This window comes from Salmo salar, chromosome 09 (assembly GCF_965601325.2).
Source record: "Salmo salar chromosome 09, fSalSal1, whole genome shotgun sequence".
Classification (NCBI taxonomy): domain Eukaryota; kingdom Metazoa; phylum Chordata; class Actinopteri; order Salmoniformes; family Salmonidae; genus Salmo; species Salmo salar.
Genome location: NC_138299.1, coordinates 140,653,576 through 140,725,664, shown reverse-complemented (window position 1 = coordinate 140,725,664; position 72,089 = coordinate 140,653,576). Strand labels below are relative to the sequence as shown.

General features: G+C 44.8%; 1 protein-coding gene across 4 annotated transcripts; it reads left to right on the top strand.

The window, feature by feature from the left end:
- Window positions 1-16,003: 16,003 nt before the first annotated feature.
- Window positions 16,004-58,591, top strand: LOC106612966 (protein c-ets-1-B). 4 transcript variants are annotated; one of them, XM_014214707.3, is made up of 10 exons: window positions 16,005-16,127; window positions 17,460-17,554; window positions 20,319-20,475; window positions 41,869-41,988; window positions 42,679-42,879; window positions 43,414-43,491; window positions 43,653-43,898; window positions 45,248-45,508; window positions 54,928-55,046; window positions 55,326-58,591. In XM_014214707.3, exons 2-10 carry the CDS (start codon window positions 17,486-17,488, stop codon window positions 55,539-55,541), a joined length of 1,467 nt encoding a protein of 488 aa, XP_014070182.1. In that variant the 5' UTR covers window positions 16,005-16,127; window positions 17,460-17,485; the 3' UTR covers window positions 55,542-58,591. The 4 variants fall into 4 exon arrangements, with proteins under 4 accessions (XP_014070183.1, XP_014070182.1, XP_014070180.1 ...); XM_014214705.3 differs by having other exon boundaries at window positions 20,319-20,487; XM_014214708.3 differs by lacking the exon at window positions 43,414-43,491 and having other exon boundaries at window positions 16,004-16,127; window positions 20,319-20,487.
- Window positions 58,592-72,089: the final 13,498 nt, after the last annotated feature.

The window sequence follows — 72,089 nt, the reverse complement described above, 5'->3', positions numbered from 1 at the left end:
CCCTCGTCTGCTGGACATAGCTGTTCTGTCCTGCTGATGCACGGAAAACCCAGCCAACTGCATATTATCTGTGTCATCGTACAGCCACGACTCGGTGAAACATAAGAAATTACAGTTTTTAATGTCCCGTTGGTAGGATAGTCTCGAACGGAGCTAATCCAGTTTATTCTCCAGCTATTGCACTTTGGCCAATAGAACAGATGGTAGAGGTGGACAAATTCCAACAAGGCGCCTCGATCTACGCCCCGTGTACCGCCGTCTTTTCTTCACACGAATGAAGGGGATTTGGGCCTGGTCTCAAATAAAAGTATATCCATCACTTTAAAGAAAAAAATCTTCGTCCAGTTCCAGGTGAGTAATCACTGCTTAAAAAAACAAAAACATTTCACCTTCATTTAACCAGGTAGGCCATTTGAGAACAAATTCTCATTTACAACTGCGACCTGGCCAAGATAAAGCAAAGCAGTGCGACAAAAACAACACAGAGTTACACATGGGATAAACAAACATACAGTCAATAACACAATAGAATAATCTATATACAGTGTGTGCAAATGTAGTAAGATTAGGAAGGTAAGGCAATAAATCGTCCATAGTGGCGAAATAATTACAATTTAGCAATTAAACACTGGAGTGATAGATGTGCAGATGATGATGTACAAGTAGAGAATACTGGGGGTGCAAAAGAGCAAAAATAAATAACAATATGGGGATGAGGTAGTTTGGTGGGCTATTTACAGATGGGCTGTGTACAGGTGCAGTGATCGGTAAGCTGCTCTGACAGCTAATGCTTAAAGTTAGTGAGGGAGATAGAATCCAGCTTCAGTGATTTTTGCAATTCGTTCCAGTCATTGGCAGCAGAGAACTGAAAGGAAAGGCGGCCAAACAGAGGAATTGGCTTTGGGGGTGACCAGTGAAATATACCTGCTGGAGCGCGTGCTACGGGTGGGTGCTGCTATGGTGGCCAGTGAGCTGAGATAAGGCGGGGCTTTACGTAGCAAAGCCTTATAGATGACCTGGACCCAGTGGGTTTGGTGTCAAATATGAAGCGAGGGCCAGCCAACGAGAGCATACAGGTCGCAAAACGGATGGCACTGTGATAGACTACATCTAATTAGCTGAGTAGAGTGTTGGAGGCTATTTTGTAAATGACATAACCGAAGTCAAGGATCGGTAGAATAGTCTGTTTTACGAGGGTATGTTTGGCAGCATGAGTGAAGGATGCTTTATTGCAAAATAGGAAGCTGAATCTAGATTTAATTTTGGATTGGAGATTTTTTTATTTTTTTATTCACTTTTATTTAACCAGGTAGGCAAGTTGAGAACAAGTTCTCATTTACAATTGCGACCTGGCCAAGATAAAGCAAAGCAGTTTGACACATACAACAACACAGAGTTACACATACAGTCAATAATACAGTAGAAAAATAAGTCTATATACAATGTGAGCAAATGAGGTGAGATAAGGGAGGTAAAGGCAAAAAAGGCCATGGTGGCGAAGTACATACAATATTGCAAGAAAAACACTGGATTGGTAGATTTGCAGTGGAAGAAAGTGCAAAGTAGAAATAGAAATAATGGGGTGCAAAGGAGCTAAATAAATAAATACAGTAGGGGAAGTGGTAGTTGTTTGGGCTAAATTATAGATGGGCTATGTACAGGTGCAGTAATCTGTGAGCTGCTCTGACAGCTGGTGCTTAAAGCTAGTGAGGGAGATAAGTGTTTCTAGTTTCAGAGATTTTTGTAGTTTGTTCCAGTCATTGGCATCAAAGACCTGGAAGGAGAGGCGGCCGAAGGAGGAATTGGCTTTGGGGGTGACTAGAGAGATATACCTGCTGGAGCGCGTGCTACAGGTGGGTGCTGCTATGGTGACCAGCGAGCTGAGATAAGGCGGGACTTTACCTAGCAGGGTCTTGTAGATGACCTGGAACCAGTGGGTTTGGTGACGAGTATGAAGCGAGGGCCAGCCAACGAGAGTTTACAGGTCGCAGTGGTGGGTAGTATATGGGGCTTTGGTGACAAAACGGATGGCACTGTGATAGACTGCATCCAATTTATTGAGTAGGGTATTGGAGGCTATTTTGTAAATGACATCGCCGAAGTCGAGGATCGGTAGGATGGTCAGTTTTACGAGGGTATGTTCGGCAGCATGAGTGAAGGATGCTTTGTTGCGAAATAGGAAGCCAATTCTAGATTTAACTTTGGATTGGAGATGTTTGATGTGAGTCTGGAAGGAGAGTTTACAGTCTAACCAGACACCTAGGTATTTGTAGTTGTCCACATATTCTAAGTCAGAACTGTCCAGAGTAGTGATGCTAGTCGGGTGGGCGGGTGCGGACAGTGATTGGTTGAAGAGCATGCATTTAGTTTTACTAGCATTTAAGAGTAGTTGGAGGCCACGGGAGGAGTGTTGTATAGCATTGAAGCTTGTCTGGAGGTTTGTTAACACAGTGTCCAAAGAAGGGCCAGAAGTATACAGAATGGTGTCGTCTGCATGGATCAGAGAATCACCAGCAGCAAGAGCGACATCATTGAGATATACAGAGAAAAGAGTCGGCCAGAGAATTGAACCCTGTGGCACCCCCATAGAGAGTGCCAGAGGTCCGGACAACAGGCCCTCCAATTTGACACACTGAACTCTATCTGAGAAGTAGTTGGTGAACCAGGCATTTGAGAAACCAAGGCTGTTGAGTCTGCCAATAAGAATGCAGTGATTGACAGAGTTGAAAGCCTTAGCCAGGTCGATGAAGACGGCTGCACAGTACTGTCTTTTATCGATGGCGGTTATGATATCGTTTAGGACCTTGAGCATGGCTGAGGTGCACCCATGACCAGCTCGGAAACCAGATTGCATAGCGGAGAAGTTACGGTGGGATTCGAAATGGTCGGTGATCTGTTTGTTAACTTGGCTTTCGAAGACTTTAGAAAGGCAGGGCAGGATGGATATAGGTCTATAACAGTTTGGGTCTAGAGTGTCTCCCCCTTTGAAGATGGGGATGACTGCGGAAGCTTTCCAATCTTTAGGGATCTCAGACGACACGAAAGAGAGGTTGAACAGGCTAGTAATAGGGGTTGCAACAATTGCGGCGGATAATTTTAGAAAGAGAGGTTCCAGATTGTCTAGCCCAGCTGATTTGTAGGGTTCCAGATTTTGCAGCTCTTTCAGAACATCAGCTATCTGGATTTGGGTGAAGGAGAAGGGGGGGGGGGCTTGGGCAAGTTGCTGCAGGGGGTGCAGAGCTGTTGGTCGGGGTAGGGGTAGCAAGGTGGAAAGCATGGCCAGCCGTAGAAAAATGCTTTTTTGAAATTCTCGATTATCGTGGATTTATCGGTTATGACAGTGTTCCCTAGCCTCAGTGTAGTGGGCAGCTGGGAGGAGGTGCTCTTATTCTCCATGGACTTACAGTGTCCAAAAACTTTTGGGAATTTGTGGTACAGGATTCAAATTTCTGTTTGAAAAAGCTAGCCTTTGCTTTCCTAACTGATTGTGTATATTGGTTCCTAAGTTCCCTGAAAAGTTGCATATCGTGGGGGCTATTCGATGCTAATGCAGTACGCCACAGGATGTTTTTGTGCTGGTCAAGGGCAGTCAAGTCTGGAGTGAACCAAGGGCTATATCTGTTCTTAGTTCTGTTCTGATATTCAGTCATAAGAGACGGTAGCAGCAACATTATGAACAAAATAATTTACAAACTTACAAAAAAAACACAAAATAGCACAGTTGGTTTGGAGCCCGTAAAACAGCAGCCATCCCCGCCGGCACCATTATCCACAATCATGCTTAGCATCATGTATAAAAATGCTGGGCAGGCCATTATTTTGGCTACCATGGCTATGCCCCCATAGGATGACAATACCCCCATCAACAGGGAAAGAATGGTCACTGAATGGTTTGATGAGCATGAAAACAATGCCGTGGCCATCTCAGTCACCAGATCTCAACCCAATTGAACAATTATGGGAGATTCTGGAGTGGCGCCTGAGACAGCATTTTCCACCACCATCAACAAAACACCAAATTATGGAATTTCTTGTGGAAGAATGGTGTCGCATCCCTCCGATAGAATTCCAGACACTTGTAGAATCTATACCAAGGTGCATTGAAGCTTTTTTGGCTTGTGGTGGCCCAAAGCCCTATTAAGACACTTTCTGTTGGTGTTTCCTTTATTTTGGCAGTTACCTGTATGTTCACAAACACAAAACAGTAAACATGTATAGAAAAAAGTGGTTTGCTGACATTAACTGGTGGGCTCCCCTGGCCACCACAGACAGTTCTGGTGGTAAGGGGGAGCAGGTGGAATTATGAGAGGCCTAGATTAAACACAGACACAGAACAACCACGATGCCAGGACAACAACCTCTCCTTCAATGTGATCAAGACAAAGGAGATGATCGTGGACTACAGGAAAAGGAGGGCCGAGCATGCTCACATTCTCATCGACAGGGCTGTAGTGGAGCAGGTTGAGAGCTTCAAGTTCTTTGGTGTCCACATCACCAACAAACTATCATGGTCCAAACACACCAAGACAGTCATGAAGAGGGCACGACAACGCTTATTCCCCCTTAGGAGACTGAAAAGATTTGTCATGGGTGCTCAGATCCTCAAAAAGTTCTACAGCTGCACCATCGAGAGCATCCTGACGGGTTGCATCACCACCTGGTATTGCAACTGCTCAACCTCTGACCACAAGGCGCTACAGAGGGTAATACGTACGGTCCAGTACATCACTGGGGACAAGCTTCCTGCCATCCAGAACCTCTATACCAGGCGGTATCAGAGGAAGGCCCAAAAAATTGCCAAAGACTCCAGCCACCCTAGTCATAGACTCTCTGTTATCGCACGGCAAGCGGTACCGGAGCGCCAAGTCTAGGTCCAAAGGGCATCTTAACAGCTTCTTACCCATTCCATAAGACTGCTGAACAGCTAATCAAATGGCTACCCGGACTATATTCATTGACTCCCCCCCCTCTTTTTTTAATGCTGCTGCTACTCACTGTTTATTATCTGCGCATAATAGTTACTTTACCCCTACCTACATGTACATATTACCTCAATTACCTCGACTATCCTGTACCCTCGCACACTAACTCAGTACCGGTATCCCCTGTATATAGCCTCTATTGTTATTTTATTGTTGCTCTTTTATTTTTTTACTTTCGTTTATTTAGTAAATAACACTTATTATTCTTAACTGCATTGTTGTTTAAGGGCTTGTAAGTAAGCACTTCACGGTAAGGTTTACACCTGTTGTATTCAGCACATGTGACAAATAACATTTGATTTGATTTGTCACCTAAAACAAACTTTTACAGATGCGCAATTGAGAGCATCCTGTCGGGCTGTATCACCGCCTGGTACGGCAACTGCACCGCCCACAACTGCAGGGCCCTCCAGAGGGTGGTACGGTCTGCACAACGCATCACCAGGGGCAAATTACCTGCCCTCCAGGACACATACACCACCCGATGCCACAGAAAGGCCAAAAAAATCATCAAGGACAACAACCACCCGAGCCACTGCCTGTTCACCCCGCTTCCATCCAGAAGGCGAGGTCAGTACAGGTGCATCAAAGCTGGGACCGAGAGACTGAAAAATAGCTTCTATCTCAAGGCCATCAGACTGTCAAACAGTCATCACCAACACAGAGAGGCTGCTGCCTACATACAGACTTGAAATCATTTCACACTTTAATATATGGATCACTAGTGACTTTAATAATGCCACTTTAATTATGTTTACATATCTTGCATTACTCATCTCATATGTATATACTGTATTTTATACCATCTATCTTGCCTATGCAACTCTGTCATTGCTCATCCATATATTTATATATTGTTATTCCATTCCTTTACTTAGATTTGTGTGTATTGGGTAGTTGTTGTGGAATTATTAGATTACTGTTAGATATTGCTGCACTGTTGGAACTAGAAGCACAAGCATTTCTCTACACTCGCAATACCATCTGCTAACCATGTGTATGTGACCAATACAATTTGATTTGATTTGAACCCTCTGAGTCTTCACAATCAGCAACAGGGCAGGAGAGAGAGAGAGAGTAATGGCCTATGCCTAAACCACACAAAAACAACACTAGACACTATGGAAGACAACGTTTTTACTATCTCATCCTGGAATATACAAGGTCTGAGGTAATCTGCCTTTGGTTGCCCTCTAGGTTACAGAGAGCTGGTAGTTCCATCCACCAATCTACCAGGTGTTACACAGGGAGGAGACTCAGGGGGTATGCTAATTTGGTAAAGATCAGACTTAACCCACTCCATTAAATTAATCAAAACAGGAACATTTTACATTTGGCTAGAAATTAAAAAGGAAATAATATCAACAGAGAACATTTTAATTCACTGTGCTACCTACATCCTTCCACTAGAATCCCCATACTTTAGAAGAAAGCTTCTCCATCCTAGATGGGGAGTTCAACCATTTCCAGGCCTGGTGACATGTACTAGTCTGTGGTGACCTAAACGCCAGAACTGGACAAGAGCCTGACACCCTCAGCACACGGGGGGACAAGCACTTACCTGGAGGTGACATCATTCCCTCCCAAATATGCCCCCCTTGACACAACTACAACAAAGCAAGCAACAAAAATGGGTCACAACTCTTGCAGCTCTGTCAGTACATAGTCAATGGTAGGCTTCGAGGGGACTCTTACGGTTGGTACACCTACAGTTCATCCCGTGGCAGTAGTATTGTAGATGACTTTATCGCTCAACCCAGAGTCTCTCAGAGCGCTCACAGTCAGCCAACTAACACCCCTATCAGACCACAGTAAAATCACAATATACTTGAACAGATCAATACTCCACCATGATGTATCGAAGCCAAACAAACTGTATGTTATTAAAACATGGGTAGTGTAGACAACCTACCAAAAAACAATTGGCCAACAAATCCAATCGATCCTAGACATCTTCCTGGACAAAATATTTCCCTGCAATATTGAAGGTGTAAATTTATCAGTAGGAAGCCAGAACAGTATATTTTACCTATCAGCTAACATTCTAATTAAAAAATATTATAGCAGAAAACCTAACAAAACTAACAATGAGAAATTGTTTGATGAAGAATGCAAAAACCTAAGAAGTAAATTCAGAACACTATCCAACCAGAAACACAGAGACCCAGAAAACCAGAACCTACACCTTCACTATGGGGAAACACTAAAACAGTACAACAATACACTAAGAAAAAAGAAGGAACAGCATGTCAGAAAACAGCTCAATGTGATTGAAGAGTCCATAGAATCAAATCACTTCTGGGAAAATTGGAACACACTAAACAAACAACAACACGAAGAGCTATCTATCCAAAATGGAGATGTAGGGATAAACCTCTTCTCCAACCTTTTCAGCCATATAACAAAGAGCAAAAAGAAAACACATATACATGATCATTTGCAAAACTTAGAATCAGCTATTAAAAACGACCAGAACCCACTGGATTCTCCAGTTACATTGGATGAGCTACTGGACAAAATACAAATCTTCCAACCCAAAAGGGCCTGTGGTTTTGATGGTATACTAAACGAAATGATAAAATATTCAGACCACAAATTCAAATTGGCTATTCTTAAACTCTTCAGCATTATCCTCAGCTCTGGCATCTTCCCCAATATTTGGAACCAAGGCCTGATCATCCCAATCCACAAAAGTGGAGAAAAAGTTGACGATAATAATTACTGTGGAATCTGCGTCAACAGTAACCTAAGGAAAAATGCTCTGCACTATCATCAACAGCAGACTCAAACATTTCCTCAGTGAAAACAATGTTCTGAGCAAATGTCAACTTGGCTTTTTACCAAAATATTGTATGACAGACCAGGTATATACCCTGCCCACCCTAATTGACAAACACACAAAACAAAACAAAAGCAAAGTCTTCACATGCTTTGCTGATTAAAAAAAAGCTTTTGACTCAATTTGGCATCAGGGTCTGCTATACAAATTGATGTAAGTAGTGTTGGTGGGAAAACATACGATATTATATAATCAATGTACAAAAACAACACGTGTGCAGTTAAAATAGGCAATAAACACACAGATTTCTTTCCTCAGAGCTGTAGGGTGAGACAGAGATACAGCTTGTGCCCCACCCTCTTCAACATATACAGTATATTAATGAATTGGCAAGGGCATGGAACAGTCTGCAGCACCACGCCTCACCCTACTAGACTCTGAAGTCAAATGTTTACTGTTTGCAGATGATCTGGTAATTCTGTGGGCGCCAGGTAGCCTAATGTTTAAGAGCACTGGGACAGTAACCAAAAGGTTTCTGGTTCTAAATTCCCGAGCTGGCAAGGTGGAAAAATCGTCCATTCTGCCCTTGAGCAAGGCAGTTAACCTCCAACAACTGCTCCCCGGGTGCCGATGATGCCGATTAAGGCAGACCCCCACACCTCTCTGATTCATAAATGCGGAAGACACATTTCGGTTGAATGCATTCAGTTTCCTTTTCTGTCCCCAAACAAGGAGGGCCTACAGCAGCTCACAGATTCTGCCAGACTTGGACCCTGACGGTAAATCTCAGTGCAACAAAAATAATGTTGGTCCAAAAAAGGTCCAGTTGGCAGGACAACAACTACATTTTTTATCAAGACACTACTGCCCTAGAGCACACAAAGAACTATACCTACCTTGGCCTAAACATCAACAGCACTGGTAACTTCCACAAGGCTGTGAACGATCTGAGAGACAAGGCAAGAAGGACTTTCTATGATATTAAAGATAATATAAAACTCGACATCCCAATTATGATCTGTCAAAAAATACTTACATCAGTTATAAAACCCATTGCTCTCTATGGTTATGAGATCTGGGGTCCAATCACCAACCAATAAATCACAAAATGGGACAAACACCCAATTGAGAGCGCATGAAGAATTCTGCAAAAACATTATTATTGTACAACGTAAAACCCCAAACAATGCATTCAGAGTAGAATTAGGATTGTACCCACTAATTAACAAAATCCAGAAAATCCAAAAAAGCAATGCACACACATTCCACCACAAAGCCTACAGAGATTAACCTAGAAAAGAATCCCATCAGCCAGCTTGTTCTGGGGCTCTGTTCACAAACACAAACAGATCTCACAAAGCCCCAGCCAGCAACACAATTAGACCCAACAAAATTATGAGAAAACAAAAAGATCCCTATTTGACACACTGGAAAGAACCAACCAAAAAACAGAGCAAACTGGAATGCTATCTGGCCCTGAACAGAGAGTACATAGTAGCAGAATACCTGACCACTGTGATTGACCCAAAATGATGAAAATCCTTGATTATATACAGACTCAGTGAGCATAACCTTGCTACTGAGTGAGGCCGCCGTAGGCAGACGTTGCTCTCAAAAGAAGAAAGGCTAAGTGCCCATTGCCCACAAAATGAGGTGGAAACTGAGCTGAACTTCCTTACCTCCTGACAAAGTTATGACCATATTAGAGACACATATTTCTCACAGATCACACAAACCCACAAAGAATTTGAAAACAAATCAAACATTGATAAACTCCCATATCTATTAGGTAAAATAACACAATGTGCAATCACAGCAGCAAGATTTGTGACCTGTTGCCATGAAAACAGGGCTACCAGTGGAGCACAAACAACACTGTAAATACAACCAATATTCATCTGTTTACTTATCTTCCCTTACTATTAATACTACAACTATTTGCAAGATCTCAAAACACTGTACATAGCTGATAATATAACATTTGAAATGTCGTTATCCTTTTGAAACCTTTGAGTGCAATACTGTACATTTGTATAATGTTGTTTTGTGTTTCTTCTCACTTTTATTTATTGTTTATTTCACTTGCTTTGGCAATGTAAACATGTTTCCCATGCCAAAAAAGCCTTTTTGAACTGAACTGAGAGAGAGAGAGAGAGAGACAAAGAGAGAGAGAGGGGGTGGGGGCTAAGCAAAGAGAGGGGTGGAGGGAGAGAGAATGTGAGGGAAGGATGGAAAGAAGAATGGGGGAAGACAGAGAGCATCCCGTTTCCTCACAGAGAGAATCATGGCGCAGGATGGACTATACATCCTTAAAACATCAACTCTGGGCTAAAAATATCTCCGGCGCTGCACAGTAAGGGGGCGGGGTGGAAATGGGGTGGGGGTTAGGGGGGCATGGGAAGGGGAGCCAAGTGGGATAGTCAGGAGGAAAGCTAGTGAGAAACACTTCTCCGGAGGACGGTTATGTTGGGATAAGACTGAGTGTGAGTGAAAAGGGGCAAGATGGAGAGGGGATGGGGGGGAGTATTATTTAAGCAGTTGTAATCTAACCCACTGGCTGTATCTATCTACCTCCACAGAACAGAACCAGGACTCAAATGAACTATCCTGTCATTAATTATAGGCTCTGGCTCTATAAACACTTCTCTCAGCCTGACCTGGTGGAGGGAGGGAGGGAGGGAGGGAGGGAGGGAGGGAGGGAAGGGAAGGGAAGGGAAGGGAAGGGAAGGGAAGGGAAGGGAAGGGAAGGGAAGGGAAGGGAAGGGAAGGGAAGGGAAGGGAAGGGAAGGGAAGGGAAGAGGGAACCATGGGTTAGGGGTCTGCTGTTCTCAGGGTGAGCATTAGCAGGCCTCCATCGTTGTAGCAGCTGGAGTACCTATAGTATTGTGGGGGGTTGTAGAGCTAAGTTTACATCCCTTCAGATATGTTAATGAAACCAAGGCCTGGTAAGAATAAGGGAGCGTATGAGTGAGGGGTGGCAGGAGCGATGTCTTTCCCAGGGCAGACGCATAGGCTCTGGACTGGACACTACCCAGACCCTGGTGAAAATCACTCACTGACAAGCAGCAACATCTTCCCTCTCATCGCCCTGCCGTTGATAAGCCTCGCTGCACCTTCACAGATCACAGCATAGAGGAGCTGAGTGAGCCTGGCAGATCTACTTGTGTCACTTATGTTGCTATCAGCGCTAACACAATGGGACTAGGATGGAGTTGCTGATTGTCCAAAACAAACCGAAGACAGAGTCACAAGGGAGGCTGTTTTACACTGTCATCTCCCTCTTTACAAAGCAGGCATGTCACTCCAGCTGACCCCTCTCTCTCCAGCTTCACGTTGTGCTGCTCTCTTACTCTCCTCTCTACCCCTCTTCTCTCTTCACCAGCTTTCTCTCACGTCTCTAATGACAGTATGTGTTTCACAAGCATTCAGAAAACCCCTCTTCTAATTACATGACAAGCATCTCGTTCTGGGCGGCTAATGAAGAGGAATAGTTAGTGCCGGTGCTGGGACCGGGGCCCAGGCTGGGGCTGGACAGAGGAGGGGAGGGGGCTGCGTGGGTGTTCGTTTTGGAGCTCTGCCAGCAGCTTATCAAGGGCATGCTGGACTCAGCATCTTGTTCTCCCTCCTCTTTACTCCTTTTCCCCTCTCTCCCCTTCTTTCATCTTTATTTTCTGCTTCTTGAGCTAAAACTAAGTTTAAGGCAGTCAGTTATCTCTGAAATGTTTTACCACACTGTTGTATTTGAGAAGAGACATATGGAGGGGATAATTTCAATCCCTGTGTTGCAACTTGCAGTTAGTTGGTACATTTGCTGATCTTGAATTAAAATGCTAAGAACAAACATTCCATTGGGTCAAAATCAAACTCTGTATACGTGCCACAACCTCCAAAAATGCATTTGCATTGCTCTTTTACCAAAGTGTTCAAGGGGCTCTAAAAAAAACTTTTACTTTCTGTCCCCTTTACTCAAGAGGTGAAGTGGGAAGCATTTGTTTTAATAGTACTGTGACAGTGTCATGACCCCGTAGATATTTCAAGACAACAACTTGTGAGCTGAGATGAGCAACAGTCAAATGCAGGGGGAAATGCTCTTTAGATTGAACTCAACAACACAGTCCCTGACTGAGGAGTGAGAGAGAGAGAGAGAGAGAGAGAGAGAGAGAGAGAGAGAGAGAGAGAGAGAGAGAGAGAGAGAGAGAGAGAGAGAGAGAGAGAGAGAGAGAGAGCGAGAGATAGAGGGGGATTCAGCATGTGATTCTGTGAAACCAGGTCTGTCAAGGCAACGCTTAAACAGAAGATCCCTGTCCTGGGCCATCCCTCATGAAACACTCCAGAAACATGAACCATCTGGAGCAATTGCACGCTCCCAAACCATCAAATACTGAGGATGTTAGTCTGATTTAGTAGGCCTATTTAGGCCTGTTTAGACAACTTGCCAAAGGGATTGGTGCCTTAATTAAAGATAATATATCTCCCAAGACCTCTGCTTCACAGTCAGACTGCAACAAACTCACAGTTCTTTGGGTCAGAGTGAGACCTAACCTACCTAACCACTGCCACTTCTGTATAAACACACTCAAACCAATACAGAGAGCCTTTCTATGACTTTAGTATTCATTGAGTTTAGTACTCCAGTGTTTCACACTTTCTTTTTCCCTATGTCAATATAGCTTCTTAGCCTTTTCAACGACCTAAAACTCTACCACAGTGATCGCACATGGATAATGTAATACAATATGACATCCTCACTTTAGTCATTTGAATTGGGGCTTTAATCAAAAAATATCTCGGCAAGGAATAAAACAAGTCTTGAGCAGAAAGATCAGGCCTCTACCTCTCAAAGCACCACATCTCGGAAACAGAAACACACAGGGACCAAAATAGACGTTCTCCTCATAAAGAGCTCCTTCTTTGTAGTCGGCGTAGCAACATCTGCGGGCCAGTTTCTTCAGGGGGGAAAGGAAAGGATTCGGGCATCATATCAAAGAGAGTGGCCATCTCCTGTGTGAGGGGAGTGGGAGGAGAACTCCCCATTCTCACTCTCCTTAGAAAGGGATGAACGCAGCCCAACCTACAGCAATCAGAACACTGCTAATAAAAGACCATTAATATCACCTGTCAGTGCTATCTTTAGAAGATCCAAAAATGAGAAAGTGAGACAAAGGCTTCATGGTCTGCACCCACTCAACACACCACAGGACAACGTTGGGGAGAGGGGGAGGGTGTTGATTAAAACAATATTGGGAATTGGGATGACAGACGCATATTGTCAATGAGAGATGAGAACAGGACTGAGATATCTTCTTAATGATATTCTGAATGATTTCTGATGTTCTTCTTGCTTGTCTGATCCATGGAAGGAACCCTGGGAAGTACTGCTCTTACTTTTTACCTCAGTTTAAATAGTTCACCCCAAAAACGAAGTGTGCCAACTATACCATGCCAACCCTGTGTCAATTCATTGAGGACTGAGACCTGCAGAACTCTCCTGATGCCTAAAGTAAAACATTGTGAAATAAATAACAAGAGTACATACAGTGCCTTTGGAAAGTACTCAGACCTCATTACTTTTTCCACATTTTGTTACGTTACAGCCTTGTTCTAAAATGGATTAAATAAAACAATTTCCTAAGCAATCTACACTCAATAACCCATAAGGACATAGCAATAACAGGTTTTTAGACATTTTTGCACATGTATCACAAATAAAAAACAGAAAACCTTATTTACATAACTATTCAGACCCTTTGCTATGAGACTCGAAATTGAGCTCAGGTACATCCTGTTTCCATTGATCATCCTTGAGATGTTTCTACAACTTGATTGGAGTCCACCTGTGCTAAATTCAATTGATTGGACATGATTTGGAAAGGCACACACCAGTCTATATAAGGTCCCACCGTTGACAGTGCATGTCAGAGCAAAAACCAAGCCATGAGGTAGCGGGAATTGTCTATAGAGCTCTGAGACAGGATTATGTCAAGGCACAGATCTGGGGAAGGGTACCAAAACATTTCTGCAGCATTGAAGGTCCCCAAGAACACAGTGGCCTCCATCATCTCTAGAGAGACCTGAAAATAACTGTGCAGCAACACTCCCAATCCAACTGTACAGAGCTTGAGAGGATCTGCAGACATAAATGGGAGAAACTCCCCAAATACAGTTGTGCCAAGCTTCTAGCGTCATACCCAAGAAGACTCGAGGCTGTAATCGCTGCCAAATGTGCTTCAAGAGAGTACTGAGTAAATGGTCTGAATAATTATGTAAATGTAATATTTCATTTATTTAAATTTTTTATTTGCAAACATTTTGAAAAAACAGTTTTTGCTTTGTCATTATAGTGTATTCCGTGTAGATTGATGAGGGAAAAAACTATTTAATCAATTTTAGAATAAGGCTGTAACCTAACAAAATGTGAAAAAAGTCAAGGGGTCTGAGTACTTTCCAAAGGCACTGTATAACTGTAGTTTCACTAAGACAAAAATCAGGAGGGAAACTGTGAACGTCAAGTAACACCATGACTTTGGTGAAAGTACAGTTGGCAATAAAAAAGTTCCCACTGAATGATGGGGTTTACTGGTGGTGATGGCAGGGTGTTCACTATCTGTTTAATGTAAAGCATGACTGCAGTTGAGCCAGAGAGAGAAGGAAAGACTGAGAGAGAGTGACTGAGCGGAAAAAGGTGGCACAATAATGGGGAGGTGAAAGGCATGAGGCCAAGTGATGAGAGCTGCTTCATGTGGAGCAGAAGTGTATCGGGGCCTCCCCTTTGAACTCCCAACGTTCATAATTGAAACAGCATTGAGAGGGCATCAGAAGAGATCTGGATCGCATTCCTCCCCCTTTATTAAATTTAGCTCATCAGAGGGGCGAGCCTGATTTCCTCTCTCGGCATGGCAATAACTCATCCCCTCCCCTTTTGCCCCCGACGTGTTGCCCATGTGTGCCCTAAGGGGGCCAAGGGAGAAAAGGGGGGGCCGGGGGCGAGCGGCCCGCGTCAGGGCTTCAAACGGGGCGCTGAGAAAGTACAGGCCGCCCACCCCAGCCCAGCCTGCCACTGGGCTCTTCGTCTACAGCACTCCTTCAAGCCTCTCACCTTGGACTTGAAAGCACCCCCAAGATATTTATTTTAAGAGGCAGCCACTGCCAGGGGCTTGGACCGTGCACTTTCTAATTCAAACAAATGTTGTACCAGGGTCAAGAGAACCAGGGTCAGGAGAACAAAGGTGTTTCAGATGAGTCGCAAGTGTTGAGCTGATAAAACCCTGATTTTCCCTCCTCACCATGATGTTTTCCAGTAGAATGTTTTTTTTACAGATAGATAAATACATATAGTACAGTTAATAACCAAATGAATAGATACATCTCCTGTTGTTACCTGTGTATAACAGCACCCTATCAGACACAGAGGGCTTGTAGATTTCACAGAGCGTGGAATCACCTCTTCTCATTTCGCAGACGAGTGGCTGAGGTTTCCGTCAGGCCTCTAATCAGCGTCACACATGCATGGCCTAGGAGGGGGCTGAACGGCGCTGAGGCACCAGCCACTAGAGAGCTCTGGAGGGGCAAATAGGTGACAACTATTAAAGGGAATCCTTTAGTGACCCGGAGGCAGCCATGAGCCACAACGACAAGTGCTGTTTGCGACACCTTGGTGGTGACACACTGTTGATGAGCACATGCTTCCTGACACCAGGCATGACAGAAAAAGGCCTTGGCTTGTATGTTCTAACAACTGACTGACCACTCCCTTGGTCTCACCCTGGCTTGACTCTTCCCTGATGTGATTCTGTGTGGCCTGTGTGCACATAACTGGTGGCTTATTCCAGCCCACACAGGAAGCCTATCCATTGTCACCATTTTTAGCTCAGTGTGCTTCCCTTTAACTCTTGCTTTGGTATGTTCCTGTCTCCTCATCCTACTTATGACAACCTAAACTGGAAATAAAAATGTATTTCATAATTCCAAGTTCCAACTACACCTGCAAAACCAACCGAGCTGATCATATCATTGGCTTGGTAGTAAGAATACAAGTTGACTTGTGAAGTCCACGATTGACAAACCTGTATAGGATTGATGATGAAAACCCAGATGCATCACGAAAAAATTAGACGTTTTTCTATTTGGATAACAGCAGTTCGGTTACTTAGCGAATGTATGGAAAACCCCAAAAGGATTTTGAGTGGGTCTCGGTAGGATTCGAGGGTGGGACTTAAATCCGGCAAGTGCATTGTCCTTCCTCCTTGGACTCACGGCAAGCCCAGGTACAACATCAGTGCATTGTCTATCGCTGAACTGTCACAGCCAAGTAGCGTGCAGAGCGCACCACTCAACCAGCCTGCAAGAAGTTTCACTCACAACACACGGTAAGGTTATATACTCTTACCAATTTTACAAATCCAGTAGATATATGTTGGTAGAAAATAATATTGTTTACATATAAATAGGTGAAAAAATAGGAATTTGATGTGTCGTGTTGTAAAGCTCGCTTTGAAGTGCTGTTGCGCTTCCCGTGAGGAATGCTGTTGGAGCGTGCATGAACCGTACAATCTGTTGCATTTTGAATGAAACGGAGAAGACCTCGTTTTTCTTTCTTCAAACGTACATCAAAATAGTTACAAGAAAAATATTACAGCTTAATAATATTTTTGGTATATGTGCATTCATATGTAATAGCATTATCACGTGCGTCTCTGTTTGGATTCTCTGCTGTGCCATTGGCCACTGACCCAGTCATTTGGAAAACATGTTTATATTTCCAAATACAGACGTAAAGACAAATTATATTTATTTTTAATATTAAGACAATTGTTTTTTCGAAAATATATTTACAAAAATGTAGTACCTCACAATGAACTGCAAAGTATTTGTGTCCTAATGTAATTTTATGATAGACAGATAACCTATTTTTGTCTTAGTAGTCAATTACACTAGTTATCACTTGCAAATTATGAAGTCTTTGTTATGTGTGCTAAATAAGGTCTACATGCTAGGCTACTTGTCCCTGCCCACGTAGTCAGCTCCCCTGGAAACGCTCTCCTCTCAGCTGGGTTTCTGCTCCCCCTGTCTGTGGATGTTGCTGCTAGTAAACACTTGATAAAGAGATGCCCAAAGTGAGTGGAAGGGAAGCAAGGAGAGTGGGAGGGAGGGGGAGAGAGAGGGGACAAGGAGGAAAGGAGGGGTGGAACATCAGGCAAATGTAACCTTTAGTTAACTAGGCAAGTCAGTTAAGTGATCACCTATCAACACTGGAGATAGTGTGACTAAACATGTTCAATTCTGAATATTGAAAAAATCGGCCTAATGTAAATGTCCAAATATGGAAAGACAATAGCAACTGAATTCATTATAATTTTGACTGGAATGTTGTAGGCTAGAATTTAGTATCTGTTATTGCATTGTTGTCCGTGCAAATTTTAAATTTGAGGGGGAAGTTCTTGTTCATTGAAGATCCTCTATTTCTAAACCCTTTTCCATCAAGTGATTATGTCATTTAAAGGCAACATTGCAAAAAGGAAGAATTCTAACAATGTTGTTTGGGATGTCTGCATTAGATGTTACACAGAGTAGTGTGGGGTGGTGCCACTCTATGTTGACCTGTGGTGGCAGGTTATTGTAGTCACACACAAACACAGTGTAAACAGTGTGTGATTGATAGGGGCCCCGCCCGGCTGTTTGTATGCTGATCCCTTCCACAGGCCTGCTGCTCCATCCAAACCCCAGGATGAGTTACTACATGGATCCAGTTTCCTCCTACCCGACCCTTCACCCCTGTGACCGTCTGGGCGCGATGGTAAGACCCCGACCACCATAAATCACACTGCTGTTACAGCCTGTGGATGGGCTAGCTACCTAACACACGCCACAGTGTAGGCAGAGTGTGTTAGCACAGTACCTCTGGATTCCATCAACCTAGCTACCGCAATACTGACTGTCCATGTCAACTTAGTTCAACACTGGGGTGTTGTTAGATTTACTAGAAAACATTGACACTATTTGTCGTAAAAAAAATTCCACTATGAGTTCTTCATTCTAGACCACTATAGACCAGAGGTGAGTATAAGGTAGACATTGTCTTGGGAGGCTGAGGTGGAATAAAAGATGCAAAAAGTCAAAGACCAAGGTGTCAAAACTATAGTTTCAATCACCTCTGGATTGCACAACCTGCTCTACAAAACAATTATTACCTCCTAACCATGTCGGCAGTAAATATCTTAAAGTGTGGGACTAACCATCACTGAGTCTATTTAGAGCCATGCAGAGCAGCCCCACAGAACAACACAACACTTTTCCACGTAATACCATCTTGATGTGCTATAGAGCAGGCTATTTGTAAACAGTCTTTTTAACACCATCCAAATGAAAGGACCATATGAATACAGCCTGTCAGATCACAGGAATCAGGGACATTGGGATTCCTGTCATTTGAGCTCTGAAAGGTGAAGGTTGACAAGCGTTGACAGAAATGTTGCCATTTGTATGCAGAATGCAGCCCCGTTAGACAAAGAGGACGAGGTCACATGCAAATATCAACCCAACCTGGCTCTGGTACAAAACATGGAGGGATAAAGCTCCCTCGCCCCTAATTGGCTCAGGTGGTTCTGCTTGCCTTTGAAATTGAGATTACTGTACCCGAGGCCAGACGTGTTCGAAAGGTGAACATGGGTTGCCACTGCTTTTCCTACGAATTGACATGTATTAGTAGAGAAAAGGCCTCTGATTCCACTGCCCTCTTCCTTGGTAATTTTCCATGTTATTCTGGATGCAAAGAGGGTGTTTATGTGAAAGAAATGGCAGAGGTTTCCATGTTTTGTGACCATGTCCTGTAACAAGGCACTGTTCCTAGGCCGTCATTGAAAATAAGAATTTGTTCTTAACTGACTTGCCTAGGTAAATAAAGGTTTTTAAAAAAGGAATAACTGTGGAAGATGCTGTAGTTGAATTGCCCCTGACTCTCCTACTTTTATAAATCAGATGTGTGACCTCAAAGGTTCATCCACAAAAGGAATAGAGAACTCCAAGCAACCTACTTTTGCCGGACCTCCAATATTTTGGAGGACGGCTCATAATAATGGCTACAACAGAGCAAATGGAATAGCATCAAACAAATGGAAACAGTGTGTTCGATGTATTTCATACCATTCCACTTATTCCGCTCCAGCCGTTACCACGAGCCCATCCTCCCAAATTAAGGTGCCCCAACCTCCTGTGCTTTACAGTGCCGATACGACTGCCCCGCTTCCGCTGGCTATCACTCCCCTCTCCCTGCCAGACTGAACTGATAGTGCCGTCATCGGCCCACGTACCCCCTAGAGACTTCCCTAGATTAGGCTCCCTAGTCCCCTCTCACTCACTATTAGCTGGCTGTAAAGCTGACAGCCTACTGATAAACCCAGCATCGCTTTAACAAGAGTCCTTATCAGATGGGCAGTCAGTCAGGTACCCTGATCTGAGATCTCTGCTCCTAGCCAGGCCTGTAGTGAAGACCAACCAGGCAGTAGTCAGTTTAGTGGTGAGGTTACAGGAGCCACCACTATTGTCCCTATGGTGAGGTGATAGATGGAAACTGATACTGGAGAGGCTCCTATGCTTCTTGCTACTGGTCATCACATCCCTGCCAGGTATGCATCAAATGTCACTTTCAGAGTGTGAACACCCATATCCTGAAGTACTGCATCAGAACTGCATCATGTTCCATGTGGTTGCTTAGTGTGATTTTGAGTCAATGGATGTTTTTCTCAGAATAGTCCTGACCGTTATCTACTCACCTGATATATCGTGTATCCACATGCATACAGTATTCATATCTGGTCCTCCCCCCAACTACTCATTCACTTTGGACCTCCCCTCAGTCCAATCTCACATGTGATCAACAGGATGAAACAAAGATAAACCTATTGAATCAAATTTAGCCTTCATTGTATCTGTACGGAAAGCATAAAACAAAACCAGCTCCACTCCAAAATAGTGTTTTTAAAACTCTAGCTTGGTCTCTTCTCCCCTTACAATCAAGCTCGTTTACGTTCTCGCAGTAAGTCAGTAAACTGTTGTATCACATTACGTACAGCAAGTAAACACAGTTTGAAAGTAAACAAGATGTGAGGTTGAGATACTGTATACTGCATTTGTGCCTTGCTGTTGCTGTAGGAACCAGGTTAGGGCTGGGCGATACATCGTCTTTTAAGGTATACTGGTATGGATTTTTATAATACCATCTAAAAAGGTGATTTAGTACACTGCTACATAAATGAAAAATTCTAAGAATTTGAGTACTTCAATGTCAGTTTTGTCCTAGTTTGGCTGAGTATAAAACAATTGGAATGGAGAAAGCCCATTAAAACCACTTATAATTCATTTGTTGCCATCCTCGGGTTATGCACTACTCATAAAACAGATTTAAAACGTATATTATTCAGAAACATAAAATACCACCAAATACCTCCATATCATCAAAAATAAGAAACATATTGTGATATTATACTTTGGCAATATCGCCCAGCCCTAGATTATGTCCAGGCCCAGTGAGTTAACCCCCCTGCTGTGTGTTGCCTTTACAGAGGCGGAGTGGAGGGGTGGCTATGGGACCACTGACCCAGCTCCCTGGTATGGTGGTTCACCCCCAACAGCAGCAGCACTACCCCCCATCCAGACCCCTCTACCCCCAGGATGTCACCCTGCAGGAAGTCCCCAACGGACACGACCTCACATCCACAGGTAGGAGCCAAAGTAAGCCTCTGACTAAGACCAAATCCTACAGAACACAGTTTTTTTGCCTGTTTGTTCATGTCACCTCACTTAAAACAGTAAATGAACCAAGCAAAGTAAAATATGCCTTTTAAATTTCACAAAGGAACACATATAAAGGGAAACTAGATTGGGGTAATAACGGAAATGAGATTGGGGGTGAAATATATTGTTCATTGTGAATGATGTGTTCACTGGAAACAAAGGACATTGTGTGGAGGGGCGTGGTAAATGAACTGTGACTCACACACAGGCACCCACCTCCCCATCCCCACATCTTACATGGACACACACACACACGCACACACACACCAGTCCAGGCAGTCCGTCTTGCTCCAGAGTGCTGCATGCACAGTGGCCGGTTGAGCAGCCCGGGGCCCCCTGTGGGTCTCCTCCTCCCTGGGGACCATGGTGACGTTGACCCCAGGGCCTTTACCAGATGCCTCCTCCTCTGGGGACCGCCACATGCCCCGCATGTCTCGTCCTGCACTCTTTTTTTTCTACCGATTATTTTAAACTGGAACATTCCTCCCAGTGCGTTGTCTCTGTTTGACTCTGGCCTCCCTCGTTCTTAAGAGTGATTTATTCAGGGGACTGGGACACACGCCATGGGGTGGGGGGGGTTGGGGAGGGGGGTTGCTTAGGCCGGGCACCAGCTTTCTTCCATCTCCACCCAGGCTAGATGCAGGGGCACGGGAGGCAGGAGGGCCAAAGGGCGGCCGTATTTTTCCCAAGCCTCTGGTTCCCCTCAGGGGGATTGGGTCAGGGCTGGATCTGATGGGACTTGCTGATGTTTGTTGCTGGAGACACACTCCTTAGGAGGCTCCAGTGCTTCCTACGCTAAACCGTTGACATAAACATTATCAAGTGGAAAAAAATGACCTCCAGTTGACCTCCTCTCCATCGTGATGGTGATCATGCAAACCACTGCCGTTCATTCGTCCGCGCAATGCAACCACCTGTAGACATAATTATAGTTATTTAGTGACCCCACTGAGTGTCATTTGCATGTTGTTGTGTAGCTTCCCAGGATATGGAGCTGAAATCTCCAAACCAGGTCAGTAACCCTTGACACACTCCACTGCCTGAAACCATTGATCTGACCCATATGTTTCTCAAACTAAAATATTTTGACTTCTTAACGAGAGTCGTTTGAGGTCATCTCAATAACCTACTGAGAAAATCAACTAGTAAGGATAGACGTGAAGAAGTCTTTTTTGGCTGACTGTGCCACCAGCAGATGTGCTCTTTCTTTCCTGAAGCCACACTTTACCATGTGTGTAAGCTTGGCCCGCTTATGAGGCCACTCCTGCACCTTGCTTAGCTTTGAACACATTTGTGTGTGCTTCCCTTTCATATTTTACAGCCCAAGTCACAGCGCACGATTAATCAATGCCATATTTCTGCTAATGAACACGCATTACATTTTTCCTTTCATGGAACCAATGCAATTAAACACATATCACCTCAACTGCTGTTGAGTCAGGCTAACATTATGGAAAGTGACTGTCTGTGTGTCAGTATCCACCTAGAATGTCCAATACAGTATACAAATTGTGAAGAACCTCTTTCTGTTTCACTATGTGTATGGCCAATACAAACTGCCCTGGTTACCTTTCACGGAGATGACTGCTACATAATATCAGCACATGTGCACTGAGTACTGGGGCCAGTAATGAAAATGTTCTCTACTTTTAATTGAGGAACACAACTCAAAGTTTGAAAGACTGACTTCCTCATTCAGTACTGTAACACCCTTTTAGTTTACATGAGATGACTTTGTTGGACTTTGGATTTATAGCGTGCTGTTACAGTAACTGTGAGAGAGAGCTGAGAGCAGATGTGGTGAAGGGATGTTGTATGTTGAAGGGCCTTTGCATGTTTGGCCCTGAGCCCACTGTCACACACAGCTTCCTGACATCCGCCATGCCATAGCACTGTTTACAATACCCCCCCACTCTCCTCTCTTTTCCATCCATCTCCTTTCCACTCTATGCTCCGCTCTTCTCCTCTTCCAGAAACCTGGCCACTCTCACACCACTGGGTCTGATCATAAATGCCCACTTAGAGATCCATGGTGTGTGTGCTGCACAGTCTCACTGAAACCCAGAAATGCACACACAAACAAACACACACAAACACACACACTTTACTTCCAGTAGTCGCTCACACCACACATATTAATTCATTAAATTCACACCAGTTTTCTGGCATGTATTGTATTACTGTATCCTCCCATTCAGTAAAAAGCCCACTTCCACACACATCCACCTCCAGGCACCTATGATCTCACTGTAGATTTAAACATACACTCCCATTTAGAACACACAGCTGTGATATGGAACCCAGGGACCATTGGCCTAGGTTTTAATTGATGTGATTTAACAGCTGGATAGTAGGGAGGAGGGAGGAAAGGGGGGGATAGAGGGGTGGAGTCACAGGGCCAGGGCTGGGGCTGGGGGTGGTGGGAGAGAGGGAGGGAGGAGGAGAGCAAATGAGGGGAGGGGGAGAGATTGTGGGGGGGGTCGCCTATGATGAGGGGCACGTCTTTTCTACGAGTAAACAGGCAGCCTGCGGGGGTCTGGAGGTTATGGGAAAGGAGGAAACAGCAATGCTAATCAGGCCGGCACACACTTCCCCCGACAATAAAACAAAATGAGGGGAGAATGGAAAAAAGAGAGACAACTCTGGAGCAGAGGGTCACAGCGCAGCCCCACTTCGCTAGGCTATGTTTTTGCGAGTGGTTGTAGTAGTGACATTGGCTTTGTTTGTAGTGATAGCTGATAATACCATCAGGCATACTTAAAAATGGTTCTCTAGAGAGCCTCTGTATGTTGTGGCAATGACCAGTCCTGGGAAAGGTAAGTGGGGTCAGTTCCTCTACAGTGACTAACCAGTGACTACATATACAGAACATTCAGTCTTCAAGGACATATAGTACAATCACTGGGAGCGGTGATGCAACGAATGCCAACTCATTGGAAAGGTGGAAAATATGGGTAAAGATCTCTATTGTAAAAATGCTATTGTGTGGCTTAGTAATACATACTGTCATTACACCCTTATGAGTGTGTCAGGACTGAACAATGCATCGGTGTCGATAACAGGTAATGACTATGTCATTGTTATAATCATAATGGTATCATAATCATATCACATTTGGAATAGAGTGAGCTTTTATAGTCAACCAATCAATCCAGCTAATGATTTTAACACAATATTGTAATGAAGACAAGCTTCTAAAAAACAGGCTGTAGTGTAGCTGAGGAGATGAGGGGCTTTCCTTTAGCTGCAGGGGGTGGTGGAGCTTTATCAGTGAGCTCTCTCTCTAACTGTGAGAGAGCAGGAGGAAGGCCTGGGGGGGATTGAATTATCTGCACGATGGAGGGATGGAGGGCACGTGGTGGCGCTAATGGAGGAAGAGATGTCCTTTTTATCGAAGCTAATTGTTCAGAAAGAGCCGAACTTATGTTCAGGCAGGCCCAGAACAAACCCCCCCCCCCATACTCACTCAAACATACATACGGTCAATCACCACGCACACACGCACAAATGCACACACAAACACACAGCCTGTGGTTCTGTCCCTACTGGATGCCTGCGATCTCAGCAGGACTGCATCCAGCCTGTGGCATCCTCAGACGGCTAAGAGACAAGGGCCAACAAGAATCCCACTGTGTCATTAGTGTGTGTGTGTGTGTGTGTGTGTGTGTGTGTGTGTGTGTGTGTGTGTGTGTGTGTGTGTGTGTGTGTGTGTGTGTGTGTGTGTGTGTGTGTGTGTGTGTGTGTGTGTGAATGAGTCAATAACTCGCTAAGTGGTACCTAAGAACAGGGATGCCAATCCAGTAATGCCATACCCATTGGCTGGTGGTAACAGAATAATATTTTTCATTTCAGTACGCTTCTCCACTACCTCCAAACCCTAGTGTCTGGGTTTCATACTGTAGCAAAAATACAAACATGTCAACGTGTTGCATTTTAAGGCACATAAAGAAACAACAGCTCGCCAACAATTCCCCAGCCTAGCCATTGTTTCTAAGCAAAGCATACTGTAATACATCCTTGTAAATCTAATCATATCTAAAACCAGGGGGAGGCATGTCATCATGATGTAATCAAGGAATGACACCCAAAACTTAAAGAGAGGGACCGATGTCAAAAGAAGGTGAGCTTCAATCCCCAGGATATAGTATAGGTCATAGGTTAAACTTTCAGCTAGCTAGCTGTCAGTTAACCCCTGGTAGCAGCAGCAGGTCCTTTCAGCTAGCTAGCTGTCAGTTAACCCCTGGTAGCAGCAGCAGGTCCTTTCAGCTAGCTATCTGTCAGTTAACCCCTGGTAGCAGCAGCAGGTCCTTTCAGCTAGCTAGCTGTCATTTAACCTCTGGTAGCAGCAGCAGGTGCACCAGTTACATGTCTGGATTAAAGAGAGGCAGTCAGCCATCACAGATGTGCCCGAGGAGCAGCTTTGCTTTAGCTATGGGTGCTAAAATGCAATGCTATTGCATGAACCCCTAACTGTCAAAACCATGGCAACAGCATTTGCCAGGTGAAGAAGCGAGACATTGAAACCCAAGTGCACATGTTGCCTTATCTGTGGGACATGACGGTGGTGCTGCTCAGTCTCATTGGGAGGACTGTCACTTACACTTACAATGACATAGAGAGACCTTTTCATTCCCATAACCATTCTTCCTGTAACTGTACAATGTATAAATTACAGTACAATGACTAGTGACTAACTTGACGTGGTAGTATCAAGGAAACTGTTTGTGTGGTTAACAACAGCAGCCCCAGTTCTTACAGATGTAGTATCTTAATTTGAAACAGTTTGCTATAGCAGGAAAATAATCCTGCAGCAACAGGAAATGTGAATTATTATGTGGATTATAATTAATGGACAAGTCTGAAATTACAAACTTCAAAAGCCTTTTTAATCCTCAAATACTGTGCACGTTTTACATGTCCTGCATTGCAATCCTGCAAATTCAGATCCTACATCTGTAACTTGCTTTTGTAATAAATAAATCAACTTTAATATTTCCTCTCAGAGTTTCTCTTTGAACCATTGGTTTTAGTAAAGGGAGACCCAGCTCTTATTCCCTCTGTTGTAACGCTCATGGAAATGAGTTTAGCCTGTCAGAAATATAATACTGAATGAAAACCAGAGTTTATTAACCAAGTTGAAATGGGTACATCCCCTCGAAAAAGAATTCTGCCTGCGCTTATATGTGTCTGTTGAGCTCTCAAAACATTAAACAAAAGTTTATATTCAACTTGACCTATTTCCAGAACTTAGTAAGTTTCAAACTAAGATATTAAGTACATAGATAGATAGAGAGATAGATTAATACGTACTTTAAATGTTCACCATTAACACATGGATGTTACTTATAACGGAACGAGAGGGGGCATAATGAAAAGTGGCCTTGAAAAGGCCACTCAGCTAGCTCCGGTCCAGATATTAGTCAGCAACACTATTAGTCTTAATGGCTGCCCTCAGGCACAAAGGACCTGGGCTGTCCTTTTAAGAGTAGATACAAGGAGCTCATTAAGCCAAAACAAAGAGGGCAGTGAAAGGGAGAGAGTGGAGAGTGACTGACTGACTGACTGACTGACTGACTGACTGACTGACTGACTGACTGACTGACTGACTGACTGACTGAAATGAAGTAAGCGGTACCTTTAAACCACCGCTCCCCTCATACCCACCCCCTTGACAGCCCCTTGTGAGGAGCAGTGAGACCGCAGAGGCCACACAACATCTCTGCCTGGCATTTCCACTATGGCTCATATCCAGGTTTGCTAATGGAGATGGTGAAAGATCCCTATTTAAAAATCCATACATGATCAATACCCCTGGCTTCCCTACCTCCCAATCCCATTTGGAGATATAGCTATGTACATACAGAATCATATTGCCTTGCAAATTAGGATGGACCATATTGACTTAACTAGCTATGTTATTTTGTGTATGCAGACCTGTGTAGATTGGATGCTGAATACATTGGCTAAATCCTATGTCACTATATTGTTTGTTTGAGGCATTAATTCTACAGCTCACACACAATGAAACTATTGTACTTTATCTGTCTACTTCTACCAGTAATATTGTCTTGGACAGACCCTCCTACTGTTGTCAACATAACTAGGTTCCACTAAAGAAGCAGAGCGAACTGCATGTAAAAAATTGCAATGACAATCTGTTGCCATGGCAGGTAATTTCCTTGTGGTTGTCATTGTTTCAAGTGGAGCACCAGCACTCCTTCTCTCTCGCTCAGATATTCAGTCATTCTCCTACAAGAGGTGTAACTAAATCTTGATTCAATATCCAAAATGACACGTTGATTGTCCCTCATCAGAGTAGCCTAAAAAACAGACTCAAATATAAAAAGGATCTTATAGATTAAACAGTAGTACTTACAAATCAAATTAGCAGTGATGGCCATGATGACAGGGGCCCCAATTTTATTTGTGTCGATAAAGAGATGATTGATCCAGTTATTTTGAGCACTCTGTGTCTACTGAGCGATTTTGGATGCGTTTCAAGTTTCAGCAGCATCAAATCCTGTGCATTCTCCCAAGACGTCATCCCTTTTCTAAAGCCTGAGAGGTAGTTCTGTAAATAGGCATGCTTGTTTTTTATTGATCAGTACAAGGTGAACAGGAAATAATCGGAGGTGTTTATGAGGGCCGGTTGCAAGTTATGAGGACGCTTGAACCCTTGGAATTGGACACAGACGGACCCCTTAGCCTGGGATGCTTTGTATACTGCTCTGTATGCTGGTCTATCAGATGTTTAACAATCCTCCCACACCTTTCTTTTAACTTGTGCTTAAGGGTGACTGTGAGAATGTTTCATAAACAATGCGAATTGTATAGGGTTATTGACTCACTGTATTTGGTCTCTATCTGCATAATTATGTAATTTGTTCAACATTTTAATTGAAGACCTTCCTATAATGTTTCATAAAAGTAGCGTTATGGGGGAGTCTTTGACATTAGGATTATAGAACATGGATAAACTTCTGTAGGTCTATTGGTGTGTGTAAAAACTCTAAACAAAACGAATCTCTAAATACTAGAAGTAGCCTAACTAATCAGATGTCCAAAATAACCTACTGTCAGCCTCTGAATTTGACTAATTTGCGGGAACATGTGGATCATTGTTTCTCACAGAAAGACAGTGGACAAGAACGTAACGTAATTGAATTGTGAATCACTGGTGGAGTTCGTTTTGCATCGCCTGGTGTTCCGGTTGGGTGTAGATGTCACTTAAGGACCAATGGAATGTTCTAAAATGAGAACTTTCCTCAACCGGGGAACCGGGCCATGCAAAACGAACTTGAGCACTGGCGGTCGAAACGCCGCCCCTTCAGATGTCAAGACGTACATTTAGGCTCCACAGAGGGAACAACCTTTTCCGTGCTTCTCAGTCAGAGCGACAGAAACGCCCTGACGGAGATAGAGGGAGGGAGGGAAGGAGAGAGAGAGAGAGAGAGAGAGAGAGAGTGAGAAAGCCATTGAATTGAGAGAGAGAGAGAGAGAGAGAGAGTGAGTGAGTGAGAGAGTAGCGGCGAGAGAAGTTTGTAGCCTACTGGAGAAATGTTGGTGGAGATAAATTGAAGCGGGAGCATAAGAAAAACGCAATATTGTTTTTGAATAAATCATAACTTTATTGGACGGCAAGGGAATAAAACCATTTTTTATAAATTGTCTCGGAACTATTGTGTTAGAGAGAGAGACAAAAATAGAGCATCCCGTTATCGAACAAATTGATCTGATGATCATGACGGCAGCTGTCGATATGAAACCGACGTTAACCATCATAAAGTCTGAAAGAATGGACGGTGAGTAAATCAACTTTTCAACTTTGACATAATATAACATTGTAATTACAGTAGCCTGTGCTCCGTATGTTTCATATTACCCGGCCCATAGCGGCTTGCATTTCAAACTTGGGTCAACTTTTGTAAGGCAAAATGCCATCCTATGTAGTGCAACATGTATCAGTGGAGGTGATAAGTATTTCCCTATGATAACGCCATCATGTAGCCTAACTGGACATAATGTCCGTGTCCTATCGCATCTCCATAATTGTTGTGTATGCACGAACAAGACAACATGTTTCGATAAATGTTTGTGGTTCCAGACAGTTGTGTTGGATAAAATAATGGTCAAGGGAAAATCCATGTATTTTTGTTTTACATGACTCTAATGCAATTTAGGCTACAGTACATTATGCTTGGTTTATAACCTACTCCTAACCTACAAAATGAATAATATCCCCGTTTACATAGTTGTATTTCTTAATAGTCTATCTCATGTTCGGTAGAAATGATGCAGGGACTATTCTGTCTATACCTGTCTAAAGCTCTGTATCACAAGGCTAGACTGTAGGCTGCTGCTGAACCCTGCACTAGACTGACAATCATATTTCAGAGGATGAAGAGTTAATTTCTGAGGAGACATGATTGAACTATTTTACCTGTATGAACACTGACTTCAACTATGATAAATAACATAGGACTAAAGCAATCAGTGTGACATTGTGCATAAGCGTGTTAAAAATATATGTTTTAATTTGACAGTTGACACATTTCCTCATTCATAAAGTTTGTTAATTTGAACACATGATTATTTATGGAGGTTTACAGTAGCCTTGTGCCTGTTGTGTATGCCTTTGGTATAATAGTAAAAATAAATGTCTGTCCAAATGATTTCCCTCGAGAGAGTAAGCCTTCTCTTTCATCCTGAGATCATGCCTCTCCGGGCACCTACTATCACAGTCCCATCTCCTCTCCCAATCACAGCCTATCTAACGGCCTCTCCCAGTCTCCCTCCCTGGCCACCCAGAGTTGCCCCAGCCCCAGCACAGGGAGGGGGGGGTGTCATATCAGGCATGCTGCTCTGTCTGCATGGGAGACCACGCCCAGTCATCAGTATTCCCCCTCTCCTTTCCCCCTCTCATCTCGTCCTTGTGCTGAGTGGTTTAGCTGGCGTCTCCAGAGAGAACCAGAGGCAGACGGTGGTGATGAGTGTGCAGGCCTAAGGGCTGGATATCCTGCCTGCTGCCCGTAAGGCCAGGCCAGGTTGCACTGGGCTGTGGCATGGAGTCAAGCCCACACAACACAGTGTTTGTGTCTGTATTTAGATCCGTGTGGTTTAATTCCCCTCAAAGTGACTCTGTTCTTTTACACAGAGAATCAGGCTGATTTCACTCTTTCTTCCTTCATTGATAGGGCTGACTGTGCTTTAGTAGCTAACATCAGGCTAATAATCAGACAAATGTTTAGCTTCAGAAGTGTGCCAGCTGTTAATGTGGCAAAGGCTTGAGACGTCATGGAAACATAATACATACACTACACCGTAACCCGATACGCTGAAAAAAAGGAAGAACGTGTAATGACTCCTTGAGGTGAAGCACTGGTGATGTGTTCACCACTTTAATTCAGATTACACCTGCAGAAGGTGCGCGCACACGCACGCAGACACACAAACACACAGGAATGGTAACACACTCATATAAAAAAGTTGCTGACAGCTGCAGTGGGGTTGCCAAAACATACTGATATCTTGCAAAGCCATTTCGCAATGCTAGCTCCCTCTTCCTCTGCCGACCATGTGTGTTGGGGTCAGGCTGTAGCTGCCAAGACTCTCTACATCAGACATACACATTCCGTCTACTCCTTCCCAGTTTCCATGTAGCTAGCTTCTCTCACTGCAAATAGGACAGTAGACCAATGGCCCACTGATGAACTGAACCCTTCCTGCTCCTTCTGATCCAAAGAGGAAATTGCAATGTTCCTCGGTGGCTGGTTTATACTAGAACAGCCCTTTGTCTGTGAATGGTGGAAAGGGTTAAGTGAGCTATACAGTGATGATACTTAGGCAGAGGATTTGCTTAGTAACATTTACACTAAGATACAGGTATAACCTTTTTCTGTCTCTTTTTCTCTCTATGTGCGCACACACACACACACACACACACACACACACACACACACACACACACACACACACACACACACGCACACACACACACACACACACACACACACACACACACACACACACACACACACACACACACACACACACACACACACACACACACACACACACACACACACACACACACACAGCAAGACAATAGGATTAAGTGGTTGGAGTACATCTCATTGTCTTGTTTATTTTTCTATCTTTGTGAAGGTGCAGTGAGTGTCAGTTTACTGAAGCTTTTTTCACTCTATCCCACTGAGGTAATTATTTTTAAGTGCCTACAGGCTGTGGTGGAGGTTAGGGGTGATCCAAAACAAAGCTGTTTATATTCCACAAAGCAGGTTCCTGAGTTACAGTAGTGGTACTGACATAGTAGATCCTTCATTCCCACACACAAGTCAGATTCTTTGGAATTCCAAAAAGTAGTGCCAATGATATATTGGGAAATACAAGTGAAAGTTTTCCACATGCAAGTGAACACTTGGCAATAAAGTGCTGCTATATTGAATTAGATATGTACTGTAAGCCTAGTATAACGTAGAGCATGGTGCAGTAGCTGATTACCCCATTTATCAAGTAGCCATAACAAAACTAGAAAGCTATGGAGTGGAGCTGCCAAGGCTTAGATAAGTCCGATTTCTTCTCAAGATGGAGGGTGTTAGATTGCAAAATAACGGCCTCTTTTTCTGATTTCAAAAGAATGTAGCTTATGGCTTCTTTACAGTACTGTATATACACTACTCCTACCATCCTGTATCCTGTATAAGGACATGTGCTGTCCTGTACTGACTGAGTCCTCCCTGCATGTTCTAAGATCCCGCTCTCTCTGTTTGTCAGGTCTGCAGGTCAGGGTTAATTGACTGAGAGGAATGTGTGCGGCAGACAGGACTTCTCGGTCGCAGTCTCCCTTTTATCTGATTAAGACGCGGCTGCTTGTCTTAACTGGCACGCTGCACTACTGGGCCGGGCGGCTGCACTCAGAACCCCTTATGCCACCACACACCCTAGCCACACACAGCCAGCCAGGGCCCTCAACGGGCCAGGAGCCAGACGCTTGACCCATCTCTCCCCGGGTGGGTGCCTGTTGGCATGGTGAGGTGTTTTTTCCTCCTGGGCATGGTGGCTTGAATAAGCGTGTGTCGGCTAAGGGCTGGTTTGCCAGTGTCAGCGCTCCTTCAGTAGTGGGGTATAAAATGCAAAATGTGCCCATGTTTGATCCCGCCTGGCCACTTGGCAGCTGTTCAAACAGCGGTGGGGCGATTCAGCCTCCTCTGATGTGGGCTGCTGCTTCTGGACCCAACAGAACAAACATGTTTGCTCAGGTCCATTTCACTTTGCTGAGTCAAGTAATGGCCAACCAGGATGTTAGATCAAGAGCACTTTTCAGTGCCTGGTATTTGGTGCTGTGCCCATAGTAATTAGAGTGTTTACCTAAACAATGTCTCCATGATGCCAGGCTGCCGTTGTGCCCAATCGGCATTGGATGCCCAGTCTCCTGAATGGGCCACAGTCTAATTTTATGCAGAGCAGACGTTGGTAGAATGGTTGTCTATGAGGAGAAGTACTTTACTACTGGCCACAATGACCCAGTGTCTCTCCTGTGAATGGGCTGTGATGTCACTCTATAATATCATTAAATGGGTATCTCCTCCTCCCTCCTCATCCTTCGTTCATTCATCACTTTGACCGTGGTCTTCCCCTGTTAATCTGTGAAATGTTATCGTGAATGGGCAATATCGGGATAACTGCACGCATTAATTTAGCCTTTTAGAGTTTAGTAATATAAAATAGGTGTGCTACCTTGTGATACATCAGTGTACTAAATAGTAAGCATATGTGGAGAGAGAGGGAGCAAGAAAGGCATTTGAAGGTGTGACATAGTGTAAGATGTGCTGAAGCATAGGTATGTGTGGAATCATGTTGAAAAATGTAATTTGGTTGTATAACAGTATGTGAACTTCTTGAAAGATCATTTCTTTTGACCGTGTCAGAAACATCAGAGAAGATGAATCTCTTGGAGTGTAGCCTTCACCAATAAGCCTTCTCGAGACAGCAACCAAAACAAAGAAACAGCACATCCCTGAGTTTTACATCCTCCCCCCTCTCATTCCTCCTCTCCTCCTCTCCCCCTCTCCCTCCTCTTTTCCATCCTCTCTGTGGGCCACATGAGCATCTCTCAGTCTAACGTCACCTCAGGCCTTGATGTGGCGTCGGCTTGTCTCATCCCAGCCGTCTGTCAGTCTCTGCTAATCACTGAGTCACAGCACCAGCCGCACCACTGCATACCACTGGCTGCCTTCTGCCGCCACAGGCCCTTCCTCTCCCCATTACTCCACATTACTGGACTGACTGGGAGAGCTGACTGGGAACTGACTAGTGGGGTCCACGCTGCCTCACTAAACCTTGGCTGTGTCTGGAGGTGTGGCCAACCACCTCCCACGCATCCCACCATTCCCTGTGCGTGGCACTACATGTATTTCTGTCCCCATATTGCTGTTTTACAGTTCCTCATCAGGAGGTTGTTTGCCCAGAGTAAGAATACTTTGCCTGGTATACACATCAATCTGGTGTCCTCCGAGGCCAGCCTGGTCTTTGTTTACGGCCAGCGGCCCAGATTTTCCTCTTTCCTTTTTGTATGCATTTTCTGTTTTCTGCAGACCACCTGTTTTTGGAGTCAGGCTAGTAGTGAACGTCCCATGAGCCACAGTCTGCGCTTTAATGTATGTCAACCCTACTACATCAGAGGGGTATTGACAAGCAGGTCTGCTCTACTTAGCAGAGAACAATAAGGAAAACTGTGGCTGGGGAGGGGAGTTCTATGATGTAGGTGAGGCTCTGTGGCACTCTCATGTCGAGTCGGGCCTCAGTGACGCAGGCACAGTCAAATCGGAGGCGAATGTGCCCTTACCTTGCTCTGCTCTGGACCCCAAGGAGGGGAGGTTGGGGCCAGGGCTGGGGTTGGGGCTCAGGCTGTGGTTGGTTGGGAGTTGGGTGTTTGGAACAGCTAGATGCCTTAGCTTGGCCTGGCTCCTTCTCTCTCTTTCTTCATATCTGCATATTTGGGATGGAGTGAGTGGCCTGGCCTGGCAATCTCCAGACTGAGTGTTGCTAATGACAATTACTGTGGGCGTCTGGAGGAGGCCCAAGGGTCCGTCCTAATGAGAACTTGACAGCGTTCACTTCCATCACTACAGAGCTGCTGGGACACAGTCCACTGGCAGTTTCTCATAAAACCACATGAAGAGGTCTCTCTACGTGCTCCTATCCTCAGCCCTCAGACTCCAGTGTGTTTTTTTGGGGAACTTCTTAGGAAGAAATGACAAATAGTGAGTAAATGACGACATTTATTTAGATGGACTGATTGCTTGCATTATGTTTACTCACGTCAAGAGGAACACAATGTTAAGTTCAGTCATTCTTTGACGGTGTGAGTCACATCTACTCAATGTTTTGGATGAGTCTGTGTGTGTGTGTTTGCACGCTCACGTGCATGTGTTCCATGAGTTGCTGTTATCCATCTGTTACACATCATTTGATCAGCACACACACAGCGATCTCATTTTGTCTGAAGTGTTGCATTGCGTCAAAAAACACCTACATTGAGAAAGAGGTTAAAAGTAAGTAGATGTTTGATATGTTTTACAAATATACGATTGTTTGCCTCTCACTCAAACACCAATTTCAACTCTAAAAGATCACTGTTCCATCGAAAATAGAGATGAATTCATGTATTTGAACTCCAACCATTTTCTAAGGGGCCACAGTCATTCTCGGACTCATTAGAGGCACACAAGAAAGCTGTGGGAAGCACATTAGTGATTGTTAAACACAAGAGGAATGTATGGCACGCAACATGAAAACAATGTGGTCTGGAGGGAATTTATTTATCCACTATCCATCTGTCGCCCATGCTTTAGAATGAGCAGAGCACATTGAGCTGTATGATGTAGAACTGTATCCATATAGTGTTTGTGTGCGTAGAGTGTCACAAACAGAACTGTGGAATGAATTAATATTCCGTTAATATGATGGATTCCCTCTACTTTCAGGCGGTAACGCTTCCCGCCACATTTCAGAACAGTGTCAGGAAACTGTACTCACGGAATGTTGCAGTTTGGGCTGAAAACGGGACAGGCATGGTGGGTTTGTTAGAAGAATGCAAGCGACCGAGTAAACTGTTTGTCAGATATGTCGTGTGTTTGATTTAATGCCTAAACAGTTCCCTCAGAGCATCCCCTGTGTGTTTACAGCAGGGCTGGGGCCAGGGAAAGCTGCTACATGCCGCTAAGCTCACACCACCTGCTCTGCTCTCTGGCATGGTAGTTTAACAGCTAGCCAGAGCCCTGCTAACTCACAAAGAACATGGAGCAGCCTTTTCCTGCTTTTTCCCCATGTTTTTTGTCTTGCGTAGATTGAAGTGTTCTGAAATATGCTGTAGGCGTTTTTCATAGGGAGCTGGGGCATTGCACAATGTGTATGTATTTTTGCAGAGTGAGACATTTTGCAACCCAGTCGTCACTTCTACTTTGAAGACGCATAAAACCATCTGCTCTTTCTCTATGATTGAAGTATTGAGTGTATGATCGTGAGTAGCAAGACATGTAGGCGGCTGGCATGGATGGTGAGCATGAGCCATTAGTAAGAGCTTTGTCTCTGTTTTTCCCCCTCTGCAGTAAGCAGGGAATTTCCACCAGCTTTCAAGAGAAATACTCAGCATCCACCAGGCATAGCCTTGGATCAATTGAAAAAGGCAGCTAATGTCATCACACATGAACTTAGACTGGTAAACAATATGGATGAGTTGATGTACTTACTACACATCAGAAGCTAGAATTTCAAACATAAAGAGAGAGAAATAAAGAAGAGAAGCTGTGGGGGCATTCGTCTCTGTTAGCCTCAGAGCCTGGAGAGCTGTGTGTTTTGTATTGTAAAGAGAGAGAGACATACTGTAGTTATAGGTCTGGTCAACAGTAGTAGTAGTTATAGGCCTGGTCAACAGTAGTAGTAGTTACGGGTCTGGTCAACAGTAGTAGTAGTTACGGGTCTGGTCAACAGTAGTAGTAGTTACAGGTCTGGTCAACAGTAGTAGTAGTTACAGGTCTGGTCAACAGTAGTAGTAGTTACAGGTCTGGTCAACAGTAGTAGTAGTTACAGGCCTGGTCAACAGTAGTAGTAGTTACAGGTCTGGTCAACAGTAGTAGGAGTTACAGGTCTGGTCAACAGTAGTAGTAGTTACAGGTCTGGTCAACAGTAGTCGTAGTTACAGGTCTGGTCAACAGTAGTAGTAGTTAAAATCAAATGTATTTATATAGCCCTTCGTACATCAGCTGATATCTCAAAGTGCTGTACAGAAACCCAGCCTAAAACCCCAAACAGCAAGCAATGCATGTGAAAGAAGCACGGTGGCTAGGAAAAACTCCCTAGGAAAAACTGCCTTGACAGGCCAAAACCTAGGAAGAAACCTAGAGAGGAACCAGGCTATGAGGGGTGGCCAGTCCTCTTCTTGCTGTGCCGGGTGGATATTATAACAGAACATGGTCAAGATGTTAAAATGTTCATAAATGACCAGCATGGTCAAATAATAATAATCATAGTAGTTGTCGAGGGTGCAACAAGTCAGCAACTCAAGAGTAAGTGTCAGTTGGCTTTTTCATAGCCGATCTTTGAGAGTATCTCTACCCCTCCTGCTGTCTCTAGAGAGTTGAGAACAGCAGGTCGGGGACAGGTAGCACGTCCGGTGAACAGGTCAGGGTTCCATAGCCGCAGGCAGAACAGTTGAAACTGGAGCAGCAGCACGGCCAGGTGGACTGGGGACAGCAAGGAGTCATCATGCCAGGTAGTCCTGAGGCATGGTCCTAGGGCTCAGGTCCTCCGAGAGAAAGAAAGAAAGAGAGAAAGAGAGAATTAGAGAGAGCATATTTAAATTCACACAGGACACCGGATAAGACAAGAGAAATACTCCAGATGTAACAGACTGACCCTAGCCCCCCGACACATAAACTACTGCAGCATAAATACTGGAGGCTGAGACAGGAGGGATCAGAAGACACTGTGGCCCCATCCGATGATACCCCCGGACAGGGCCAAACAGGCAGAATATAACCCCACCCACTTTGCCAAAGCACAGCCCCCACACCACTAGAGGGATGTCTCCAACCACCAACTTACCGTCCTAAGACAAGGCCGAGTATAGCCCGGGTCTGGTCAACAGTAGTAGTAGTTACGGGTCTGGTCAACAGTAGTAGTAGTTACGGGTCTGGTCAACAGTAGTAGTAGTTACGGGTCTGGTCAACAGTAGTAGTAGTTACGGGTCTGGTCAACAGTAGTAGTAGTTACGGGCCTGGTCAACAGTAGTAGTAGTTACGGGTCTGGTCAACAGTAATAGTAGTTACGGGTCTGGTCAACAGTAGTAGTAGTTACGGGTCTGGTCAACAGTAGTAGTAGTTACGGGTCTGGTCAACAGTAGTAGTAGTTACGGGTCTGGTCAACAGTAGTAGTAGTTACGGGTCTGGTCAACAGTAGTAGTAGTTACGGGTCTGGTCAACAGTAGTAGTAGTTACAGGTCTGGTCAACAGTAGTTGTAGTTACGGGTCTGGTCAACAGTAGTAGTAGTTACGGGTCTGGTCAACAGTAGTAGTAGTTACAGGTCTGGTCAACAGTAGTTGTAGTTACGGGTCTGGTCAACAGTAGTAGTAGTTACGGGTCTGGTCAACAGTAGTAGTAGTTACAGGTCTGGTCAACAGTAGTAGTAGTTACAGGTCTGGTCAACAGTAGTAGTAGTTACAGGTCTGGAGGCTGAGAACCACAGGCTTGTGAAGGGAGAGGGCGCCCAGCAGACAGCGGTGGAGCCCTAAGAATAGCAGCAGTGTACCAACAGGGAAGGATGGATGGTGAGATAGCCCCAGCCTGTGACCTCAGAGCAGCCCCTGGGCTGGCCCTCATCTGGCCCTGGCCCACGGTCGGTCCTGCTGTAATGCCACTACTTTGCCTGCCCGGCAGCTTCCTCTAGCGAGTGCCGAGTGGCCTCTTCTATTACTGTCTCTGGCCCTCACATGGGAATCCAAATAGCGGTAGAACAAGCGGTCCTCTCAGGACATAGACTGCCCTCTGAACCCCCCCCCCCCCCACCCACCCAACTTCATTCCCCTGCTGAATGGTCTCTCTTTATGTCAGCAGGGTTTATGACCCTTCGCTCCCAGACTGGGACTGATAGGAATCCCCATCAAATCTCTCTCAGATAGCGGTGTCACATCTGGACATGGGGTCCCTGAGTGAGTAGGACCCCCTGGTGGTACCCACCATGCTGCCTAATAACCTATAAAGCCGTGGAGGGATATTTTCCATAAAGGGGTTAACTGGGGTTGGCCCTGAAATGACCGACCCGCTCAACCCACCACTCACCTCTCTCTTTCTTTCTGGGAAGTGACACCTTAGCCTCAGGAAGTGGACCCTCTCGCATACATAAATACAGCCTTACAGTGCTGCAGAGAGAGAGAAAGAAAGGTGTATTGTCAGCCACGGATGTTAATCTCACATCAGACTGAAATAAATCAGCCCTTTATGGCTTTAAAAGCATTTCACTGCTGAATTATTTGACAGTCCACTGAATAGCCCCATAGACATTCTCCCCACTTTGATCGCACACTCACTGTCTTTCTCTCACACACACACACACACACACACAGTGACAGACCTAAATGGACACACACACATTCATACACACTCAGTCTAGGACTATTTATAGCCACATGATAGCACAGTGTCTCTTTCTCCCATTGTGTGGGTGGAAGTTGCCTGCTCCATGCATATCGAGGCAGCGTCGTAGCAGGGGGTTTATGAATGAACGCATCAGTCTCAGCCAGAGACAGCGTCGTAGCAGGGGGTTTATGAATGAACGCAGTAGTCTCAGCCAGAGACAGCGTCGTAGCAGGGGGTTTATGAATGAACGCATCAGTCTCAGCCAGAGACAGCATCGTAGCAGGGGGTTTATGAATGAACGCATCAGTCTCAGCCAGAGACAGCATCGTAGCAGGGGGTTTATGAATGAACGCAGTAGTCTCAGCCAGAGACAGCGTCGTAACAGGGGGTTTATGAATGAACGCAGCAGTCTCAGCCAGAGACAGCGTCGTAGCAGGGGGTTTATGAATGAACGCATCAGTCTCAGCCAGAGGCAAGGAGGAGAGGCAAGGAGGAGAGGCAAGGAGGAGAGGCAAGGAGGAGAGGCAGGGAGGAGAGGCAGGGAGGAGAGGCAGGGAGGTGGCACCGTTCCAGACACTGAGAGTGTGTGAGAGCAGAGGGAGCACTTTGAGGCCTGTGATCAACTCACATTACAGCTCAATGACTCATCCTTCCAGTCTCCCTCCACTCCACTCCCCTCACCCACCCTACCCCACCCGCCTTGGTCTGCCGCACCCCAGCCCCACCACGGTTCCTTAGGGCCATGGCCCTGGCCACAAAATCCCAATTTCACGCCCTCGCTCCGGCGCACAGACGAAGAAGGCTGCTAATTTGGTTCACCGGTGTCTCCCTCCTCCTCCTGTCCCCCACTGCTAACAAACCTGGGGGCCAGAGGTGTGGACTGGAACCTTTTGTCTGCAGGGAAGGTTAGGAGTGGGGGAAGGGAGATGGTTATTCCGGCACGCACAGCATCCATTCAGTAGGTGTCTCTCGGGACAGATATTATAGTGGCACTCCGCACACCAACCACTCACTGACATTACTCACAGGATGACACCAGAGCAGTGGCTGTCAATATATTTTACAGTATATCTACAGCACATCTCTCTCCCAATGTCTGTCAATGATTATATAGTCCCATTTTACATACCACTTCTAATTAAAATTGGAATGATCCGTATGTTCTCTTAATTGGCAGGCAATAAAACTATTTACCACAAGCCACATGCAGTTACGGTCCTCCCTTTCTCCACTCTGTAATCTAAGTTGTGGGTGTCATAGATCACCAACCTTACCCTTCTTCTGTCATAATCACACCCCATATTAAACCCAATCACACTCTCAGTCCACTAAATGGATTGGTCTTATCCTATGATAGACTACCACTCTGTGTTAGAGGTGGCTGGCGGATGCTTATTAACGCTCAGTGATACTGACCTGCTCTGCCCAGCCTGCCATAATGGGACTCCCAGGCATTGAAACCATATCAGGACCTCATCTTTTAGCAGAGACTCTAGACCCAAGCCAGCATCCCCAATTAATGGATGGACAGTACATTAGCTATCTTACAGAGCACTGCATAGGCTGTTTAGAGAGGGAGTGAGCACCATTCTCAGTATACTGTATGAAATGTAATCATTTGTAATGTGTAAAACAGAATCATATTCAGTTCAGACTATAGGAGCTTCATGCACCAGGAAATATCATGTTGAAACATGAATGTTATGCAGTACAGACACACGCACATTGGTTAAGTCATAACTAGGACACCTGTCTTTTCTAGGTTTTTAAAACCGCCTGTTTCAGCTGGTGGGCATCTGAAGGATCTGAAGCCCCACCTGCTCACCCAGAAGGAGCTATGTGTGTCTTTGAGTTGGTTTGAAAGTGCAGACAAACTCCGCTCGGTCCATCTAAAATAAAATGCAACATTCCCTCAGTCTTTGCCTTTGATAGATATCAAAGCCCAGGCACAGTCTGACTCTGAGCATTCGCCATCTCATCTCAGACAGCGACCGCTCTCCGCTAGTGCTATCTAACACTACATAGTTACTCAACAACCAGCCGCCTTGGTGAAGACGGTCAAGATGACCGTGCAGTCAGGGACATGGTGTACGCTATACAGTCAGGTCTCGTTTTATTTTCATTTCAGAATGCTTTCAGAATCGGAGCCTGTTTTGCTATGTGATGTTGAGGGCCTTGTCTGACAAAAGCCTCTTCAGTCTTTTGCAATATGATACTAAAATAGCTTGATACTGTAGAAATGTGTAACCTAGCCAACAGAGTGGATACTCTAATATGCAGTATAATCAGGTCTTCCAAATGGAGAGAGAGGCAGCATGGAGGCCTAATCCAATCACACACAGGCAGAGTGTTACGGTTCGCCTCCATTTGGGCACTCTGCATAATGTGGCCTGTCAGCTTCCAGCAGTTAGACAGAGAGAGAGAGCCTTGGGTTCCAGTCAGGCAGTGTTGGGTTACAGTTCCACAGCCCAAAGAGGAGAGATAGCTGTTGTACATTCCATACGAAGTCGGGAACATTGACGAGAGTTGAAAACACGCATGAACTGCACATCGCCAAGGCCTCCCCTTCGCTGGGCTGGCAGATCAAACCAGGGCAGAGATCCCAGAACATCTGTGGCGTTGAGAGACAGCAGAGTGGTGACAAAACATCTCCAATCTCCCTCCGGGCCTGCTTGTGATCTGGTAGTTTACCTCACACGGCGAGGGGTGATAGAGACAGAGTGACATACAGCCGTGGTAATCATTTATGCCTTTCTTTGTTATGAAATGCGGAGTGGGGATTTCTATATTTATTCACAGTAGATTGTCTGTCTGTCTGTCTCTCTGTCTGTCTCTCGGTCTGTCTCTCTGTCTGTCTCTCTGTCTGTGTTTGTCTCTCTCTCTTTTCATGTCTTGGTTTTTTCAGACTGTTGCCGTCTTGATCCGAGTAGAGTTTTAGCACTCTAGTCTAGCTCTCCTGCCCTGGGGGCTTTCCCTCTCCCCCTCCCTCCATCTACCCCTCTGTAGCCTGGTAGAGTTGAATTAGATCAGTGCGAGTCATCAGGCACTGTTTAAAGCCATCAAAGAGTGCTCTGTCTCCTGCTGTGGGCCCACTGGCTGCGAGGGGAGAACAGTGAGCCTGTGTGTCTGGGACCCCAGAGACACCCCTCACCCTCCATACACCCCCTCGACCCCCTCCACCCTGGCAGAGCTCAGGGTGACATCACCTCATCCCTAACCTCTGACCCTTGCCGTTTGACCACCGTGGTGTCGGGGTGACAGTAGACCCTCTGTGTGTCAAGGGAGGACATAATTAGGAGGTCACAGTGGCCACTGATAAGTATTAGCCCCACCCTGTGAGTCCCACCCAGGGTGTGACCGGGTCAGTGAGAATGGCCTCTGAAAGCCTCTTAAAGCCCTTCTACCTTGTCCATGTGTGAGTCATTCATGTATTATATTGCCAAACAAACAACCCTTCGCTTTGAGGCACTTTGACAACACGGAGAGTGGAAGCTGGAGCATGTGTTGTTTGTGTACACACGTATCTGACCAAGGCATTTGCAGCAGCTACCTTATAGTATAATTGATTCTCTCCCAAGTTGATACACTGTCTGTCTGGACAGTGTGTGTGTGTGGCCCTGTGCTCTGTCTCTGACTGCTAGTCTCCCTCTCCTGTGTGACTGACAGATCTGGAATGTGGAGACGTGCCCCTGCTCACTCCAGGGAGTAAAGAGATGATGTCGCAGGCTCTGAAGGACACGTTCAGCGGCTTCACAAAGGAACAGCAACGACTGGCCATTCCCAAAGGTAAGGCACTTAAACAAGGGATTACTTTTTCTTTCTGTGTCTTTCTCTCTATTTCTCTTTCTCTCCCTCTGTTTCTTGTTCTACCTCTCACTTTACATGTATATTTTTAGATTACTCACTGTGACATGTTTCCCTATACACACTCAAAACCTAAACCCCTCCTCTCGGTATGACTAAAGATAGCTAAGTGGTGACATTATATTCAAAATGACAGATTGAGTGTACTGGTTGTCAGACAGACTGTAGGAATCAGAGAAAGCCGGGGTAGAGAGACAGACAAAAATGGTTCATTATGGTTCCTCGATTGAGGCATACCACAGAGCTCATCATTTTGGTATTAGCAGGTCTATATTGGGTTTCCCCAGTCCAGCCCTCCCAGGCAGTCTGAAAATAGCTGGGGTTTCACTGACAGTCTATTGTTACTGTCACCACGTATCTGCACCACTTCTCCTCTTACCTCTAATAGAGGCAGCAGGTCTAAAATCATGACCCACTGAAACTGCTAATGAAAATGAATGTGCTAGAGAAATGGCTCTGTGGCCTGATAATACCTCATCTCCATTCTAGTTCAGGGGAGTGTAGCTTAAACCAGAGGAGTGGAGTGGAGGTATTTTGTGACCATGTATATGACTGTGACCTCAGGTAGCTCTTCAGTGACATGTCCCTCTCTCTCCCCCATGTCCCTCTCAGACCCCAAGCAGTGGACAGAGAGCCACGTGGGAGAGTGGCTGACGTGGACGGTGAACGAGTTCAGCCTGAAGAGTGTGGACTTCCACAAGTTTTGTATGAACGGGGCCAGTCTGTGTGCTTTGGGGAAGGAACGCTTCCTGGATCTAGCGCCTGACTTTGTGGGCGACATTCTCTGGGAACATCTAGAGATGCTTCAGAAAGGTAGGCCCAGGCTGTAGCATGACTGTACTACAGTACCCATAATGCTCCATACAACATATCAATCATGGTTGGGCTCAATTCAAACTGAAGTAATTTAATATTCAGAAATGTCAAAACTTTTTATATAAATACTTTTCAGTTTATTGAGAAGTAATTAAAAAAAGAAATGCCTTTGATATATTATTCATTTGTGATTTCTCTTTACTTGCTGAATTGACTACCTTCAATGAAAAATTGAGCCCAACCCTGGTATCAATCACAAGCCTCAGAAATGCTTACTGTTCCTTTCACATTAGCTGTAGTGTGTATTGAAGCACAGCATTGTCTATCTTTGTGCAAAACGATTTCAAGTGTTAGCGCTGTTAGCATTTACATGGTAATCTGAGACGAAGAGGAAGACCTCCCTTTCATCCTGGTCATTAATATTTAATCAGCTAGGCTCAACCATACTGGATGCAGTGTGTTTATGGCTATTATAGGATACATGGAATCAATGACGGGGTCAGTGACAGTTGATATCTATTTTTCATGAAGAAGACACAAAGCATTTCCCTGTCAATGGCCTGACCTCTACCTTCCAGGAATCCCACTATACCTCAGACTACTTTGTCAGTAAGTATCACTGAGGGGACTACATCCTATGTACTGTAAATAGTCTGGCTCTAATGCATCAATGGTTTGTTAATCCCTCACTATCTTTCTCTCCTCCTCCCTTTCTCTCCCCCTCTCTCTCTCACTCTCCTCATCCGCCTCCTACTCCTGTGTTTCTCTAGGCTATGGTATTGAACATGCCCAGTGCGTTCCTCCCTCTGAATACTCCGAGCCGGGCTTCATCACAGAGTCCTACCAGACCCTTCACCCAATCAGCTCAGAGGACCTGCTGTCACTCAAGTACGAGAGTGAATACCCCAACGTCATCCTCCGGGACATGCCCCTCAACCCACTTCAGGGGGACTACTTCTCCGTCAAACAGGAGGTGGTCTCCCCCGACAACATGTGTGTGGGCCGCATCAGCAGAGGTGAGGGGTTACACACAAGATAGTGAAGGAAATGGTTGGAAATCAAGGTTTAGTGTAGTGTGGCTGTTACAGCTGCTGTATTTTAGGTGCCATATCTCAAAGAGGAACAAGTTAACTTGGGTAACTTGGGGCCATAACGTGAGTAGGCCTTTAGTCCATGTCTCAGTTCTGCATAAGACTGAGACTCTGATTCAATAGATATTATTTGTGTGAGTCTTGAGGTCTAGCTAATTGTGTTGGGTTTGTGAACATCACTGTGTGCTGTGATTTTGCTGATGTTTTCCAATCTTGCCCTGCCACATCACTGCATGTACCAGGATAGTAGAAAGGAGGCCCTACAGCTGGCTTGTGGATCAAGCAAACTCGCCTCGAGGAGAAAATAAATAAATTGTTTGTGTCAAGAGTGAGAAGTGAACAAAGCCACACGGTTCGTTAGAGCTGTCTGTCCCTATAGCTTTCATGTAAAACAGCTCAAGCGAGGTAACCTTAAAAAACAACCACATTATTTTTCTCTCTCTCAACTTTCTCATCTCTGTTTCTCACATCTCAACCTTGAGGTTGTTCTCAGCAAGGACAGAGAGTGACAAAGTGTCAGAGAGCGTGGGTTTTCTTTCTCATGAACCGCTCTGTTTACTTTATCACATGCACATCTGTTTGCTTTCTCACTGATCGTTTGGAGAAGAATTAACAGTGTGGTTTACATTGATACCAATAAAGCTGGGGTTTTCTTCTCAAATCCCCCAGCTGAACAAATGAATTGGGGGTATCAGGGATTTTACAGTACACAGGACCAATCCAGTGGACTGACTGGGCATTCGCCTGCAAGGTATGTCCAGGCCTCGTACATAATAAATCCCAGGGTTTTTGGCAGCGCATTGTGCTTTCTCAATGTGGGAAAGTATTTGTGGCACCACCGAAAACCACACGTGGCTTCCATTTGTGCAATTGAAGATTTCAGCATCAGTCGAGGCACTGGATTATCTTTCATTCTTTAATAGCTCTCAGTTGAAATGCTCCTCTTATCTTTGCCGAGGCCAGAAATAGCAATTCAATTTGTATTGATCTTCTTCCAATTAGACAAAACCAAATGCCAGTTGCGTATGCTAAACTGAGTGTGAAAATGAAGGGGCCAAGACCATACATTGCGTTAAACAGAACAAAGAAGCTCAGTGAGAGTGTAATTTACTGCCAATGTCTAATGTGTATTCCTGCTATAAATATTGTCCTCTGTCAAATCGTAATGTCCCTGCTCAAAACGATTTACTTTCAGACAATTATATTTTCATTCCCTCTCACACTATGAGACAATACAACTAACAGCTTCTGCTCTCTCCCTCTCTGTCTCTCAGGTAAGCTGGGAGGCCAGGACTCGTTTGAGAGCATTGAGAGCTTTGAAAGCTGTGACCGTCTGACCCAGTCCTGGAGCAGCCAGTCTTCCTTCAACAGTCTGCAGCGCGTCCCATCCTACGACAACTTTGACTCCGAGGACTACCCCAACGCCCTACATGGACACAAGCCCAAGGGAACCTTCAAGGACTACGTCAGGGAGCGCTCAGACCTCAGCAAGGACAAACCTGTCATCCCCGCCGCAGCACTCGCAGGATACACAGGTCAGACGAAATTAATAAATAAATCATGTCATCAATAAATCAATCAATCAAATGTATTAATAAAGCCCTTTTACATCAGCAGATGTCACAAAGTGCTTATGCCAGAAACCCAGATTAAAACCCCAAACAGCAAGCAATGCAAATGTAGAAGCACAGTGGCTAGGAAAAACTCCCTAGAAAGGCAGGAACCTAGGAAGACACCTAGACAGGAACCAGGCTCTGAGGGGTGGCCAGTCCTCTTCTGGCTGTGCCGGGTTGAGATTATAAGAGTACATGGCCATTGAGGCCAGATTGTTCTCCAAGATGATCAAACGTATATAGATGACCAGCAGGGTCAAGTAATAATCACAGTGGTTGTAGAAGGTGCAAAAGGTCAGCACATCACGAGTAAATGTCAGTTGGCTTTTCATAGCCGAGCATTCAGAGGTCAAGACAGCAGGTGTGGTAGAGCGCGAGATAGAGGGAGAGTCGAAAACAGCATGTCCGGGACAAGGTAGCACGTCTGCTGAACAGACTATTGCAGCATAGATACTGGGGGCTGAGATGCGGGGGTTCGGGGGACACTGTGGCCCTGGCCGACGATACCCCCGGACAGGGCCAACTAGGCAGGGTATAACCCCACCCACTTTGCCAAAGCACAGCCCCCACACCACTAGAGGGATATCAACAGACCACCAACATACTACCCTGAGACAAGGCTGAGTATAGCCCATGAAGATCTCCTGCACCGCACGAGCCCGTAGGGGAGCAAGACCGGAAGATCACGTCAGTGACACAACCCACTCAAGTCGAGTAGAGCGAAAAAAAGCCTGGCACGACGTGACGCACATATCCTAGGGACGGCATGGCAGAGCACTAGTAAGCTAGTGACTCAGCCCCCGTAATAGGGTCAGAGGCAGAAAATCCCAGTGGAGAGAGGGGAGCCGGCCAGGCAGAGACAGCAAGGGTGGTTCGTCATTCCATTGCCTTGCCGTTCACCTTCTCACCCATGGGCCAGACTACACTCAATCATAGAACCTACTGAAGAGATGAGTCTTCAGTAAAGACTTAAAGGTTGAGACCGTGTCTGCGTCTCTTACATGGATAGGCAGACTATTCCATGAAAATTGAGCTCTAAGCTCTGCCTCCAGCTGTTTGCTTCGAAATTCTAGGGACATTAAGGAGTCCTGCGTCTTGTGACCATAGTGTACGTGTAGGTATGTATGTATGTATGTATAGCAGGACCAAATCGGAGAGATCGGTAGGAGCAAGTCCATGTAATGCTTTGTAGGTTAGCATTAAAACATTGAAATCAGCCCTAGCCTTAACAGGAAGCCAGTGTAGAACGGCTAGCACTGGAGTAATATGATTAAAAGAATTGTCAAGATTCTAGCAGCCGTATTTAGCACTAACTGAAGTTTATTTAGTTCTTTATCCGGGTAGCCAGAGAGTAGAGCGTTGCAGTAGTCTAATCTAAAAGTGACAAAGGTATGAATTAGCCTTTCTGCATTGTTTTGGACAAAAAGTTTCAGATTTTTGCAATGCTACGAAGATGGAAAAAAACCTCCCTTTGAAATATTCTTTATTATGTTCTTCAAAAGAGAGAGCAGGGTCCAGAGTAACGCCAAGGACCTTCACAGCTTTATTTGAGACGACTGTACAATCATCAATATTAATTGTCAGATCAAACAGCAGATCTCTTTGTTTCTTGGGACCTAGATCTAGCATCTCGGTTTTGTCCAAGTTTACAAGTAAAACCTTTGCTGCCATCCACTTCCTTATGTCTGAAACACAGGTTTCCAGGGTAGGCCATTTTTGGGCTTCACAATGTTTCATCGAAATGTACAGCTGTGTGTCGTCCGCATAGCAGTGAAAGTCAACATTGTGTTTCTGAATGACATCACCAAGAGGCAGAATATATAGTGAAAGCAATAGTGGTCCTAAAACGGAACCTTGAGGAACACCAAAACTTGCAATTGATTTGTCAGAGGACAAATCATCCACAGAGATCAATTGATATCTTTCCGACAGATAAGACCTAAACCAAGGAAGAACTTTTCCGTGTAGACCAATTAGTGTTTCCAATCTCTCCAAAAGAATATGGTGATCGATGGTGTCAAAAGCGGCACTAAGGTCTAGGAGCACGAGGACAGATGCAGAGCCTAGGTCTGATGCCATTTAAAGGTAATTTACCACCTTCACGAGTGTAGTCTCAGTATTTTGATGGGGTCTAAAACCAGACTGAAGCGTCTTTGTCTTCAGTAAGACAGCTTTTAAATTTTTTGGGGAGGGGAATGAAAGATTCGATATAGGCCAATCGTTTTTTACATTTTCCGGGTCAAGGTTTGGCTTTTTCAAAAGAGGCTTCATTACTGCCATGGTTAGTGAGTACACATCCGGAGGATAGGGAGACGTTTATTATGTTCAAAATAGGAGGGCCAAGCACATGAAGTATCTCTTTCAGTGGTCTAGTTGGAATAGGGTCCAGTATGCAGCTGGAAGGTTTAGAGGCCATGACTATTTGTGTGAATGTGTCAACAGATACAGGATTAAAAAAACTTGAGTATCTCCAGTGATCCTAGGTCCTGGCAGTTCTGTGCCGATTCAGGACAACTGAGATTTGGAGAAATACACAGATTCAAAGAGGAGTCCTTAATTTTCTTTCTAATGATGATTATCTTTTTGTCGAAGAAGTTCATGAATTCATCACTGCTGAAGTAAAGTAAAAGCCATCCTGTCTTGGGGAATGCTGCTTTTTAGTTAGCTTTGCAACAATATGAAAAGTACATTTTGGATTGTTCTTATTCTCCTCAATTAGGTTGGAAAAATAGGCTGATCGAGCAGCAGTGAGGGCTCTTCGATATTGCACGGTACTGTCTTTTCAAGCTAGTCGGAAGACTTCCAGTTTGGTGGAGCACCATTTCCATTCTAATTTTCTGGAAGCTTCCTTCAGGGCTTGGGTATTTTATGAATACCAGGGAGCTAATTTCTTTTGACAAATGTTTTTAGTTTTTAGGGGTGAGACTGCATCTAGGGTATAATGCAAGGTTAAATTTAGATCCTCAGTTAGGTGGTTAACTGATTTTTGTACACCAACATCCTTGGGTAGGTGGAGGGAGCCTGGAAGGACATCTTTGAATTTTTGGGTTGTCCGAGAATTTATAGCGCAGCTTTTGATAATCCTTGGTTGGGGTCTGAGCAGATTATTGGTTGCCATTGCAAATAATAAAAATGGTGGTACGATAATCACGGATTATAATTTTTTTTTTTTTAGATCCACAATATTTATTCCACGGGACAAAACTAGACCCAGGTTATGACTGTTGCAATGAGTAGGTCCGGAGAGATGTTGGACAAAACCCACTGAGTCGATGATGGCTCTGAAAGCCTTCTGGAGTGGGTCTGTGGAATTTTCCATGTGTATATTGAAATCACCAAAAAATGGAATATTATCTGCCATGACTACAAGGTCCGATAGGAATTCAGGGAACTCAGAGAGGAAAGCTGTATACGGCCCAGGAGGTCTGTAAAAAAGTAGCTATAAAAAGTGATTGATTAGGCTGCATAGATTTCATAACTAAAAGCTCAAAATAATGAAAACACAGTATTTTATTTATTCTTTGTTGAAATTTGCTGTCGTAAATGTTAGCAACACCTCTGTCTTTGCACAATGCGCGGGGGATATGGTCACTAGTGTAACTAGGAGGAGGGGCCTCATTTAACAAAGTAAATTCATCAGGCTTGAGCCATGTTTCAGTCAGGCAAATCACATCAAGGTTATGATCAGTGATTAGTTAATTGACTATGGTGATTGCTAAGGTGAAAACCGCCATGTTTAGTTTTGCCAAACCTAGATCGAGGCACAGAGACGGTCTCAGTGGGGATAGCTAAGCTGACTACACTGACTGTGCAAGTGGCAGACTCCACTAAGTTGTCAGGCTGGGTAGCAGCCTGCTGCCTGGCCTGCACCCTATCTCATTGTGAAGCTAGAGGAGTTAGAGCCCTCTCTATATTGATAGATAAGATGACTAAATGCAGGTTATAGTTTGAAAAATGTGCGATCAGTATGGCCAAACGTCCATCCCTCTTACTTCTTACAGCCGTTTTTATGCCACCCAACTGGGCCCTATGTTACATGTTTGCCAGGCAGTTGCAGCAGTTGTACATTTTTTTATTTGACCTTTATTTAACTAAGCAAGTCAGTTAAGAACAAATTCTTATTTTAAATGACAGCCTAGGAACAGTGGGTTAACTGCCTTGTTCAGGGGCAGAACAGCAGATTTGTACCTTGTCAGCTCGGGGATTCAATCTTGCAACCTTTCGGTAACTAGTCCAACGCTCTAACCACTAGGCTACGCTGCCGCCCCACCTACATACTGTAGGTGTACGTACTACATACTGTAACTGGGTCTCCGTAACTGGCAGCACAGCTTCTGGCTGAGAGCGTTTATATACACTCCTCTATATCAGCCTCTGTGGCACTGCAGGCCCAGAGTCATGCACTTACAGGAAACACTTGCTCTCAGCCTCTTCTCTTCCTTCTCTCTATCTCGCGTTGTCTTGCACTTCTGACTTTTTCATCTGCACCGTTTTATCTGTGGCCGCATCTCAACCTATTTTCCAGTTCGTCTTGGCAACCCGGGTGCAAACACAAAACGATACCTGCCCTGTGCACTTAACACTTGAGTAGATTTATCTGTTCATCTGTTATAGCCCCTTTCTTTCTACCTGATGAAAAAACTACTCTATCTTCTATTTAAACAGAAAGAAACACATTTTAGAAGTAAAAAAAAAGATCCAAGGTCTGGCACATTCTATTTTAGTATTCTTTTTGAGGTTTTCAGTTCATTGCTACTTAAATCCCTATTCACCATTTGACATTTTGGAACCTATACAGAAAAACCACATGATTTCACATGTGGAAAATCACATGATTTCACATGAAATTTCACTTGAAATAATTTGAAAACGTGTTTTTGGAACACATCACATGTGAACACGTGAAATTCATGTGGTCTTTCCGTAAGGGAGGGGAATTCTCCGTGTTTCAAAGTAGAGCACATATACAGTATATATAAAGTGTATTCAGAAAGTATTCAGACCCCTTGACCTTTTCCACATTTTGTTACGTTACAGCCTTATTCTAAAATGGATCAAATAATTTTTTCCCCTCATGAATCTACACGCAATAACCCATAATGACAAAGCGAGAAAAGGTTTTTAGAAATGTTTGTGCATTTATTACAAATTGTGTTTTTACAACTTGATTGGAGTCCACCTGGGGTAAATTGAATTGATTGAACATGATTTGGAAAGGCTGTCTATATAAGGTCCCACAATTGATAGTCCATGTCAAAGCAAAAACCAAGCCATGAGGTCGAAGGGAATTGTCCGTAGAGCTCCGAGACAGGATTGTGTCGAGGCACAGATTTGGGGAAGGGTACCAAAACTTTTCTGCAGCATTGAAGGTCCCCAAGAACACAGTGGCCTCCATCATTCTTAATTGGAAGACGTTTGGAACCACCAAGACTCTTCCTAGAGCTGGCCGCCCGGGCCAAGCTGAGCAATTAGGGGAGAATGGCCTTGCTTAGGGAGGTGACCAAGAAGCCGATGGTCACTCTAACAGAGCTCCAGTGTTCCTCTGTGGAGATGGGAGAACCTTCCAGAAGGACAACCATCTCTGCAGCACTCCACCAATCAGGCCTTTATAATAGAGTGGCCAGACAGAAGCCACTCCTCAGTAAAAGGCACATGACAGCCTGCTTGGAGTTTGCCAAAAGGCACATAAAGGACTCTCAGACCATGAGAAACAAGATTCTCTGGTCTGATGAAACCAAGATTGAACTCTTTGGCCTGAATGCCAAGCGTCACGTCTGGAGGAAACCTGGCACCATCCCTATGGTGAAGCATGGTGGTGGCAGCATCATGCTGTGGGGATGTTTTTCAGCGGCAGGGACCGGGAGACTAGTCAGGCCTGTGAAAAAGAGCAAAGTACAGAGAGATCCTTGATGAAATCCTGCTCCAGAGCGCTCTGGACTTCAGACTGGGGCGAAGGTTCCCCTTCCAACAGGACAATGACGCTAAACACACAGCCAAGACAACACAGGAGTGGCTTCGGGACAAGTCTCTGAATGTCCTTGAGTGGCCCATCCAGAGCCCGGACTTGAACCCAATCAGACATCTCTGGAAAGACCTGAAAATAGCTGTGCTGCAACACTCCCCATCCATCCTGACAGAGCTTGAGAGGATCTGCAGAGAGAATGGGATGAACTCCCCAAATACAGGTGTGCCAAGCTTGTAGCATCATACCCAAGAAGAATCGAGGCTGTAATCGCTGCCAAAGGTGCTACAACAAAGTACTGAGTAAAGGTTCTGAATTCTTATGTAAATGTCATATATATATTTTTTTTTTGTAATACATTTGCAAAAAATCGAAAATACTGTTTTTGCTTTTTGGTATTGTGTGTAGATTGATGAGGAAAAACAATGATTTCATCCATTTTAGAATAAGACTGTAACGTAACAAAATGTGGAAGAAGTCTAGGGGTCTGAATACTTTCCTTATGCACTGTACATCTATGGAGACTGAGAAGCAATTTAAGGGGAAACAATAAAGTCTCTAAATAACGTTAATGCACTAGAAACAATAGTCCTTTGGGGACTTTCTCCCCTCTGTATTAAATTGCAGTCACAAGGTCACTAGTAGGGGAGAAGGGAAATGCCAGAACACACACTGTATGTCACTGACAACGTATACTTCAGATTGCATTTAGCATTGCCTACAATTGCCATCTCAAGGTCATTTTTGATCTGCAAGGTTGTCTGTACTAATCAATTATGTAAATTACCTAATTGCATACCTACAGAGACGTACATTAGATGTAAATTAGAAATGTAAGATAACGTGAAAGATAGATATAAACAATTGGCATGCCCTCATTGAAGCCTTTGACATTAGTAATAAAATGCCAGCTGTGGTAAAGATGTAGAATCTTAATTTGATCCACCCTGTTGAAGGAGAACTTTCCTGCAATGGTTTTAAAAGGCTTCTGAAATGTGTAATTTCCACTTAGAAATTTCATGCTTGATTTTCCCTAATGAAAAATGTATCATCTCCGACAAAAATGTCCATTAATTATAATCCACATAATAATTCACATTTCCTGTTGCTGCAGGATTATTTTCCTGCTGTAGTAAACTGACTCAAATTAAGATCCTACATCTGTAGGCTATTTGCTGCATGTCACCATTCATGCATTTCTGTAAAGTAATTCACTTCCCTATATGTACAATGATTTAGCATTAGTTACAAAGCTACCGTAGACTCATGTTCAGAGGCTAATGCATGTTCACATATTTTCATTGGAGTCAGAATACTTTCTCAGAGCTTTTAGTCATGCAGAACTAAAGAGAAGAAAAGAAACATAAGACTTCAATATGCCTATGTTTAGCTGGCAACAACCATTGTTATTAACTGTTATCAACCTGTATCCTGTCCAGCAGCCAAGAGAAAGATCACCCCCATTACGCCACCAAGCAACAAATGCATTTTCTTACTATGTGAAAAATAGAGAAAATCTGCCATAAAAGAGTAAGACTTGTATGTAGTATCTGAAATAGCTGTTGATGAAAACGTATTTTGGCTTCCTGTCCCAGTAGCTGTGCACTGACAGGCACACACACGGTACTCTGTCACACACAGTGATGAGTTGGTGTGATAAAGAAGGTGTGAGATAAGTGAGGCTCAGTCAGCCGTCAACTCAGAGCTTGACTGTGTATCTCATCACCAATCACACTTCTGTCAGCTCTTGGGATGCAACAGGCAGTCAGCCACAGTGCCTTGGACAATTACAGCCTCCTCCTCCTATCTATCTCTCTCTCTCCCTCCGTCTCTCTCTCTCTCTCTCTCTCTCTCTCTCTCTCTCTCTCTCTCTCTTTCTCTCTCTCTCTCTCTGTCCACCCTGCATAGGCTACAGTCTCATCTGTAAAGCCTAAGGGCAGATCCTAAACAGTACTATGAATGCCAACCCCCCACCCTTTCTCCACCGTATATGTTTTTTCAATGAGGCCCATTGTGCCTGGGGGTTTTTAACATATTTTTGGAGATTTTTTGGGGGGGGTCGCCAACATTTTCGTGTGTGCGCTCAAGGGGTTTGGAAACGGGCACTGTTGTATCATCCTTATGTGGGCCCACTGTTACAGTAGCGGGATTTTTGGAATGTGACTTGATCTGGAGGATTATTTGCTGAAGTTTGGGTATTGCGTCTTTGCATTTATGTTCGTAACTGAATGAAGAGGGTAGAAGGCCTGGATTGAAAATGACTTATTTTGCTTTCAAGTGTTCAACCCACGGTCCCATTTCTCTGAAAGCTTTGGTTTGTGTTGTATAAGGGTGTGTTTATGAGCCAGTTCTGGGAGGTAACAGCTCCGCTCTGCTACAGCTTTGCTAAGCAGCCGCTGCATAGGCAGGTGTGATTTGAACTGAGTGGGGTTTTCTGTCTGTACAGAAAACCACAAGATCAAAGAGTACCAAAGCTTTGTTTTTCTCTTCTGCTACTCTTTTTCTTTTCAACACACATGTAATAACCCCAGCAGTTCTGGTTGTCACATTTCGGCCATTTGTTAAGTCTACAAATATATATATATATATATTTTTTTTTTTGTAGACTTAACAAATGGCCTAAATGTGACAACAATATATATATATATAATATTTATTCAAATTGTAGGTAAATGCATTAAACTGCTTTTATAGTATATTGCTTTATCAGTGCATACCTGAACATTACAGAAAGAAAGCAACATTTATTTACCAATTAGATTAAATGTAATATTTCTAATGGCTGATCTCTGGGAGTCTACACTACACTACAACACACACACACACACACACACACACACACACACACACACACACACACACACACACACACACACACACACACACACACACACACACACACACACACACACACACACACACACACACACACACACACACACACACACAGCCAAGGCCTCACATGAAGACCCCCTCTTTTTTTAAACCACAGTGATTTCATTGCCATGGAATTCATAGTCAGACAAAAATATGCTGTGAGCTCCAGATACTGCAGAGGGAAAAGTGTACACAAAGGGATTCATGATGAATGGGACCCTTGTCTGTGAAAACACTGATTTCTCTCCACTATCGTGCCTTGTGCACGTCTGATTTAGAATTGAATATTTGTCTTTTATAGTAGGAAATGAATGACCCTAAGATGAGTAGTTAATGAGAAACATGAGGAAAACAGTCAGTCACAGATATGCTGTGTTTGCATGTGGCTGATGATGACATGTTCTGTAATACTGATCTGTATTATACTGAAAACAAGACTCCTCTCTCTCAATGTTCTAACCTTGTTCTCGTCTCTCTCCCTTATCCTGGTTCTGCTCTGCAGGCAGTGGCCCCATCCAGCTGTGGCAGTTTCTGCTGGAGCTTCTTACGGACAAATCCTGTCAGTCCTTCATCAGCTGGACGGGAGACGGCTGGGAGTTCAAGCTGTCCGACCCTGACGAGGTGAGAGGTCATGACCCCCCCCACCTCTGACCTTACATGGCATGGGGGCCCTAAACAGTTAGACAGATGAGGTTGATGTCTTTTTAATGTGATGCCAACAACACTGTCATTTGCCTCACTTAGACTTTAGTGGTATCAGGTACATTTAGCTACATTAAATATTGATCCATGTCAAGAGAAGACATGTACACGATAACATTGTATTGTGAGGTCAGTGCAGAGCTCTGTCTCAAGTTTGATACACAGTGTAACAGGGTGCCTTTTCCCTCTGTGACTCAGGTGGCTCGGAGGTGGGGGAAGAGGAAAAACAAGCCCAAGATGAACTACGAAAAGCTGAGCCGAGGCCTGCGCTACTACTACGACAAGAACATCATCCACAAGACATCAGGGAAGCGCTACGTCTACCGCTTTGTCTGTGACTTAAAAAGCCTGCTGGGATACACCCCCGAGGAGCTCCACGCCATGCTGGATGTCAAGCCTGATGCGGACGAGTGAAAACAGAGGGATGAGAGAAGAGAAGAAGAAGAGGAGAGTAAAGGAGCCAAGGGGACTGGGGCTCAGAGATTGATATTTACCGTCCGGTAAAAGGGGGCGTCCATTTTGGGACCAAACATGTTCATTCTTAACACCTAAACTGTGGTCTGTATCATTTTGAGCTGTTGTCAAGCGGTGTTCAGAAAAGAAGCACTATGCCAAATGTGCAAATTCATAATATGTTGCATTTGAGATAGATACAGGTATTACTTAGTAACTCAAGGCACAAGGAAAGCTATCAATTAGAATAGAATGGCCATTTAGCCTAAGTAGGACAAAAAAAAACTGCCATTGAGGAAGAGGGCCAAGAGACAGTGAAGGAATCATTTTAGGGAAGGACATTGCATGGATGGAGAGTTCCTTCTATGGAATTTGTTGCCAAATTAAAAATGGAAAGTAGTGGAAATACGTCACTGTTTCTATGCCACTGCACACAATAGGCATTGGGTAGAGTTCACAGCTTGGACCAAAAAAGTATTTTTATTTTTACTGTTGTTTCAGAAGCATAATGTTTGTGCCAGTATTATCGTTGAGATTGTACTGTTGAGTCTCAGTCCGACCAGGGTTCCCCCGTTTAGTTTTTTTTATGCTGATGAAGCTATTCTGAAACCAAACATTGCACCATTTAAGGCTAAGTTAGTCCTGTCTCCTCTCTGCGAAAGCCCAATAACTGAAACATGCTGATTTGGTTATACAGATGACACTAGACACTGGCGTTTTTACTCATTTTCATAGGTTGGATGGAGAGTAACTTACTCATACCAAGAGTGGTTGATAGACAACTGAAAGTAACCGTTGCTTTAAAACTGACGCTTTCACCTTTGCACATTTGCCGCTTCACTATAGAAATATACTGTCTGCCACCAGGACTGCAGATTGCATACATTACTGTCCTGCCACCAGTAATAAAAGTCCTTAGACACCCTTTCTGTGGTAAGTTTTGAAAGTATGTGGACACAAAAGAGTCAAACGTGCCCAATCTGTATATTAAGTGATTTTCCATGCCCCCATTTTAGCATTGTTTTAGACGAGAACAAATAGGGAGGGACCTATTGTCGACAGATTGAATTGCGAGCCATGTACATGAGGGATTGTTTTTGTCGGAAAGCGTAGGAATGTAGAGTGTACTGTATTTTTGTGTGTTATGTGGTGTTCTCTGAATGAAGGGAAGCTGCCATTGCTAGGTAAGGTATATCAAGGTGCATGATGGTAGTAGGATGAAAAGATAAGGGTTCGAAGCAAGGAGTATAAACTTTGGATGACTGTTTGAAGAAGAGGACTGGGTGGCTTTGGGAGGGAACCGTGGAGTTGTGGAGTTGTGAAGTTAAAGAGAATGATCATCATTAAGGCATGAGGATGAGATTAATGCTTGTGCCGTTGCACAGCTTGGAGGATTTTGTTAACTGAAGTGTTTGTATAGATGCTCCCTTTCACCACTGTCGGAGGAGGTAGAGATCTATAGGAAACAGGACTACCATAACAGTTGGGCTAAAGGACTACTTGGAGAGATTGTGGCATTATATGCTATTTTCTTACCATGCTTTGTACATGCTTTTATATTGTTTCTAAGACAAAAGGACATCCCATTCAGTATATGGAATGGATAAATGAAATTATATGCCCTGAATACTGTATGTACTTGTGCAGCTTGCTGAAGATCCACAGTAGTTTTGCTGGTTGTCGTCAGTGGGAACATGACTGTACGCAGGCATTATGGGAAAAGCCGAAGTCAAGAAATATCATCTTAAAATACAAATGTTATTGTTTACAGTGGCTGAATGTTACCCATATTGATGAAAATAGGTTTTGAAATGTCTATTTGTACAGATTGTATTTCATAACGCTTTATTAAGACCCAGATTAAACAAATAAGCAAGAGACAAAGCAGGAATAATAACCAAACCCATGTGAGGTCTGGGCGATAGATAGCGCTTTGGGTTTGTCCACCATCTTGGAGGACATGGACCGTTATTCCCTCACGTTCAAAGTGTTGTTTCTGCTTTGATCTTTTGATTTGTTGGAAAGCACTCAGCGTTAGGACTCAGCAAAGAGATTTGGCTGGACTGACTGTAGTTCCCCCTTGAGATTATAGGAAAGCGATTTCTTTCCATATTAGTTACTTTTTAGTTGGGCAACTGACCACAGAGTTGGTACTTCAAGTGTCAGTCAGCATAAACACACACACACCCACACACACACACATGTAATTGTGTAGAGAAGATTGAATTCTCTTGAACAAATCAATCCACCCAATCTCTGTGGTTCCGTCCTTTATGCACGCTACATTTCCAGGATTCACATCACTGTTTGATTATTACTGTTCAGATGTTTTTACTTCAAAGAATGTTTTTTTTTAATGTTAGGACAACTGTTCAGATATTTAAATATATGCTTAAGTTGTTGTTGACGATGCCTTCCAGCTCCAAGCCAGTCACCATTTTGAGTAGATCAGAATATAATATCTTTGTCTGTTTAAATGGAACATATACTGTGTCTGTTTGGTCTTCAAAGTCAAGTTTGTTTCAGTAAATGTCATTCATATACATTAAGTTGTAGACACAAGTATTGCACAGCTATTTCTAAATGGACTAAATACATACATACACAGATACCTTGCCATATTACCATATCTCAAACTGCTCCACTAGGAAACCTGTTTTGTTATGGATGGTGTTGTTTTTTGTATATTTTATAGTGTTTCTGTATTTTTGTTAATGAGATACTTTTTATGTATTTAGTTCACAAACATTTGAATATTTTTCAATAATTTATATTTTATAAAAGAAAAAGACACAGACAGCTGGTGCTTTCATGGGAAATAAAGGTAGCACAGGAAAAAATGTAGCGATTTTCTTTCGATATAGAGAATAGACCTTTCTGTTAAAGAAAAAGGCTGATGCTGGCCCATCATTGATTTCTGCTGGAAAGTTTTATAAACTGAAGCTTCTATTTCTTAATGTACTTTAAAAAAAATTATGTCATAAAAAATATATGTGAACAAATATTTCATACTTTTGTGTGTATTGTGTGGTTATTTCTTCTAATATTACCAGAGCAAAAAAGGCTTTTGAAACATTACATCTATACTGTAACATACAGTACATTGAGCTCTTAACATGAAAGAAATCAGAAATTGCAGTCTTACTTGGCTTCCTGGCCTTGACTACATGCCAAAAGAAAGGTTAGTCAGCTCTTTGTAAACACAATAAAAGTAGATACAGAATTTTCTCCTGTACATATTATTATCCTCAAAATATTTCTGTGTACTGATTTTAATAACTACCTGGACATATACTGGACGAATACATCTAGTCCTATTCACATCACACATTTGCATATTAATAACTCACGTCCAAAACCTGCCTGAGCAAGTCAGTATCTCACTCAACCATGATAACACTTAAGACTGTTTACACAGGCAGCCCATTTCTGATCTTTTTCCTACTAATTGGTCTTATGACCAATAAAATCAGATATTTTCACATTAGATCTTATTCAGAGCTGATCTGATTGGTTAAAAGACCAATTAGTGAAACAAAAGATCAGAATTGGGCTGCCTGTGTAAATGCAGCCGAATATAGCACATCTTCAATGTGCAGATCAATAGTATGTGTTGGTCTCAGTTTAGGCCTGGTGGCAGATCAAGGTCCCCTCTGAAAGGCATGCTGGGACGTCGCTGGCGGGTACCTGGTTAACGAGCCTGTCACTTCCACGGTGATGGTGACGTCAAGCAGAAGCAGGCACACTGGGCCAATTCATGTGTTTGTAACCCTAGGGTCCTAGCAATTCCACTTCAGATAAAAACCATACAGGCCATGGCCCGCTCCCCAGCAGCTGCCCTGGCCGACACAGCACAGCTGTCTGGCTCCTCTAGAACAGCACACTGGACAAAAGGCCAAGGACCAGTCCCAATACAGACTAGTGTCTTCATCCCACAGTCACAGAATGATCTCAACCAAACTAAGCTTTATCAGTTATTGGCATAAATATGTACATTTTTATATTCCTTAACTGGGATGATAATGTATAACGACTTGGTGTCACATCATGAGATGTCACATCAGAACAGATGCTAGACCTTGAAATCCGTACCATACTTAAGATGTATTGTACATCAAAAACCAAGTAGGAAGATCCTTGCTGAGATGTTCAATAGCGTGCAATATGCTCATGGTTCAAATAAGCTGTAGGGAAGAAGCTTAGGTTAGAACTTTAGTATTAAAACTATAGTCTCAGACTCCTTAACAATGGTATCATTTTTACTGGGACTTGGATGCAACTGTAATGAGGTCTGTGTGTAGCTTGTGTAGAGGAGTCAGGAGCAGGACAGCAGATATGAGTAAATAAATGTAATTTACTCAAAATAGGCAAATAAAGTACAGTAAAGCAAGCCCACATAACAGACCGTATAACCTCTTATGGCTAGGGGGCAGTATTTTCACGGCTGGATAAAAAACGTACCCGATTTAATCTGGTTACTAATCCTACCCAGTAACTAGAATATGCATATACTTATTATATATGGATAGAAAACACCCTAAAGTTTCTAAAACTGTTTGAATGGTGTCTGTGAGTATAACAGAACTCAAATGGCAGGTCAAAACCTGAGAGATTCCTTTACAGGAAGTGGCCTGTCTGACCATTTCTGGAACTTCTTTGCCATCTCTATCTTTTACAAAGGATCTCTGCTCTAACGTGACACTTCCTACGTCGTCCATAGGCGCTCAGAGCCCGGGAAAAAACAGAATGTCGTCATCCCAGCCCCAGGCTGAAACACATTATCGCCTTTCTCAAGTGGCCGATCAAGGGACTGTGGGCTTAGGCGCATGACCTGGCCGCCCCAGTCTTTGTGATTTTTTCCTCTGTTTGCCGAAAAGGAGATTCCCGGTCGGAATATTATCGCTTTTCTACGAGAAAAATTGCATAAAAATTAATTTTAAACAGCGGTTGACATGCTTCGAAGTACGGTAATGGAATATTTAGAATTCTTTTGTCACGAATTGCGCCATGCGCGCGACCCTTCTTTACCATTCGGATAGTGTCTGGGACGCACGAACAAAACGTCGCTATTCGGATATAACGATGGATTATTTTGGACCAACCCAACATTTGTTATTGAAGTGGCAGTCCTGGGAGTGCATTCTGACGAAAACAACAAAAGGTAATCAAACTTTTATAATAGTAAATCTGATATTGGTGAGTGCTAAACTTGCCGGGTGTCTAAATAGCTAGCCCGTGATGCCTGGGCTATGTACTTAGAATATCGCAAAATGTGCTTTCACCAAAAAGCTATTTTAAAATCGGACATATCGAGTGCATAGAGGAGTTCTGTATCTATAATTCTTAAAATAATTGTTATGCTTTTTGTGAACGTTTATTGTGAGTAATTTAGTAAATTGTTAGCAAATTCCTCCGGAAGTTTGCGGGGGGTATGCTAGTTCTGAACGTCACATGCTAATGTAAAAAGCTGTTTTTTGATATAAAAATGAACTTGATTGAACAAAACATGCATGTATTGTATAACATAATGTCCTAGGTGTGTCATCTGATGAAGATCATCAAAGGTTAGTGCTACATTTAGCTGTCTTCTGGGTTTTTGTGACATTATATGCTAGCTTGAAAAATGGGTGTCTGATTATTTCTGGCTTGGTACTCTGCTGACATAATCTAATGTTTTGCTTTCGCTGTAAAGCCTTTTTGAAATCGGACAGTGTGGTTAGATAAAGGAGAGTCTTGTCTTTAAAATGCTGTGAAATAGTCATATGTTTGAAAAATTGAAGTTTTTGTATTTTTGAGGAATTTGTAATTCGCGCCACGCCTATCATTGGATATTGGAGCACGTGTTCCGCTAGCGGAACGTCTAGATGTAAGAGGATAACATACAAACAATCACTCACAAAAAACATGGGGGAACAGAGGGTTAAATAATGAACAAGTAACTGGGGAAGTGAAACCAGGTGTGTAAAACAAAGACAAAACAAATGGAAAATGAAAAGTGGATCAGCGATGGCTAGAAGGCCGGTGACGTTGACCGCCGAACGCTGCCCGAACAGGGAGAGGGACTGACTTCGGCGAAAGTTGTGACAGTAACCCCCCTTGATGCGCAGCTCCAGCTGCGCGCCGACACCGACCTCGGGGACGACCCAAAGGACGAGGCGCAGGGCGATCCGGGTGGAGATGGTGGAACTCCCGCAGCAACCAAGGGTCCAGGACGTCCTCCACCGGCACCCAGCATCTCTCCTCTGGACCATACCACTCCCACTCCACGAGGTACTGAAGGCCCCTCGCCCGACGCCTCGAGTCCAGGATGGCTCGAACAGCATACGCCGGGGCCCCCTCGATGTCCAGAGGGGTTGGAGGAACCTCCCGCACCTCAGATTCCTGGAGTGGACCGGCCACCCCCGGCCTGAGGAGAGACACATGGAACGAGGGATTAATACGGTAATCTGGGGGAAGCTGTAACCTGTAGCCTCACGGCCCATTGCAAATGCACATGAGCAGCGTCCCAGGTCTCCACCGAGCGCTTAAACCATTTGTCCACCGCAGGAGCTTCGATCTGGCTCTGATGCCAAGGTACCAGAACTGGCTGATACCCCAGTATGCACTGGAAAGAGGAGAGGTTAGTGGAGGAGTGGCGGATTTAGTTTTAGGCCATCTCTGCCCATGGGATGATCCCTGCCCACTCCCCCTGCCGAAACCTACCCACATCCTGGTTTACTCTCTCAACCTGCCCGTTACTCTCGGGGTGAAAACCTGAGGTGAGGCTGACCGACACCCCCAGACATTCCATGAACGCCCTCCATACTCTGGACGTGAACTGGGGACCCCAATCAGAGACTATGTCCTCAGGCACCCCGTAGTGCCGGAAGACGTGAGTGAACAGGGCCTCCGCAGTCTGTAGGGCCGTAAGGAGACCGGGCAAAGGGAGGAGACGGCAGAAAACCGATCCACAACGACCAGGGTCGTTGTGTTGCCCTGTGAGGGAGGAAGATCCGTCAGGAAGTCCCCCGACAGGTGCGACCACGGCCATTGTGGAACCGGGGAGGGGTTGTAACTTCCCTCTGGGCAGGTGCCTGGGAGCCTTGCACTGGGCGCACACCGAGCAGGAGGAAACATAAACCCTCACGTCCTTGGCCAAGGTGGACCACCAGTACTTCCCACTAAGGCAACGCACCGTCTGACCGATGCCAGGATGACCAGAGGAGGGTGACGTGTGGGCCCAAAAGATCAAACGGTCGCGGACAGCAGACGGAACTTACAGACGCCCAGCTGGACACTGGGGAGGAATGGGCTCTGTGCGTAACGCCCGCTCGATGTCCGCGTCCAACTCCCACACCACCGGTGCCACCAGGCAAGAGGCCGGAAGTATGGCAGTATGATCCATGGACCACTCCTCTGTGTCATACATCCGGGACAGTGCGTCTGCCTTAGCGTTCTGGGAACCTGGTCGGTAGGACAGAGTGAAAACAAAACGGGTAAAGAACATGGCCCACCTTGCCTGGCGAGGATTCAGTCTCCTCGCCGCCCGGATGTACTCCAGATTGCGGTGGTCAGTCCAGATGAGAAAAGGGTGTTTAGCCCCCTCAAGCCAATGTCTCCACGCCTTCAGAGCCTTGACAACAGCCAACAGCTCCCGGTCCCCCACATCCTAGTTTTGCTCCACCGGGCTGAGTATCTTCGAAAAGAAAGCACAGTGGCGAAGCTTCGGTGGCGTGCCCGAGCGCTGAGAGAGCACGGCTCCTATCCCAGCCTCGGACGCGTCCACCTCCACTATGAACTCCAAAGAGGGATCTTGATGAGCCAGCACAGGAGCCAAGGTAAACAAAGCCTTCAGGTGACCAAAAGCCCTGTCCGCCTCAGCCGACCACTGCAGCCGACCGGTCCCCCCTTCAGCAGTGAGGTAATGGGAGCCACTACCTGACCAAAACCCCAGATAAACCACCGGTAGTAGTTGGAAAACCCTAGAAACCACTGCACTTCCTTTACTGTGGTGGGAGTCAGCCAATTACGCACGGCTGAAATACGGTTACTCTCCATCTCCACCCCTTAAGTGGAAATGCGGTAACCTAGGAAGGAGACGGACTGTTGGAAGAACAGACATTTCTCAGCCTTGACGTACAGGTCATGCTCCAACAGTCTACCAAGCACCCTGCGCACCAAGGACACATGCTCGGCGAGTGTAGAGGAGTATATCAGAATGTCGTCGATATACACCACTACACCCTGCCCGTGCAGGTCCCGGAAAATCTCGTCAACAAAGGCCTGGAAGACTTATGGAGCATTCTTCAACCCGTACGCCATGACGAGGTACTCATAGTGACCTGAGGTGGTACTAAATGCCGTCTTCCACTCGTCCCCCTCCCGGATACGCACCAGGTTGTAAGCACTCCTGAGATTCAATTTTGTGAAGAAGCGCGCCTCGTGCATTGACTCGATCGCACTGGCGATAAGAGGCAGCGGGTAGCTGTACCTCACAGTGATCTGATTGATACCCCGATAGTCAATACACAGGCACAGACCTCCATCCTTCTTCTTCACAAAAAATAAACTTGAGGAGGCAGGTGAAGTGGAGGGCCAAATGTATCCCTGCCCCAGGGATTAGGAGACATATGTTTCCTCCTGTGACAGAGGATACACGTGACTCCTGGGAAGTGCTGCATCTACCAGGAGATTTATCGCACAATCCCCCCGTCGATGGGGTGGTAATTGTGTCACCTTCTACTTACAGAAGGCGAGAGCCAAATCGGCATATTCTGAGGGGATGCGCACGGTGGAGACCTGGTCTGGACTTCCCACCGTAGTCGCACCGATGGAAACCCCTACACACCTCCCTGAGCACTCTCGTGACCACCCCTTGAGAGCCCTCTGTTGCCACAAAATAGTGGGGTCGTGACAGGCCAACTAGGGTAGGCCCTGCACCACGGGAAATGCAGGAGAATCAATAAGGAAGAGACTGATTCTCTCCTTGTGACCCTCCTGCGTAACCATGTCTAGTGGAGCGGTGGCCTCCCTAATCAGCCCTGACCCTAATGGTCAACTATCTAGGGCGTGCACAGGGAAGGGTATATCCACAGGAACCAGGGGAATCCCTAAACTATGGGCAAAAGAACGGTCAATAAAATTCCCAGCTGCGCTTGAATCTATGAGCGCCTTATGCTGGGCATGCGGGAAAAACTTAGGAAATTTGATAAACACATACATGTGAGCAACAGGGGGCTCTGGGTGAGCCTAGTGCCGACTCACCTGGGGTGACCCGATAGTGCCCTGCCTGCTGCCTCGACTCCCTGAGGAACACCCCCAGCACCGACCAGCAGTGTGCCCTCTGCGGCCACAGATGGTGCAGGGAATGGCCCCTCCTCCGGTCGCCCTAAGTGCAGCACCTCCCAGCTCCATGGGCGTCAGAGCGGAGGTGCTGGGGGATGGAACTGACAGGCCCCGATCCGGACGTCCGCGGGCAGTCAGCAGGTTGTCCAGCCGGATGGACAGGTCCACCAGCTGGTCCAATGTGAAGGGGGTGTCTCGGCAGGCCAACTCCCGACGGACGTCCTCGCGCAGACTGCACCGGTAGTGATCGATTAGGGCCCTGTCGTTCCATCCCGCTCTGGCGGCCAGGGTCCGGAAGTCCAATGCAAAATCCTGTGCGCTCCTCATTCCCTGCCTCAGGTGGAACAGTTGTTCACCCACCGCTCGACCCTCAGGTGGGTGGTTGAAAACTGCCCGAAAGCGGCGGGTGAACTCTGCGTAATGGTCCGCGTCTTCTTCACTCCATACGGCGTTGGCCCACTCCAGGGCTTTGCCTGAGAGGCAGGAGACGAGGGTGGACACGCTCTCACGTCCCGAAGGAGCCAGGTGAACGGTCGCCAGGTAGAGCTCCAGCTGTAGTAGGAATCCCTGGCATCCGACAGCCGTCCCATCATACTCCCTCGGGAGCGCGAGCCGAATCCCGCTGGGACTGGGTGAAGGAGGGGTGGACAGTGGGGTCGACGGTAGTGGGGCTGGTGGAGGCGCTGGAAATCCTCCTCCTCTCTCCCGACGATCCATCGTCTGCAGCACGCAATCCATGGCGGTGCCCAGACGTTGCAACATGGTCGCGTGCTGCTGGACGCTCTCTTCTACCGCCACAGGGAAGGCGTCTGCTCCTGCTGACTCCATTCGTTTTGGTGAGTGATTCTGTGATGAGGTCTGTGTATAGCTTATGTAAAGGAGTCAGGCAGAGGACAGCAGATATGAGTAAATAAATGTAATTTACTCAAAATAGGCAAATACAATACAATAAAGCAAGCCCACATAACGGACCGTATAACATACAAACAATCACTCACAAAAAAAACATGGGGGAACAGAGGGTTAAATAATGAACAAGTAATTGGGGAAGTGAAACCAGGTGTGTAAAACAAAGACAAAACAAATGGAAAATGAAAAGTGGATCGGCGATGGCTAGAAGGCCGGTGACGTCGACCGCCGAACGCCGCCCGAACAAGGAGAGGGACCGACTTCGGCGGAAGTCGTGACAGCAACATGACTAAAACTTCTCGTACCTGCAACTTTTTATAAATACAGTAGACAGGATGTAGATGCTGACACTCAAGCATGCACACATACGCGCACGTACACACAGACACACTGGCTAATTTTCTCCTGGACTGGAGGAGCATGTGCAGAGGGTGGCTTAGGTGATGCAGGTGGCTCTTCTAACATTTACGATTCCACCCCATGGGCCTGTGATCCAGACCAGACACCATAACCAGGCCCCTCGTGCCAAAAAACCCAGAACAAAACCCAACACATCATGATACCATTCACACCTGTTGGTTTCACATCCAAAGAGAGAGAGAGACAAACCACTCAGATGAGGTGTGGACTTCACATGGTTATTTGTTTGTATCTCACTCAACTCACAGACCCCAAAAATGTAATCACTGCTGAAAAGAGAGAGAATAGAAAAGTAAACCGTAGAGCCTGGTGGTGGCACCAAGATGTCAGGAGATGGAGATGTCTGCCTCCCTGTCTGAGACCCCATGTCGCTCACAGCTTACTCCACTCCAGAAATGGAGAGAGACGCATTTGTCAGACTTCAACCCAAATATTTATCTAAAGGCCTCGCTTGCGAAGCTTCATCTGTCTCCTACGCCTAGTCTTTTAAACAGGAGTGAGAACGGAGGAGGAGGATGAGGATGAGGATAGAGCACACTACGTTTCAGACTGAGATAGCTGCACTACAGAGGTTGGTGAATTGTGTTGTTCAACACAGTTCAGGATGACATGTTCTGTTAAGATGAAAAGACTGAGATGCAGGGGAAGAATAGAGTAGGAGGGGGATAGGACCTTTGACTGGCTGTGTGCTGTGTTTACTGCCATGAGATTCTCCTAACCACCGGACCTTACCAGGAAAAACTCCTAGTCCTACTTAGTAAGCACTGTATGTTGTGCAGGCCTATTGCGTAGTTGGTTAAGCAATTTGTCTAGGATGGTAAGACCCATGATGCCTCCCTGATCTCTGCCTCTCTCAGTACTTAATCACAGCTTCTCTGTAGGGAGAGATGGAGAGTGTGACGCAGACAGATACAGCTCACTGCTTCCATTACGCAGAGAAGGCATGAAATATGACCAACATTCCCCTCGGCCCCCCCATTGGCAGTAACACAACAGAGTTGGTTCTATTCTCGTCTTATTGTTCTCCATGGTAGAGTTTGCTTGTTTGAGTCAATATGGACCCAGGGTAGGAGTGGTGTCTGGGGAACACATAAACACATTGGCCCATGTCCGTTACAAGAGACAATATATTTTCCAACGGTTTGACCCTTCTCATGGTTCCTGCTGTGGCCAAACATCATCCAGAGACGAAGGATTTACACAATCACCACAGTTGTCAGAGACTGAGTAAACACCAAGAAAGCAGTGACACTTTTAAGATGTTTGACATTTACGGAACATTCATGTAATTAACAAACTTGATTGACATACAAAAGAAGACATTGTATTTACTATGACTTCCCACTCCGGGAAAAGGAGGTAGTCAATCTCCTGCTTTTTTTCTTTTCATTCTCATTCATCTTTGTGTATTGTGGTGGAGGAGATGGGTTGACCCACATGTCATTGCAGGTGGAGGACTGTATTATACAGGTTTATGAAGGTCACGGCTGGGGCATCCTCAGCTTGGGCTGCAATTTGCATTTTTATTGCTGTTGTCGCATCCCCAGTTAATATGCCATTGACTCCCAAAGGCACCCCTGGTCCTCGTGGTAGCCCTGCTGAAATGAGAGGCAGTCTTGGGGCTGGTGGACTGCCCGCCCTGCATTCATGAGGGCCTGGGTACCAGGGACCTGGCATTCTGGGCAGGAAATGGACTGGCTTCACATGGTAATGTGGACTTTCCATTAGTAATGGTGATTGATTTACAACCCAGGCACTACAGTACCTGTCAGATACAGGGCCACAATGAGGGGGGTGGCTTCTTTGTGAGGAGGTGAAGGAGTAGATGTGTGTTTGAGGAGTGAGTGGAGTGGTCTTGCCCGGTTAAGGGGAGAGTGAGGAGGGTTGGTGGGGTGAAGGGATGGTCGTGAATGTGTGGAGCCACATTCCTGCATTGGTTACAAAATGGATTCTCCAGACCACAAGAACAAAGGGGAATGGTAATACGCTATAATTTATTTTCCTGAATAAAGGTCATTTTCAATTTTGGTTCTTAAGAGGCCAATTTATTACTTGACTTGAATACAGACACTGAATTTGATATTTATAGGTCTAGAAGCGTTTCAGTTGGACATACTGTAAGAATGTGATTCCATGCATGTGTTCCTCTGTCTGTACAAGTGGATTGTGTGTGTGTGAGCATGCACGGGTGTTTATGTGTGTGTGTGTGTGTGCAGCTGGATTAGAACAGGTTTTGGTCACTGTCCAGTTGTAGGACCGAATGTTTTCACTTGTCTTTTACAGCGGGTCGGCTGGGATTCAACAACTTTCCCAGGACATCTGCTCAGAGCGCCCACGTTAGAGTCCTTGGCCAATCAGATGGCTTTGAACGCCCCTCAGACCAGTGTGTGCGTGCTGTGATTGGCAGCTGGAGCCAGGGCCCAGAAAGGGAAGGCCTGAGAATTTTCCGAAACATTTTCTTCTCTGCCTTGGTTCTTGCCAACATCTGCTTCCAATCACAGTCAGCGAGTAGCCCCCCACCCTCCCCCAGTCTGGCTTTCTTACAAACACACACCAGTCCCATGCTGGCCACCCCCTCAGCTCCTGCCACTGCTGCCTCCCACCCCTCAAAGGCCCACAGTCCTCTCTCTTTCTGCTATGGACCCTCCACTCCCTAGCCCTCTCTATTCCCCCCTCGCTTGTAATGACTCCTTGAGTATGATTTTTTTCCCATGGTTTGGATTTGAAAGCTTTCAAATAACCTTCAACAACTGAGGGAAGTGTTAATTGTCTAGCTTTGTCTGAGGTTCATTAAGTCTGTCAGCAAATTAAGTTGATTTCATTACATTTTATAAAGTCATTATTACAATAAATCAAAACAATATTATCTTCTAATGTCCTTGGTAAGAAATATAACTGGCTTGAGAGGAGATGTTTTCCATTGTGGGTGTGAGAGTTGTGGGTGGGTGAAGAGAGAGTGGATCAGATATGAATGTCTTAAATTAAGGTAAAGTGAACACACAGACACTAACACACTAACGCACACGCACGCACGCCGCACACACACACACACACACACACACACACACACACACACACACACACACACACACACACACACACACACACACACACACACACACACACACACACACACACACACACACACACACACACACACACACACACACACACACAGCTGCATCATGGAACTGCTGCTCTCAGCACCCCACTCCCACCCTCTCCCTGAGAAAACAGAGTCAACCATTTTCGTTCTTCACCAAAGCCCCATGGCTTTCACTCTGTCTTTTCTCTTTCTTCTTGTATGTAGCTTGCCTTTCCCCCTTTACTAATGCTTTCAACCCCCAGCCCCTCCCCCTTAATTAAACTACTTCAGCCTCATGTGTGGTCAGTTGTAGCTTTTCTTGCGTGACTTTCAACCATGCAGATTGAGTCAATAAACAGTGAAAACCCTGCTTATCATAGCAGGCACTTTCCATACATATTCAGAAATAAGCATGGTGAATCACTGTAGGCGAACAAAAACACACAACCTAAGGAGCTCTTATTGGAGTTCTCAGCGGCGTTTGCAGGAGGTCTTACTGTATTATTTCTGCCTCTGAGGCTTCAAGGCTAAACATGGGAAACAAGATTCCTGGAGAGAAAAGTTAGTCAGAGAAAGGTTAAGGATTTTTCCAACTCCCACTAACATGTGCTGTACAACTGATAAAGGGTATAACAAACATGTTAGCTCTAAGGCACAAACACAAGTCATGGGTTTCTAGTGACCTAAGATGTAGATACAGACTGTTCTTGAGCTTCCTTCCCATTGACCTTTGACCCTTAACATCATTGGCTCTCTGGCCTGCTCCTGCTGAAGCTGTTGTGATTTAGTGCCCAGTAGTGCTGACCGTTCTTCCTGGGTAATCCAGGGCCTAGACCTGGCCTGGCAGTAAATCTACTGTCTCTGTCTAGGGAGATAGGGTCAAACTGCAGACAGGGTTCTTAGGTTGTATCCTTTGCCTAAGACATTTTCTGGTAAATCGCATTGATCCAACCTGGACTGAATGCAAGTAAAACATTACGAGAGATATTTTCATGGACCGTCTTCTTGCTTGTATTTCCTGCACAGGCACTTGTGAAAGTAGAAGAGTTGAGTAAACCTTAGGTTACCTCTGACTGCGGGAATTGAGGTCTCCTTGGCAGAGAGCAGAGCTGAGGAGGCAGTAGACAGCCAGGTCATGTTTGGTCTATGGTCTCTGGTTACAATGGTCTCTCACCCCTCCACCTCTCATCACTTCATCAGTCTACTCTCACTGTTCACCAGCCTCTCAGAGGTGGCTGACCAAGATGCAAGAGTGCAAGCGTTGCCATAACCAAAAATAAAAACATGGACACAGAACAAGCATGGGTGAATGTGTGTGACTGCAGCCTGTGCTAACTAAGCAGAAGAGGGGGAAAAGAAAAGAAAGTAAAATTCAGCACCTGCTATCCCACAATCCTTAGTTACTCATGGGGAATTGGTTACCTGCTTCTTGTCTTGATTCACACTTAGGGCTCTATTCAATCCGTATTGCAGAAATTCTATGCTAAAGCCAAATAAGAATTTAAAGGCATTGTTCCCTCGTTGGCGGAGATGGCATTCATGGTAAATGCTGCATATGTTAGCTCAATCGGAAAGGACCTTTACATTTATATTGCAAAATCTGTAACGCTTCCGCAATAGGGATTGAATAGAGCCCTAAGTATTTTTCTATATTTTTAAGGCTGATTAATTATGTTATCAATTTATAATATATCTCTATAGCTACCTTACAAATGGTTCCTCAACTGAAGATAAAGGACAAACCGGGTGACACTTTAAAATGTAAGCAGTTTAGAAAATAAAATGCAAAATGTTCACAAAGTCTTACTTTGATTTAAAACACTAGAGAGTTCCAGCAGATATGGTCCTTGTGAGGAATTCAACCCTCCCTCTCTCTTCCAATGGCCACAATGAGTAAAGTAATCAGTGACAAACTTTGGCATCTCAGAGGTTAAAGCTTTGTGGGAAAGGACAAGAGCATTTAGAGTTTGTGTGAAGGCAGACATACACAACATGAATGAACTCACACAACATTAATTAACACATTTTCTTTCAATAACACATTAAAATATCTCCTGTCTGCCTTGAGCCATAAACTAGGTGGACGTAAACTTACACAAGAAAACATTCCTAAATTGATCAGTCTGCTGGCAGGTGGCTTTGCCAGTGGTTAGGGCAGCCAGGCCGGCAGGGGAGAAGGCCACTGGGACTTGGGAGGTGCTCTGAGTGGTCTGCTGCCCATGAGTGGGCATCTAGACGGACAGCTATGAGCCCTAAACTGGCAGAAGATGGTCACAGGCGGAGTTGCAAATCATTACTCTTTGGGGCTGCAGTTGCTAATGGAAATACAATGTTCTTCAAGGGAACTCTCAAGAGCTCCTAAAGGTCAGAGATCATAGTCACCCTTACGTTTTCATTTATTTATTTTCTGTATTTAAAATGTCACAACCTTACTGTTGTAATATGGAAAGATCTGAAGGAGTTGATAGACAGGTGATTATGGCTAGATAAGGTTTCAGTTTGGCAAGAACAAGGAAACATGTTCTCTTTTCACTGTAGTTCAAAGGTTAACACTGTCTACATTTGGAAACAGAGGTTTCTTGAAGTCATTCCTGGAGTCGTTTGACCTCCAAGCTCTAAAGTTAGTCAGTGGCATATTTTTTGCTTGTTCAGAACACACAACAAAATCATCATCTCGCATGGCTATTTTCAGTGGAAGGCAACATTCCACAAACCCACAGTGTACAATACCTAGAATTAAGCTTGGTAAGTACCACCACTTCTTTCCAAGG

Bases quoted from the DNA above. Each gene is read 5' to 3' on its own strand.
- LOC106612966 (XM_014214705.3), top strand. From the start codon at position 17,486: ATGAGTTACTACATGGATCCAGTTTCCTCCTACCCGACCCTTCACCCC. The intron at 42,880-43,413 runs GTAGGCCCAGGC...TTTTTCATGAAG, and splicing joins TCTAGAGATGCTTCAGAAAG to AAGACACAAAGCATTTCCCT. The intron at 55,047-55,325 runs GTGAGAGGTCAT...TCTGTGACTCAG, and splicing joins AGCTGTCCGACCCTGACGAG to GTGGCTCGGAGGTGGGGGAA.